This window comes from Musca vetustissima, unplaced genomic scaffold, assembly GCF_032173495.1.
Source record: "Musca vetustissima isolate MV318-11 ecotype Yass unplaced genomic scaffold, APGP_CSIRO_Mvet_v1 utg27509, whole genome shotgun sequence".
NCBI lineage: Eukaryota > Metazoa > Arthropoda > Insecta > Diptera > Muscidae > Musca > Musca vetustissima.
Genome location: NW_026886197.1, coordinates 1 through 72,089, shown reverse-complemented (window position 1 = coordinate 72,089; position 72,089 = coordinate 1). Strand labels below are relative to the sequence as shown.

Below are 72,089 nucleotides of genomic sequence, written 5' to 3'. Positions count from 1 at the left end.
GTTTACACTTGATTACATACTTTATGAGTTCTCCTTTATTGAGGCGAACCTATAAAAAATAGTTGTGGTTGTGTTTTTTGTACGCAGGTAAAGACAATAACAACTCTGTTGATTATTTTTGTTCTCTTATTTACAATGTTGCCACAAAGATTTATATACGTAGAAATAATGTAAAGCTATGAATATATATGAGAGTGGCCGTGTTTCTATGTGTATGTGCGTGTGTTTGGCTTAACACAACTGGCTTTTGTCAGTAAGCATAAAATAAATGTTGTTATTGTTAGTACAAACTGTGTTTAACCACAGTCAATATTTGTTGAAAACATCCATGCCAAACAACAAACAATGGTCTCTCAAACACACACACACACACACACACACGTACAAATCTATCTTCCATAAACACATACTCTCTCACTTACTCACAAAAGCCAACAACTTAATAAACAAGCAAACAAACAAACAAACACTTTGGAGGTTGAAATGGGAGGTGTGGTGGTCCAAAGAATAAAACAAACTTTTCAAATCTACTTCAGCTTTTATGAAGTGATGCGTGTCAAAGTGGTCCGAACCGAACAGAACCGCAACAATAAAAGCCACATTGAAATTTTGGCAAAGGCAATTTTCCAAAAAAAAAAAAAAACAACTCTTTGTTATGTTGTAGCGTAAAGTTATTTTCATTTGAGTTGAATTTTTCTTTCACAGTCCTCGATAATAAAAATAAGTTTTGCCCAGTAGGGTTATTATTTAATGGTGCCATTCAACTGTTTGCTGACCATGAAAGTTGCTGGGGGTATTATTGAATGGATGGATGGATTGACGGTATCGGTTCACCACCATTCGACAAAACTATGGTTTCTCATTAAAGGTTAGAGGCGAAATGATTAACTGGGTTTTCATGTTCTATATTTGTATTTTGGATACCTATCATCATTTTGGGTAGTGGTTTAAATAGAGATCAGGTCCAGTGGTTTGCTTTTGTTGGTTTTCATTGAATTATTTAATAAATCAGCACGACATATAATGTGGTGTAAGGATATGTTTATACCTTTGTTATTGATCGATGAGTAGATTTGTATCCCAGAGAGAGAGAGAGAGAAATACACAATTGAGGGATAATGGACACGGTTAGGTTTATATTAAAGCCTAAATATATGGCTATTGAAACGAATCTAAATTCCTATTTATACCCTTCACCACACTGTGGTACAGGGTATTATGTCTTGTGCATATGTTTGTAACAGGCAAAAAGAATCGAAATAGGCCCATGGTTCATTTTGAGAATATGCATAGAATCACTTTATGGGTCGATTTATGCATTTCCGTTCGTCCGTCTATCTGTCCGTCCGTCCATCTGTTGATGTTAAATTGTAAACAAAGTACAGGTCGCATTTATAATTCGATTTGGATGAAATTTGGTACAGGTCATTTATTTGGCCCAAGGACGAATCCTATTGAAATTGGGCAAAATCGGTTCGGATTTTGATATAGCTCCCATATACATATTCGTCCGATTTAAGGTAAATGGGGCACCAAAGTCCCTACATATCATTCGATTTGCACGAAATTTGGTATAGCCTACTGAATTAAGTCTAGAATGATGTGTGCCAAGTTTCTTGAAAATCGGTTCAGATTTAGATATAGGTCCCATATATATTTTCTTCCGATTTAAGGTAATTGGGGCACCAAAGTCCTTATATATCTTTCGATTTGCATAGGGTACTGAAATAATAATACGATTTTGGTATAGGGTACTGAAATAAGTCTAGAATGATGTGTGCTAAGCTTCGTGAAAATCGGCTTAGATTTACATACACCTCATATATATATATATATATATATATATTTATATTTTTTTCGTCCGGTTTTGGCCTATTGACACAAGGTAGTGAAGTTAATATCAATTAATCTCTGGCAAGTTTCCTTGAAATCGGTTCAGATATAGATATAGCATAGCTTTCATATATAATTTCGACCTATCCATGGTAATTGTAAACCAAGTAATCAATGGATGTCTGATTGAGATTAAATTTTAAACCGTGAAGTAAACCAAATAGCATATGACATAGATATAGATACAGATCTCATATTTCAGTTCGTTCAAATTCATATCAATGATCCTTAGACAAGACGACGTCTGTTAGAATACATATGTAGAATACACCCAAATTGGTGAATGGTATCATATAGTCGGCCCAGTCCGACTTTACTGATTTCCTTACTGGTTATACCCTTCACCACACTGTGGTACAGGGTATTATGTCTTTGTCCATATGTTTGTAACAGACAAAAGGAAACACAGGGTTCCTTTTGAGAATATTCATAGAATCACTTTCTAAGTCGATTTATGCATGTCCGTCCGTCCGTCCGTCTGTCCGTCCGTCTCTCTGTCCATGTTAAATTGTAAACAAAGTACAGGTCGCATTTATGATCCAAATTGGATGAAATTTGGCATAGGTCACTTATTCGGCCCAAGGACGATCCCTATTGAAATTGGGAAAAATCGGTTCAGATTTAGATATAGCTCCCATATATATATTTAACCGATTTAATGGAAACGGTCCCTATATATCTTTCGATTTGCACGAAATTTGGTACAGGCTAATCATTTAGTTTTAGAATGATGTCTGCCAAGTTTCGTGAAAATCGGTCCAGATTTAGATATAGCTCCCATATATAGTTTCGTCCGATTTCATGTAAATGGTGCCCCAAAGTCCCTATATATCTTTCGATTTGCACGAAATTTGGCATAACGTACTGAATTGAGCCTAGAATGATGTCTGCCCACTTTCGAGAAAATCGGTCCAGATTTAGATATAGCTCCCATATATAGTTTCGTCCGATTTCTTGTAATTGGTGCATCAAAGTCCCTATATATCTTTCGATTTGCACGAAATTTGGTACAGCCTAATCACTTAGGTCTAGAATGATGTCTGCCAAGTTTTGTAAAAATCGGTCCAGAGTTAGATATAGCTCCCATATATAGTTTCGTCCGATTTCATGTAAATGGTGCCCCACAGTCCCTATATATCTTTCGATTTGCACGAAATTTGGCATAACGTACTGAATTAAGCCTAGAATGATGTCTGCCAAGTTTCGAGAAAATCGGTCCAGATTTAGATATAGCTCCCATATATAGTTTCGTCCGATTTCATGTAAATTGTGCCCCAAAGTCCCTATATATTATTCGATTTGCACGAAATTTGGCATGACGTACTGAATTGAGCCTAGAATGATGTCTGCCAAGTTTCGAGAAAATCGGTCCAGATTTAGATATAGCTCCCATATATAGTTTCGTTCGATTTGCACGAAATTTGGTACAGCCTAATCAGTTAGGTCTAGAATGATGTCTGCCAAGTTTCGAGAAAATCGGTCCAGATTTAGATATAGCTCCCATATATAGTTTCGTCCGATTTCATGTAAATGGTGCACCACAGTCCCTATATATCCTTCGATTTGCACGAAATTTGGTACAGCCTAATCATTTAGGTCTAGAATGATGTCTGCCATGTTTCGTGATAGATTTAGATAGATGTAGCCCTTTTTATTATAGATTGATTTTATGTAATTGACGCACCATATATATTTTCGCCCGATTTCAAGTAAATTTGGTATCTAACTCCTCATGTTAGTCAGCTTGACATCAAAGTTTGCACATCTTACAAAATTCAACATAAAATTATATAGTTGCGTTTTCTAGAAGTACAGACATAGACCAACGGATGACCTATTTATATTTATTTTGAAGTCGATTTACATACTTTATGGATAGATCTAGGTAGATTCACATTTATATAAATATCACATATTTTATTTCATCCAATTTCATGCTAATAGTCCTGTTTAATATACCCATCGTGGTGAAGGGTATCATATAGTCGGCCCCGTCCGACTTTACTACTTTCCAATATCAGTTCAAGCCGATGAATCTTTCACAGCTACCCTGCTACTCTACGATGTTATTATAAATATATCAAACTTCTGGTTATAGAGGAATCAAACTTTGGATACGATTTAAACATATTCGTAAATTTGTCTGGCTGGTGTTTCCAGCATCTATCGAAGACAATAGCCGATTTCATCCGAATAGAGCCACCACGAAATTTACAAACTGTTGAAACCAGTAAGGGAGGTAGTAAAGTCGAATTGGGGCGACTATATTATACCCTTGACCACTTTGGGTATATTCAACAGATTCATCCTAACAAACTTTTTGAACAAACATTGACATGAAATTGGATAAACTTGAATATGTGATATTTATCTATATCCTAAATTTCACTAAATTCGGGCAAATTTAAAGCCATGTGTTTACAACAGATGTAAATCGATTTAAGGAGAACACCCATTCTCGTTTTAAAAAAAATTAACTTTGTTGATTAACTTTGATTTGATTCGAGCCTTTAAGAATATAAAATCTCAAGTGAAATGTTCAAACACTCTTGAATTAGGGTATGTAATTCTTGTGTTAGCATCAAGCGACGGCAAGTATGATTCACAAACTTTATACCCGTTTTTCTCCAAACAACGTTTCTGCGAATGGCGGATACGATAACTCAAAAACGAATAATCAATTCGGTTCCAAATTTTGATACGATTCTCAGTGAGCTACTATCGTATGAGCCAGGATAAAATCAATCGGTGACGATATTCTTAAGTTGTATACGTTTGCAACATCTCGAAAAAATTCAATGTTGATTTATGCTTGTCCGATACGATAGAGATCGCAGTGTTTATGATAGAGCTGCGAAATTTGCACATACATTGCGAGTACTCCTAGGATGTTTGGCATTGCAAATGACAAATATCGTACCACGTTATGGTGTAGGCCCCATATAACGGTACACCCCCCATTTTTCGGTTTTTGGACTCGTTTTTAATCGAATTGGCTGTAATTTTGTATTTTGGGTTCTTGTTGTATATCTCATATATTAATATTGACCCAAGTTTCAGGATAGCCCCCAATATTCGGTATTTTGGAGATTTCGGACTCGTTTTTTAACCGTATTGGCTGTAATTTTGTATTTGGGTTCTCATTGTATAGCACATGTCCGTAACAAAAATTATTAATATTTACTCAAGTTTCAGGATAGCCCCCATATAACGGTATACCCAACTTTTACTATACATTTCCTCTATGTGCGTTGTGCAAAATATCGACGAAACATTTCGTGTTAATCAGACAGACATGATAAGTTCGGTGCACCACCAGACGAAACCAGTAAGGAATGTGGTAAATTCGGACTGGGCCGACTATATGATACCCTTTGGTATATTCTACATATATATCCTAAAAGACGTCGTCTTTTCGAAGGAACATTGACATGAAATTGAACGAACTTTAATATGTGATCTTTATCTATATGTGAACCGACTAACATCAATCCGTACATATATTCTGAAACCTATGCTAAGTTTCATTTCATTCGTGCAGATTTACATTCGTTTGCGTATAATGGGACACACTTAATACACGCTATTCGGTATGTCGCACTTTTGAAAATTTAATCTCAATCGATATATATTAAAGCTATGTCTGCATCTGCACCAATTTCAACAAAACGCAATAACGCCATTCTAGTTTCAATATGATACTTTTCAATTCAATTTCGTGTCAATCGGACAAACATTAACCCTTTCAGTGTCAACCAAATTTTTTGTCGGAATAAAAATCTAAAATTTTGTACTTAAAATCATATAAAGGCATAGAGTTTAGAAAAAAAAGCCATTTTCATTTTAACCCTCGGACAGTTTCGTCTGTTTTTCAGCAAAAACAAAAACATTAATGTTAACGGTACATAGGATAACCGAAAAATCGCAAAGAAAGAGAGAATTTTTAAATGTCGAATATATTCGACAAAAACACTGAAAGGGTTAAGAGTTTAGTGCACCATTTACCTAAAAACGGACGAAAATTTACGTAAAATCGAACGACTTTTACGAAACATAGCGCACGTCATTCTAGACATAATTCAGTACGCTGTGCCAAATTTCGTGCAAATCGAAATATATATATAGGGACTTTAGTGCTCCATTTATCTTAAATCGGACGGAAATATATATGGGAGCTATATCGAAATCAGGGCCGATTTTCACGAAACTTAGCACACATCATTCTAGACATAATTCAGTATGCTGTGCCAAATTTCGTGCAAATCGAAAGATATGTAGGGACTATAGTGCTCCATTTAGCTATATCTAAATCTGAACAGATTTTCACGTAATTTAACACACATCATTCTACTCTTAAGTAAGTACGCTATGCAAAATTTCGTGCAAATCGAAAGATACAAAGGGCTTTGGTGCACCATTTACTTTGTTTACAATTTAAAATGGACAGACAGGCAGACGGACGGACATGCATAAATCTACTTAGAAAGTGATTCTATGCGTATTCTCAATCTCGTTTCCTTTTGCCTGTTACAAACATATGTACAAAGACATAATATCGTCCGTCCATGTATTTTTGCGAACAAAGTAGAGGTCGCATTTATGATCCGATTTGGATGAAATTTGGTACAGGTCATTTATTTGGCCCAAGGACGAACCCTATTGAAATTGCGAAAAATCGGTTCAGATTGAGATATAGCTCCCATATATATTTTCGTCCGATTTAATGTAAATGGTACACCAAAGTCCCTATATATATTTCGATTTGCACGAAATTTGCACAGCATAATGAATTAGGTCTAGAATGTTGTGTGTTAAGTTTCCTGAAAATCGGTTCAGAATTAGATATAGCTCCCATATATATTTTCGTCCGATTTAGGGTAAATGATGTACCAAAGTCCCTTAATATCGTTCGGTTTGCACGAAATTTGGCACAGAGTAATGTTTTAGGTCTAGAATGATGTGTGTTAAGTTTTCTTTAAATCGGTTCAGATTTAGATATAGCTTCTATATCTGGCCAAATGAAAAATTTTAGTATCGGCTGCAGAATGACATGTTTATTGATCCAATTTCATTTAACTGGTCCTTTAAAAATGCGACGTCTGTTAGGATTCATCTGTTGAATATACCCAAAGTTGTGAAGGGTATCATATAGTCGGCCCCGTCCGACTTTACTACTTTCCTTACTGGTTTTATGTTGTATCATAAACAAGCTCGTTGGTTATGGACCAATTTTTCGGGGTAGTCTCCATGTATCCATACATTATTCAATAATTTGTTTTCTCGCATGGTTTCTCATTCAAAATATGAAAACCCGTTACCAAAAACTATAAATATAGGTCTTGGTTCTGGTATTAACTTTATATAATGGTACCAATTTTGACTGTCTGATATTTGGAGCTTTTGCTTAATTGATACTTAGGAAAAAAATTTATTTTTTAAGAAGGAAAACAGAGAAGTTAATAGCCTAGTTTCTGACAATTAAAAATTCCCATACAATATTTTCACACACAAAAAATCAATACGCAAATTAAAAACGGAAGCCAAACTTCAAATTAAAACCAACAACAACATTGATTTGTTCCAATAAATTTCGTTACACAAGTGCGGATTGTTGTCCTCATGAAAGTTTTTTGTTTTTATTTTCGGTATGTTTGCACATTGACGGTTTCACACACACCCATACACATATTTTTGACAATATTGAATGCGACATGTTGGGTTGGCTGCATAGAATTACAGTTCGGTTGGGAATACTGTGAAATACAAGTAGTAAATAACGACGCATCAGCTGCATGCCGTATGCAGATCGGGTGCTGTAAAGCCAAAAAATTTATAGGTATTCCGCTCACGTTGACATGGAAACTGTCAGCAATTCAGAACACGTACCATCAACACATGTACACATTTACTCATACCATGACAAAGGGAGAGAGACACAGCAACAATAACACCAATACCATCAAGGAAAACACCGTTATACAGAGTATGAGTTTTTTTTTATAGAGTATATGGTAAATATTGACAGCAAACCTTTTCGCATTCGAGACTTGTTTTCGAATGCCACTGACAGCCATAGTCACCTAGCTACCCATTTTGTAGTTGCTGTTGTTTTTGTAGCCAGTTTTGTATTTTGACTACAGTGATAGTGATTTTTTTATTTCCCGGAAGTTTGTGTTTTCAAAATTGTTTATAGTTTTTCTACCTATTTGAGGTAGACTAATATTTCCATTCGAAGCTTTCCTCGTGGGAAGTTGATAGAAAGTTTGCGAGTGAAAGAAAAAACAAACAATTTATTTAGATGGACTAACTTCGAGCTTTAGTTTGTGTTTTTTTATTTTTTGGGTAAATCTCGTCAATTTCTGAAACTGCTAAATAAAATAACTCTTGTTTTTAGTTTAGCAGCTAAACTAAAAAAATATTAAGTTACAGATTGGAAATGACAGATAAAGCAACACAGTGAAATATATTTTAAAGGAGGTGATGCTCTTTGCGAACAGTATTTGTACTCGACAGTTTTTCTTTTAATAAAATACATATGGAGTTTTTGTAGAATGTATGGCTGTTTATAGGCTGTTTCAGCTGCTTCTAATGCCTTAGATGTGAGGCCCTTCAAAGGACATTTTTAAATATAACAACCTTAAATTTTAAAATTATTCTCTATAGCTGGAATACCATACAGAGGAGGTCATTGGAGGGTGTAACCATTAACTGATCGGATTTTTCATGAATTTCAGACACCTTATAGGTTGTCTGTTTGTAGAGGATACTTCGGATGCCCTTAAAGGTAAATATTCCTCAATAATATTCTATAGATCAAGAACGCTTCACTTGCCTATAGAAAGGTCAGTGAAGGCCATTCAATAAGACTTATATAAATGTAATGTGCGCAATATGTAGAATACTCCAAAGAGGTCTTCTATAGAGGGTATACCATTTAGCTGATTTCTATAGATAGCCTAGCAATAATTGTGCAGTACATCTCTTCTATAAATTAGATACAAACAGAGATTCATGATTCTAAGGTACTTCACGTATCTTCTATATATAGAGGAACCTCCCGATGTCCATAAATATAGAAGATCCTTCATAGGTTTTCTTGTGATAGAAAACCCTTCACTGGTTTTCCTTTAATAAAATAATGTAAATAGAACACCCTTCAGATGCCATATATATTTGAAATATTCTACAGATATTGTCGTTAGAGGGCACACCCTTTGGGGTCTTCTACTCTGTTACATCATTCAAAGATATCCTATAGATAGAAGACTTTTTAGAGGTGTTATTTAGACAGAAGTTATTCTATAGATATAAGCTACCTCACAGGGTATTTGAAAATCTATACCCTTATTCTATAGATCCAACCTTCTCAGAGGTTTTCTTTAAATAGGAATTTAGAGGCATACGAACTTCTATACCGACCGAAGATCTTCTATGGAAACAAACCCCTTTTAGAGGTATTTTAAAGATCAAACTTCGGATATAAATTAAATTTCAGTGATATTCAGAAAACTTTTATAGGCGCTTTTCATAGGCAGAATATCCTAAGAGATTTTTTATATAAAACCCCATTCATAACTTGTATACATAAAGGATTCATCTTAGTGGTCTTCAGGATAGAATGCCCTTAGGGTCTTTCGTTATATCGAATAAATCTCAGAGGTCTTCTATGAATGGAAAACCACACAAAGATCTCAATCTGCAGATAAAAGACCCATCAAAGTTCTTCCATAGGTAGAAAACTATGTGGTACTGGGTATTATGTCTTTGTGCATATGTTTGTAATAGATAAAAGGAATCGAGATAGACGCATGGTTCCTTTTGAGAATATGCATAAAATCATTTTCTGAGTCGATTTATGGATGTTCATCTGTTGATGTTAAATTGTAAACAAATGACAGGTCGCATTTATAATCCGATTTGAATGAAATTTACTACAGCTCATTTATTTGGCCCAAGGACGAACCCTTTTAAAATTGGTGAAAATCGGTTCAGATTTATATAGAAAATCGGTCCAGTTATGGTACACAAAAGTTCGGCCGATGGGCACACAATTTTGTACAATGTACTGAAGTTAGTATAGCCGAAGTGGTGAAGGGTATCATATAGTCGGCCTCGTCCGACTTTTGAACTTTCCTTACTGGTGTTTTACTGGTTTTAACGTTGTAATTGAAACGGTATTAATTTGACATTTAAAAATGCCTTAGCATAACATTTTTCGATGTGGTACTGGCACACTATAATATTACCAGCTTATATACAGTATTTTTTATGCGGTTCAGCCGTAACCGCTTTTTTGACATATGCGTCGCTTCATTTCAGACATTTTCTGATATCCAATATACCATATCCATTTTCGAACTTTGCAATGTAATTTGGAGTGCCGCAGAAATTTTTAAGTATATGTCCACGTTGATACATAGATCCCGCCTCAGCGTGAAATTTATAAAATGTACTTAACAACGTGATTGTTTTGAATACATCCTCTTCCTAACTATTATAATATTAATTTGCCAAAAACTATTCATCTCAATGTCTCATAGTCTCACAGAATCTTTGAAGAACATTTCCGCTCAAATTAAAATTCCTCCCAGGTCGAGATGTCAGTTTTGGTTAAGAGAAAATAATTAATTTTAAATGGATTTACAAAGAATACCAAAATTAATCTTTTGTCAACATATAACTCCACTGAAAAACTAAATCCTCATCAAATAAGTCTTTTATTTGCAACACACGCCTTCACATGACACATACATACACCGGCATTCCTTCTGTAAACCTCAAAGGATGCTGCTTGTAATTTATTTTCGCCACATCCGTCGCCCCCCAAATAAAGGGACATATGACAAAAAGGCCGCCTTCTATATTTTAAACAATTAATTGTTGTTCAACACTTCTTATGAAAATCAACATTAGACCCAAATCAAGGAATAGAAGAAAAAACAAAAACCAAAAATCCTACCTGTCTGACAGCTGCCATGCCTCAAAGCAGCTCAGCTGTGATTTGAGACGATTATTAAAAGACCATTAACAGCAACTTGTCATTTATCAACTTGAAGAACTTTCTCGGCCATGAGGAAAAAAAAAGGGATAATTATCATACAGATTTTGCCCCATAATGTTGGCGGAGGGAAGAGAAAGGCTTTGGGAAAATAAATTTAATAGAAGTCCCCACACCATTGAGATACTTGTGGGTATGTACTATATATTTAATGACTTGGAAATTGTGCAACGTCCTACATATACAAACAACCATAAATTACAACAACTACTTCCACTTCCATAATAATGGCTTTAGCCTTTACCGAACATTTTACTTGTATATCCCACGCATTACCATCACACCGTCAACAAAAGTTGCTAATAATAGTTGGCCATAAAGTAATTATTTGATTACAATTAATTTGGCTTTTACCAATAATGACGGGATAGGGTTGAGTCATAATTATCGTTATCTTTAAAAGTCAATTTGCTTTGGGCGTAACGCAGCAGGGAGATGAAAGAGTTTATACAACTATTTATGCAGGAGATACATAAATGCGTATTAATTAAACATTTTGTTAATAGGGGATACTGGGGAGTTGTATATCTCAGTACTTATTCAACATATATAAAAACTTTATGGCTGATTATTGTCCTCTGACACTTAATTATAAAAACTAGTACCAAAAGGATATAAAAATTAGTATTATTTACAAATTTTTACAGTTTTGTAAGAAAAAGTCAAATTCGCCGAATGTGCCCCAACCCGGTGTAGCTTCGGCATTTGATGCGGCACATTCGACATGATAGTCATAGCCTGGCAATAATCATCGCTACCAGTTTGGTTGAAATTCAAATCCTCTAAAGGCTCTATTTGGTTTTAATAAGCGACACAATGTTTGAATTTTAGGGCCATATTTTCTAGCGGCGGACGTTGAAATCTCAAGGTCGCCCACACCATCAGAAATAGGTTTCTTCTATCGCATTTTCGTCAATACAAGCACGTTTAGTCTTATATATGTAATTTCGAACAATATTAAAGGATTATTTTTAAAGACAAACTCAAAAACATTTTACTTTAAAATGCCGAATCTACCCCGAATGCCCTTTTTATAGTTTTTTCATTTTTTTTCTATCAGTCTTGTAAAAATTTCTATAATAATACAGATCGTAATTAACCACATTTTAATAATTTTGTCTTAAAATTTGAAAAGTTTTATACACGGAATACTTACGAAATGGAATGGAAATATTACAAAAACGTCCATAACCAGTAAGGAAAGTAGTAAAGTCGGACGGGGCCGACTATATGATACCCTTCACCACTTTGTATATTCAACAGATGAATCCTAACATTGTAAATTAATTTAAAGCAAATATCAATCGGACACCCATTTATTATTTGGATAAATATCTGGCAAACATGATAAGTTTGGTGCACCATTTACTTAAAATCGGACGAAACTTGGCAGACATCATTCTAGACTCAATTAAGTGAGCTGTGCCAAATTTCGTGCAAATCGAAAGATATATAGGGACTTTTGTGTGCCATTTACATAAAATCGGACGAAACTATATATGGGAGCTATATCTAAATCTGGACCGATTTTCACGAAACTTGACACACATCATTCTAGACTCAATTAAGTGAGCTGTGCCAAATTTAGTGCAAATCGAAAGATATATAGGGACTTTTGTGCGCAATTTGCATAAAATCGGACGAAACTCTATATTGGAGCTATATCTAAATCTAGACCGATTTTCAAGAAACTTGGCACACATCATTCTAGACTCAATTATGTGAGCTGTGTTAAATTTCGTGCAAATCGAAGGATATATAGGGAATTTGGAGCACCATTTACATAAAATCGGACGAAAATATATATAGGAGCTATATATAAATCTGGACCGATTTTCACGAAACTTGGCAGACATCTTTTTAGGTTCAATTCAGTATCTTATGCCAAATTTCGTGCAAATCGAAGATATATAGGGACTTTGGTGAGTCATTTACATAAAATCGGACGAAACTATATATGGGAGCTATATCTAAATCTGGACCGATTTTAATGAAACTTGACACACATCACTCTAGACTCAATTATGTGAGCTTTGCCAAATTTCGTTAAAATCGAAAGCTATTTAGGGACTTTGGTGTATAAATTTGCATACAAATCTAAATCGGCATAACTAGAATATCTAAGATCTTATTAAAACTAGGATCAGAAGGTTAGTTTGAAAAGATAGGTGGTTTACTAAACCATATGTCCGACAGTTGGACATACACTTAATTCAGTCAAGGCTAGAAAGAAAATTAGAAAAAAAGTTTTGTTGCGATTGATACCCCTATACTTCTAGGTATAGGGATATCAACATACATTTGTTTCGAAGGATTGGAAAAGCTTTTCATATTATGTAAATGGTCCGCCAAAGTCCTAATATTTATCCGACTGAGATAAAATTTTGCACAGGGTACTGAATCAACTCCAGATTAATGTACGCTCCCGTATAGTTTCGTTCGATGTAAATTGAGAATACTATGTTCATTCGCTCTAAATGGTGGATGCCACAGTTGCTCAAATACGTCCAAATTTACATATAGCTCCCATACATAATATTGCTCGATTTCATACAAATGAGTGACATTAAATCTTTCATGGATTTCGGAATGGAATGTGTACGGGTTGTTTTAATTTAGTTTAAAATGTCTCTGTAGTTCACACAGTTATTTTCGTCCGGTACATTTTCCATTGTATGTACGCCAAATGCTAAAACGTATCATATAGTCGGTACCGTCCGACTTTTGAGCTTTTCTTAATTTTGGTTTAGCTGCATTCTACTCATAAATTAGCTGTAATTTGGCATTCCGTGTTTTTGTCGGGCAAAACACATTTATGCAGAACATTTTCTATGGACCTATGTTTGGGCATAGCTTCCGTACCATTTGCGTACTTTTAATGTTTATAATAATTTTTTTTACCGAATTGGGTGCAAATTGGAAAAATATGTTTGTTGAAATTTTTCGATATCAATAATTTGACATTACCGCAATAAAAAGAGGGACGTAAACATGTTTCGGTACTCTGAATAATTTTTGACTTGTTGACTATTACTTCGGGTGACGCAGCGGATGTTAGATACCAAGCAACGGCTTTGATTGGCCTTAACGTGGCAAAACCCAAGCATATCTTGGGCCCTTTTTCACTTCAATTGTGGACACCGACCTCCCGTGGTGTCACCTGGGGTAGCTTTGTGCCGCGAGTTCATCATTAATAACTTAAAAAAAAATAGGTTGAAGCGTCGGGTTAGGAGTTAGTTAGTAGAAAACCAAAACCCCCCAATGTTGACGTGGGTCGTCAAACGTATAAAGGACCACGATCTGCGAATCTGCACTTAGAACGTTGTATAGAACAGGCGCAATTTTCGCTTTGGCGTATGTACTCAACAAGTACAATGTCGATATTACTGCCTTGTATGAAATGCGATGAAAAGGGACTGGCGCAAGTAAATCAGATGATTACGCCCCGTATTATAACAGCCATGAAACAATAAATGAATTTGGTTGCGGATTTATGGTTAATAGGAGAATAAAAGACCACGTCTCCGGATTCACTCCAGTATATGAGCGAATTGTTATACAAGCATGGTTCTTCCACATCATGATTTGACAGAAGACAAATATGAGCAAACCAAAGACATATTTTACAAGCGCCTGCTAGGAGATTTTAATGCTATAATCGGAAGGAAAAAATATTTTTGGTCCTACCGTCGGAAAATTCAGCCTCCAAAAGAAACATCCGACAACGATATGAGGTTGATCGACTTCGCGGCAGAAAAAACATGGTAGTTAGCAGCACCAGATTCAAGCATCTCGATATACACAAGGCCACTTGGATTTCTCTCGATCGAACAACGAGAAATCAAATCGGTCATGTTGTGATAGACGAAAGGGATTCATCCAGTTTTAGACGTCCGATCGATCCGGGAGCGAACATCGATTCGGACCATTACCTTGTGGCAGCCAAGGTACGCACCCGTCTTAATGTAGCAGCAAAGGTGCGAACTAATGTCACACGGAAATTTGACGTCGAAGAGCTGCAAAAACAACAGATAGCAGAAGCCTACTCCGCTCAACTTACACACTTTCTTGACGAAAGCACTCTTTGTGCCGATAATAATATAGAAGCGCAATGGCATTGAATTGCCCACTCCCTACAATCTGCAGCAAAAGCAACGCTTGGGTACCAAAAACCACCGTTGTGGAATCCATGGCAAGATCAGGAGTGTCGTAATGCTACTGAAGTGAAAAACGCAGGGTATAGGGCAACACAGCAGACAGTAGCAACACATAATGCGATGGAGAATTATCGGGAGAAAAGGAGAGAGGAGAAACGTACTTTCAGAAAAAAGAAAAACGTGAGCCTGAGCAAATCGAGATGTACAGACAGAAAGGAGTCCGGAAATTTTACAAACAAGTATAAAACTAAACCGAATGTTTCGTTGTAGTCAACTGTAGAGTTGAAGATGGAAACCTGGTGACAGATACATAGAGCGTGCTGAGGATCTGGAAGGTGCAGTATACCACCTAGCCAAAATGAGGTCAGAGTGACAATTAATCGGCTGAAGAAGAATAAAATATTCAAGACTGGTGGTCAGATGCTGGTCAGGAGCACGCAACGGCAATGATTGGATCTTCAGCATTCTGTGTCTTCTTCACAAAGAATGAAACAATACGATATGTGCCAACTATAGAGGAATAAGCATATAAAGTGCTACCCAGCTTTCTGGGTGAACGACTGACGCTAATGGTCAATGACATTATTGGACTTTACCAATGCGGGTTCAGGCCTGGCGAATCCACCATTGGCCTTTTCACTCTGCCGAGATCCTGGAAAAGAACCTGAAAAATACATCGACACATTCCACCATTTCATCGACTATAAAACCGCATTCGACAGCCTTATCCGTTCAGAGGTGTTTAAAGTCGTGTCTGCATTACTGCAAAATTAATACGGCTATGCAGGATAACTTTAACTGGTCAGCAGTTAAAGTAAGGAAGGACCTATCGGAGCCCTTCAATACCGAACGAGGATTCCGGTAAGGTGGCAGTCTGTCGTGTGATGTTTTCAACATCCTGCTGGAAAAAAAATCATACGAGACGCAAAGGTGAACATAAATGTTACTCTGTACGCCAAACCCACGTCTATGCCGATGACATCGATATAATGTATACCTCGGTAAAGCCACAAACCTCGGTAAAGCCACAAACGAAATTAATAACATCAGCTATGAAATCCGGAGGGTAATACTGTTGGGTAAAAGATGCTACTTTGGACTGAGTACGCTACTCAAAAGCAAGGCCGCCTCTCGCCTGACCAAACTCACACTCTACAAGACGCCTATTCTACATATGCTGTTCTATTGATCTGAAGCATGGGTACTTATGCAAGCTGATGAGGGTGCTCTTGGAGTGTTTGAGAGAAAAATTCTCCGGAAGATCTATGGGCCGATCTGCATCGACGGTGAATATCGCCGTTGAATGAACCATACCATACCGATGGTTAGACCATATTGCAAGAATGGATGAAGATGCTGTCATAAGTCATTTACTTAAGTAAAAGACTATTGTTTTCATATGCCTCAGACGGAAGAACTAAACAAGTAATACTTAGTAGTTCAGGTGTGTGAGGAACTCTATGTGCGGTTTCAGTTCTCGGCTTAATTTTAGGCATAATTTGTAAATCCTGAGCCACCGGTATTCATACGATGAACCTAATGACCGTATCGTAACATATGCTTGCTAGTTAGGTCTGATTTTGATTAGTTATTATGCTGGAGTGTAATGAACGGTTGGTAGTGTATAGAAACATCCCTTCAACTAGCGCAAGATTTAATGTCGTGGTATTCTCTTCGAAGAATGAGCAGACACTCGTGACAAATCAAATTTCAGACTATTTAAGTTGGGATATTTATATTATCAAACCTAGTATCACCATGGAGATGTTGAAATCTGATATTTTCTTTGTGGGTGTCTGATTATACAAAGTGTCATTTCAATATGCCAGTGCCCTGACATTTATTTAAAACGGAATGTTATCATTTGAAATTAGGATTAAAATTCCCAAGTTTCCCTTCATTCCAAATGAAAATACTGTGCGGATATCGTGATAGCACTCTTTATCGGTTGTATAAATCCATTAACTACTACTATTTGAAAAAAAATATTCAATTTAAACAATTGTACTATGCCATAAGTACCACCAGACCATATCATTAAATGTGAACATATTTTTACTTAGTCTACATTAAAAAAAAAGTTTGATAAAACACACACCATCGTTATCGTAATAACATTTTTACCATCTACCTCTTTAATTTGCAGTATAAAACAATCTTCGAAGACCATTTAACAAAACCCCCCTTTGTACCCCTTTTGTAGTTCGTCCATCAAAACTTCTGCCGACAACAATAGACATTGGTATGTAAATTGAGAAAAAAGAAGAAAAAAAAAAAATAGTTTTAAACATTTAACAATCACTTACTGTTTTTCCCTGTAAGTCATTAACTCGACAGTGCAGGTATACTCTGGCGCCCAATTGGGTGCTCACATTGACGGTGGTATATGGATCGGCAAAGAATGGAAATGGTTCATGCGTTGTTGTCTCTGTTACTTCGAGTTCCTCATCCTCTGGTGTGTCGGTAAAGGGCGATGAGAATTCTTGCCAGAAATTTTTCGGAAATGTATCAAATGGATCTCCGGCCCGGGGACGTTTTACTGGAACAACAAGAAACAGACAAATGGAACAGAAACAAAAATTATAATGAATGCCTACCAATTAACAAGAGCAAACAAATGTGTAACTGTTTACATTTTACAATACGTGATTGGTGTGTGTGTGTGTGCATGTCAGTGTGTATAATGCCATACTTACATGGTGTTGAAGACGAAGCAAAATGTTGTATTGCTGAATAAACAATTGCAAATATCCAAATGTTTTTCGATTCCATATCTGCAAAGACAAGAACAAAGGATAATGAAATGTTTTGTTCCACGTGTACAATTACAATTGTAATAACGTAAAGGTTGTATTGTAGAATTCTAATAATTGTGTAGGGAATTTTTAGGGTTTTACCAAGGTGACGGTGTATGCAGAAGCATGATGTTTGGTATTGTAAATGCTTCCATGTAGTTCCCATGTAAACGAAATTTAAAAAAAAATGTGGTTTTAAGAAGTAAGGAAGAGAACAAAGGCAGCCGCCGTCGACTGTATTACTCCTTATACCACTTTGGGTAAATGCTCGCGCCAAAAATAGTGATTTTAGTGGAACATTTAAATGAAATCGTATGAAATAATACTATTCTAGACTAAATGCAGTATGCTACATAATTTTGTGCCAATCGGACAGATTGGCAGGTAGGTTGTTTATGTGGGAAAATTAAAAACCAAATTACAGGCAATTAGGCAACATAAATGTACCGAAAATTAAAGTAGATCTTTGCATGGGGCGATGTAAATATCATAAACATACATTGAAAACTCTATGGACAGATGTTTTTTATTCACCAGGAACCCAGAAAAAGGAATATTAATATTACCGGGAAGAGGTCAGGACCTTCTTTATGTGGGAGTTACGTAAATAGATGGACATCGACAATTTGTAACAAAAGTTTTTTTTTTTTTAAATTACAGTTACTTCGGTGGGAAAATACTTTTTGAACCTTAAAATTGCGAATGAGGGTTATGTCCAAATATAGACCAAACATATTTATACCCTTCACCACACTGTGGTACAGGGTATTATGTCTTTGTGCATATGTTTGTAACAGGCAAAAATAATCGAGATAGACCCATGGTTCCTTTTGGGAATATGCATAGAATCATTTTCTGAGTCGATTTATGCATGTCCGTCCGTCCGCCTGTTGATGTTAAATTGTAAACAAAGTACAGGTCGCATTTATAATCCAATTTGGATGAAATTTGGCACAGATCAGTTAATTGGCTCAAGGAGAAACCCTATTGATCGGTCCACGTTTAGGCATAGCTCCCATATAAGGGTACCCCCCAAATTTTCGGTATTTTGAGGTTATTTAGCGCGTTTTTAAACTGAATTCGCTGAAATTTGGTACTTTGAGTTCTTATTGGGTAGCAAATCTACCTACTAAAAATTATAAATATAGGTTCATTTTTTCGGATAGTCCCCATATAAGGGTACCCCCAATTTTCGGTATTTTGGGGTTTTTGAGCTCGTTTCTGAATTCTCTGAAATTTTGTACATTGGGTTGTTATTGGGTACCAAATTACTCCACTAAAAATTATAAATATAGGTCCAGTTTTTCTGGTAGTCCCCATTTAACGGTACCCCCAAATTTTTGGTACTTTGGGGGTTCTGATCGTATTTTTCGACCCAATTGATTGTAATTTAATACGTAAAGTTCCTATGCGGTAGAAAATCTCTCCACTATAAATTATAAATATAGGTCCATTTTTTCGGGTAGCCCCCAAATAAGGATAACCCCAAATTTTCGGTATTTTGGGGTTCTTGAGCGCGTTTTTCAACCAAATTCTTTGTAATTTGGTTTTTTGTAGTCGTATATGAAAACAAACCTCCCTCCCAAAAATTATTAATATTCGCCCCCTTTTAGGGGTAGTCCACATATAACCCCCTTTTTATACCCTTCACCGCACTGTGGTACAGGGTATTGTGTCTTTGTGCATATGTTTGTAACAGGAAAAAATCGAAATAGACCCATGGTTTCTTTTTGAGAATATGCATAGAATCACTTTCTGAGTCGATTTATGATCCGATTTGGATGAAATTTGGCACAGGTCACTTAATAGGCCCAAGTACGAACCCTATTGAAATTGTAGAAAATCGGTTCAGTTTTAGATATAGTTCCCATATATATTTTCGTACGATTTTAACGCATTGATGCACCAAGCTACCAATAGTGATCCGATAGAGACAAAATTTTGCACAGAGTATTGAATTAGGTCTAGATAGTTATATGCCAAGTTTTGTTGAAATCGGCTCAGATTTAGATATAGCTTCGATTTATAGTTTCGTCCGATTTAATGTAAATAGTGCACCAAACTCCCAATAGTGGTCCGACTAAAGCAAAATTTTGCACAGAGTACTGAATTAGGTCCCGACTGATGTATGTGAATTTTTTTTGGAATCGGTTCAGATTTAGACATAGCTGCTATATATAGTTTCGTCCCATTTTATGTAAATGGAGAAACATACTGCCAATATTTATCCGATTGAGACAAAATTTTGCACAGAGTACAGAATTAGGTCCCGAAATTTCTATATCTACAGGATATTGTAGATATAAACATGTCTTGCATGCACCCATAGTGGTGAAGGGTATCATATAGTCGGCCATCTCCGACTTTTGAACTTTCCTTACTGGTTTTTTTTGCATAAATGCATTTGTATAAATGTGTGTCATAAATGACACGGAATGCCAAATTACAGCCAATTTAAGGGAAGAATTCGACGAAAACCTCCAAACCTTAACTTAAATCCATAACGTTCCGCAATGCGAAAATACAGTGACCTTAGTAGGAAAATGTGGTTTAAAACTTCAAGGTATTGAAAATGGGGTGGTAACATTATATCGGAGCTATACCATGACGTGGACCATGAAAATTAAATAGAGCTTCGCTCTATGGGGGCTACACCAAAACATAAACCAATTTATATTTATACCCTTCATCACACTGTGGTACAGGGCAAAAGGAATGTAACAGGCAAAAAGAATGGAGATAGACCCATGGTTCCTTTTGAGAATATGCATATAATCACTTTCATTGTCGATGTATGCATGTCCGTCCATGTATTTTTGTTAACAAAGTACAGGTCGCATTTATGATCCGATTTAGATGAAATTTGGCACAGTTCACTTATTTGGTACAAGGACGTACCCTATTGAAATTGGAGAAAATCGGTTCAGATTTAGATATAGCTCCCATATATAGTTTCGTCCGATTTTATGTAAATGGAACACCAAACTCCCAATATTGGTCCTATTGAGACAACATTTTGCACAGAGTACTGAATTAGGTCTACATTGATACATGCCAAGTTTTAATGAAATCGGTTTAGATTTAGTTATAGATCCCGTATATAGTTTCGTCCGATTTATGTAAATGAGAGAACCATACTGCCAATATTGGTCCGATTGGAATACAATTTTACACAGACTACAAGCTTATGTCCAGATTGATGTATACGGAGTTTTGTTGAAATCGAATCAGATTTACATATAGCTCCCATGTATAGTTTTGTCCGATTTTATGTAAAGGCTGCACCAAACACCCAATATTGGTCCATTGAGACAAATTTTTACACATAGTACTGATATAGGTTTAAATTGTTTTATGGTTTAGATTGTTTATGGGTTGAGTTGTTTTAATTTAGTTCAAATATTTATGTACTTCATGCGGTTATGTTTTTCACGCGAAAGATGCTATGTCTATTCTATCTGAAGGATATTGTACATATAAGCATCTCTTGTGTTAGGGTTATCATATAGTCGGCCACGTCCGACTTTGAACTTTCCTTACTGGTTTTTGATTGGGAGATTCTTACCCAATGAGAATCCAAAATATCTGATTGGAGCAAATTCGGTTGAAATCGTGCCTCTGTCACCTACAAAGTGGCCCAATATTGATAATTTTCTATAGCAAGACTTGCAACTCAATGAGAAGTCAAAATACCAACTGCAATTCGATTGAAAACCAGTAAGGAAAGCCGTAAAGTCAGACTTGGTCGACTATATGATACCCTTCAACACTTTGGGCATATTATTCTTATGTATCCGAAAAGACGTCGCCTCTTTGAAGGAATTTTGACATGAAATTGAACGAACTTTAATATGTGATTTTTATGTCTTTCTGAAACCTATGCTAAATTTCATCTCATTTGGGCAAGTTTAGAGTTGTTTGCACACAGTGGGACAGATTTGGGTAAATCGATTTAAAGCAAACTTGACACACGCTATTCGGTATGCTCCACTGTTTAAAATTTAATCTTAATCAGACACCTATTTATTATTTGGTGTACAATTAACAAAAATAAGTCGAAATTATATATGGAAGCTACGATATATCTATAGCTGAACTGATTTGAAGCAAACTTGCCAGAGATTAATTTATATTAATTTCAATACGTTGTGTCAATCGGCCTAGCTGTGAATCTTTAGTGTACAATTTACTTAAAATCGGGCAAAAAATATATATAAGAGCTATATTTAAATCAGCACCGATTTTCACGAAACTTAGCACACGTCATTCTAGACTTAATTCAATACGCTATGTCAAAATTCAAATGATTTTCAGGGACTTTCATGCATCATTTACCTAAAATCGGGCGAAACTATATATGGGAGCTATATCTAAATCTGAACCGATTTTCGCGAAACTTAGCACACATAATTCCAGACCTGATTCGGTATGCTGTGCCAAAATTAGTGCAAATCGAATGATTTTCAGGGCCTTTCATGCATCATTTACCTAAAATCAGGCGAAACAGTTTATGGGACCTATATCTAAATCTGAACCGATTTTTACGAAACTTAGCACACATGATTTTAGACCTCATTTACCTAAAATCAGGCGAAACTGTTTATGGGACCTATATCAAAATCTGAACCGATTTTTACGAAACTTAGCACACATGATTTTAGACCTAATTCAGTAGGTTATACAAAATTTCGTGCAAATCGAAAGATATACAGGGACTTTGGTACCCCATTTACATTAAATCGGACGAAACTATATATGGGAGTTATATCTAAATCTGAACCGATATGGTTCCTCCTTGGGCCAATTAAGTGGCATGTGCAAAATTTCATCCAAATCGGATCATAAATGCGACCTTTACTTTGTTCACAAACGGACAGACGGACATGCATAAATCAGAAAGTGATTCTATGCATATTCTCAAAAATAACCATGGGTCTATCTCGATTATTTTTGCCTGTTACAAACATATGCACAAAGACATAATACCCTGTACCACAGTGTGGTGAAGGGTATAAATATGCCTGAAATACCCAAAATTCCAAATATTTGGGGTATCAGTCTATTGGTCAAGTACTGTCAAGAATATGAACCAATACTGTTATTTTTTGTAGGGAGATTTCCAACCAAGCTAGAATCTAAAATTTCAGGCTGGAGCCAATTCGGTAACAAAACGTGCCCGAAATACCGAATAATGGAGGATACTCTTAATTGGGGTTATCCTACAAGTTATTTCGTTTCCTGTAACAAGATTTGCTACCCAATAATAACTCAAAGTTTAACCAATTCCCCAACATATTGAAAAATTGGGTATACTGTTATATGGGGTCTATACCAAAACGTGGACAGATATATTTCATTTGCAATTCAAAACATCCTTGGAGTAATAACAAGATATGTACAAAATTTCAAAGCTCAATCTTCAATATTGTGAGCACTATAGTGATTTAATTACCTCTTGATCCAACAAAAAAATCCAAAACAGTAAGATCTACCGAGTTTTTATGGTGTTAAGGCCAATGAAAAACATGGAGTTATAATTGCACTACATCGTATAACCCACAGTGAAAACAATATCCTTACTTTCATTCTATCACAATACCATTCAAGATTTCACTACCTTTACAATCATATTAATTTTTTTTCATTTCCTTTGAACATGTGAATATATAATATTCATAAACTGTATGTCATTCAAATTGAAAATAAGTCCGTTAAATGTGTTCATTCAGTACTCTTACATCTGAGAATTTATTTTGTTTGTTATAAATTATTTATTTTTATTTGATATTTTTGCGTACGTGTTAAGAGAGCGGAATTTCTGAAAACATGATTTAAAAAACACATAAAAAGAAATTCATTTTATTGATGCAATCCTCGTTTTCAAGTTTAAATATGTCATTTGTATATTTTATTACGTTCACATGACTACTTTGATACTAAAAATACAACAACGAATGCTGAATTGAATACATTGAATAAGTTCGTTACACATATTATATAACAATTAGTGATCTTTATATGCTCAATACTGTGTATTCATCGAATCTACATTTTTCCGTTGCAACTTTGATTACCCAACTCGAAAGCGAAAAGAGCCTTAATGAATCTTGTGATATTTCGCTTCATTTTAATTTCTATTTGAAAATTTCCCACGCATATTTCTGCTACATAATGTTGCATTTTACATATAATCAATGTCTGTGTGTGTGCGTTTGTTTGTAACACGTAGACGGAAACAAAATTGAGAATAGAATCTGGCAGTGAAGAGTCAATTTCTATATGTCCGTCCACCTAATTTATAGGCTCCACCATAAAATGGAAAATATATTAAATTTGTCAGTCCGAAATATTCACTGGAGATGTTTTATGTTCTGAAACAGAATGGAATCTAGATATAGTCATATCTGTCTGCTTAAAACGTTTGCAATATTATTATATTAAGATAGAGTTTTAAATTTTTTCGCATTCCTATAAAAAATGATCTATCATTTTTGGATAAACCCCCCCATTATTTGGTATTTTGGGGATATTGGGTTGCTTCTCTACCGAATTTAATATTTTTGACTTCCATTGGATTGTCGCATTTTTAGTTTTCATTGGGTGGGACATTTTCTTACCATAAATTATTAATACCAAAACCACCACAATTTTCATTATTTTGAGAATTTCAGAAACGTATTTAAATATATTTGATTCCGATTTAATATTTGGGGTTATCATCGGATGACATAAAATTATCGGTCGATCTTTGGATTGATTGTTCAAGTGTTTGTAAATTAATATTTACCATGACATACCACTTCACATAATATTCACGATGGCTTTAAGATGTTTTTAATGCTTACCTCATGTGGAGTGTATAACAAGTTCGACTCGTCCAAATCGAAAGATGTTTAGGGTCTTTGATGCACAAACTACCTTAAATCCGATGAAAATATATATGGGAGCTATATCTATATCTGAACCGATTTTTACGAAACTTTGCACACATCATTTTAGACCTTATTCATTACGCTGTGCAAAATTTCGTGAAATCGGACGAAGATATATATATATATGTGGGTTATATCTAAATCTGAACCGATTTTCACGAAAATTTACACACATCATTCTAGACCTTATTCTTTACGCTGTGCCAAATTTCGTGCAAATCGAAAGATACGTAGGGACTTTAGTGCACTATTTACCTAAAATCGAGCGAAACTCTATATGGAAGCTATATCTAAATTTGAACCGATTTTCTCGAACCTTTATACACATCATTCTAGACCTTATTCATAACGCTGTGGCAAATTTCGTGCAAATCGAAAGATACATAGGGGCCTTAGATGACTATTTACCTAAAATCGGGCGAAACTCTATATGGAAGCTATATCTAAATCTGAACCGATTTTCACGAAACTTTACACACATCACCTTATTCATTACGCTATGCCAAATTTCGTGCAAATGGAATGATAAATAGGGACTTTGGTACACCATTTACCCTAAATTGGACGAAAATATATATGGGAGCTATATCTAAATCTGAACCGATTTTTCCCAATTTCAATAGCGTTCGTCCTTGGGCCAAACAAATGTGCTGTGCCAAATTTCACCCAATATGAATCATAAATGCGACCTGTACTTTGTTTACAGGGACAGACGGACGGACGGACATGCATAAATCTACTCTATACATATCTACTCTGATTCTATGCATATTCTCAAAACGAACCATGGGTCTATCTCGATAATTTTTGCTTGTTACATACATATGCACAAACGCATAATACCCTGTACCCAGTGTGTTGAAGGGTATAACCAGACTATATGATACCCTTCACCACTTTGGGTATATTCTAACAAATGTCGCCTTTCGAAGGAACATTGGCTGCACGGTTTAAACTTTAATCTCAATCAGACACCCAGTGATTATTTGGTGTACAGGTTATATAAAAAGGTCGAAATTATATATGGAAGCTATGCTATATCTAAATCTGAACCGATTTCAAGGAAACTTGCCATAGTATAATTTATACTTATTTCAGTTCGTTGTATCAATCGACCTAGCTACGGGTCTTTAGTGCACCATTTACTTAAAATCGGACGAAAGTATATATAGGAGTTATATGTAAATCTGAAACGATTTGAAGAAAACTTGACACGTTAGGTTATACTAACTTCAGTTCGCTAAACAAAATTGTGTACCAATTGCAAACTGTATGTCTTTAGTGCACAATTTACATTAAATGGGACGAAAAAATATATGGGAGCTATATATAAAGTTAAACCGATGTTCACGAAACGTAGCACACATCATTCTGGACCTTATTCAGTACCCCATGCAAAATTTCGTGCAAATCGAAATATATATAGGGAGTTTGGTGGTCCGTCTGTTAATGTAAATGGTGCACCGAGGAACCTATTTAAAATAAATGTGTCAGAGGGTATTGAATTGATTTTAGAGTGATGTGAATGAAGGTTTGTGAAAACTGGTTCAGGTTTAAAACCAGTGAGCGGAGCAGTATAGTCGGACTGGGCCGACCATATGATACCCTTCACAACTTCCACGAAAATCTAACTATGTGTGCTTCTATAATCTGAGCTTGGGCAATATTTTCACCCTCTCGACCGACTAGAGGTCAACAAATATTCCAGATTCCCTTCATGTGTTGTGTTGATCGGCTTTCAATTGTGGCCAATAGATCGACTCAAAAAATACACAAAAAATTATGTTTTCGGTCCACTTCATCCCAATATTATTATCTGATCATTACCGAAAATTATAGGCGTTATCCTCGACCATATCTGGATACTCATGGAAAATTTCAAAGCGATCAGCGCTATATTTTCGCCCTCTAGTGTAGTACTGGGTTACTAAATAATGCCTGAACACGTAAACACATATAAATATTTACGTGTAACTCCTACATCCGAGTACATACGACAATAGAATTGGTATCAATTGGGTCTATGTTCTTCAGGAGTATATATACATGACATAGAATACAAATGTTGTAATTTTCCATGCAAAAGTCAGGGTCCATTTAACACGCTAAATATTGACCGATCTTTATCAAAACAGGCTTGCTTATTCTTTGGTCCGATCCCCTTCTCCATGTAAAAATTCACAATGTTTGGAGCCAATAGAAAATCGGACAAAAATAAAGTCCATTTCCCATTCCATCCCCTAAATATTAACCGATCTTTACCGAAAACAAAATTTCGTGCAGATTGGTCCATAACTGTGTCCTGTATCGTGTTTACAAATTATAATGGACAGACGGACACACATGTTTTATGTCTTTAGTGTAGCATTTACATAAAATCGGTCGAAAATCTAAATGGGAGCTATATCGAAATCTGAACCGATTTTCACGAAACTTAGCACGCATCATTCTAGACTCAATACAGTACGCTATGCCAAACGTTGTGCAAATCAAAAGAAATATAGGGGCTGCACCATTTAAATTAATTTTTTATTTACATGATATTGTTGGAATTATTTCAGTTTTAGATATATTGTAGGCTATAATAATACTCTTAGAAGTACCTCATGCGTATATCCAAAGTGATGTAGGGTATCATATAGTCAGCCTCGTCTGACTTTGGTCGTTTCCTTAATGCATTTTCGTCACAATAATATTGGAACTACAATACATGGATATACCCAAAGAGTGTGTAGGTTATCAGTTATATTTCTTTTGTTGTCTAAATTTTATTAGCTTTCTAATGGTACATAGCAACATACATTGCTATGCATGTACATTCACATATCCTTATTATGTGTTTTCATATGTTTTTTGATTATTTTCCATATATTTGATGATGATGCTGTTGCTGCTGTTGGGTTTTCATAATTTTCTTTTTATGTCAGAAATGAGAAGTGAATTTTTGACTGAGATGGATGCCACAAAAGCAACAATTCTTTCAAGTAGAATTGTTTGACTCAGACAAAGAAATGTGTAATATAAATGTATACTTGTCTATGCTAATACACTACATACATATGTCTGATGAAATTTTCTAAGTAATTATGTAGAATGTATGTACCGATTTTTTGTGGACAAAATATTTGAATTCATTTGCATAATAAAATTTAAAATAAACTCTCATTTGGAAAGGTTAAAGTACGCCAGTATTTTTCATAACTTTTTGAAAACTTTTTTACTGTGGTGTGTTTGTTTTGGCTGAAGAGAGTTTATTTTTTATTTTATTTTCTAATTTGCATTAAGAGTGTATTTTGGCAATTAACTGAAGTGGTGATTGTGTTCAAAAAGAGAAGTTTTTAAATTAGAGTTTTCTTTTTTTTACTATTATCCGTTATAGTGTGTTAAATAGAATTTAATTAGTATTTTGCGTGTGTCTATGTTTCTGGAAATAAAAAAAAGTAATATTTAAACAAGTAATAAAACTTCGTTAATTTCCCCAACGACAAACTTTTTATACTATACACCATGTGGTGTGTTTCAAAATTCTATAAATCCGACCGGACATTTATATGGGGAATATGTTATTGCCCAAAACCCCAAATGCGTGGTAGTGTTCTATGGGGTTTTCACCGAAACCTGTACCAATATTCATAATTTTTAGTACAGAGGTTTTCTACCAAAATATCATGCTTAAATTTTCGCAAATACTGACATTTGGGAGGCATTTTTATATATTTTTGGACAAATATTCATAGTTTTTAGTAGGAAAACTTCTACCCAGTGAGAATCTTAATAGCAAATTAAAGTTGATTAGGCTGGTATCTATATAAAATAAATTATGAAACAAATAAATATCATATATAAGGTTATGAGGACGCTATTTAGAATTCTGCAAGGAAAACCTAATAATTTAGTAGGGTAGATCGAAAACGGCGGTCAAATTTGAAATAATCAAATTGTTACACCCTTCACCACACTGGGGTACAGGGTATTATGTCTTTGTGCATATGTTTGTAACAGGCAAACGGAAACGAGATAGACCTATGGTCCCTTTTGAGAATATGCATAGAATCATTTTCTAAGTCGATTTGTGCATGTCTGTCCGCCCGTCTGTCTGTCAGTCCATGTTAAATTGTAAACAAAGTACAGGTCGCATTTATTATTCGAATTGGATGAAATTTGGCACAGCTCATTCATTTGGTCCAAGGACGAACCCTATTGAAATTGGGAAAAATCGGTTCAGATTTAGATATAGCTCCCATATATATTTTCGTCCACCAAAGTCCCTAAATATCTTTCGATTTGCACGAAATTCGGCATAGTGTACTTAATTAAGTCTAGAACGATGTGTGTACAATTTCTAGAAAATCGGTTCAGATTTAAATATAGCTCCCATATATATATATATATATATTCGACCGATTTTATGTAAACGGTGCACCAAAGTCCCTATATATCATTAGATTTGCGCGAAATTTGGCACAGCGTAATAAATAAGGTCTAGAATCATGTGTGCTAAGTTTCCTGAAAATCGGTTCAGATTTAGATATACCTCCCCTGGTGCACCAAAGTCCCTATATATCATTCGATTTGCACGAAATTTGGCATAGCGTACTGCTTTAGGTCTACAATGATGTGTGTTAAGTTTCTTGAAAATCGGTTCAGATTTAGATATAGCTCCCATATATGTATTAGTCCGATTTTATGTAAATAAGGTGCCAAAGTCCCTATATAAATTTCGATTTCCACGAAATTTGGTATGGTGTACTGAATTGAGTCCAGGATGATGTGTGTAAAGTTTCCTGAAAATCGATTCAGATTTAGATATAGCTCCTATATATATGTTCGTCCGATTTAATGAAAATGGTGTACCAAAGTCCCTATATATCTTTCTGTTTTCACAAAATTTGGCAATGCTTACCGAATTAGGTCTACAATGACGTGTGTTAAATTTTTTGAAAATGCGTTCAATATAAATGGTGTACGAAAGTCCCTATATATCTTTCGATTTGCACGAAATTTGGCATAGCGCACTAAATTAAGTCTAAAATGATGTGTGTTAAGTTTCCTAAAAACCGGTTCAGATTTAGGTATAGCTCCCATATATAGTTTCGTTCGACTAAATGCAAATCCTTCGATTTGCACGAATTTTGGCATAGCGTACTGAATTGAGTTTAGAATGGCTCTCATATATATTTTCCTTCGATTTAAACAACTTAAATCTAGAATAACCTATATTGGATTAATGTGTGGATATGTTGATATATACGATTTATGTTATCGTGTGAGTTCGTGCAAATGTTGCACCAAATAATAGCCGTTTCTCCGATCGAGATATATTGTGAACAGCACACTATGTTGCAGCATACCAAGTGGTTGCTCATATACGCTCAGATGAACATACAGCTCCCACACACAATTGTGCACGATTTCATACAAATGGTACACCAAAGAACCCAAGTCTGTTCGATTAGCATATGTTTCAGAATTGTATGCGTATGGGTTGTTTTAAATTAGTTCAAATATCTTTGATATCATATATATTGTACATATGAGCATCTCTTACATTTAGCCAAAGTGGTGAAGGGGATCATATAGTCGGCCCCGTCCGACTTTACTACTTTCCTTACTGGTTTTTGAATACGGTTTGTTGATCTATGGTCACTAATTACAATGTGTAATCAGATTTGGAATATCAAATAAATTGAATCCAACATGACGGGTCAAACATCAGAAAAAATAAATAAAACCAGTAAGGAAAGTAGTAAAGTCGGACGGGGCCGACTATATGATACCCTTCACTACTATGGGTATATTAAACAGGACTATTATCATGAAATTGTATGAAATGAAATATGTGATATTTATCTAAATGTGAAACGACTTAGATCTATCCATAAACATGTCATTCGTTTGTTACAATGGAACAAAAGTATGTAAATTGTCTTCAAACAAATATCAATAGGTCATCCGTTGGGCTAGGTCTGTACTTCTAGAAAACCCAACTACGTTATTCTATGCTCAATTTTGTACGTTGTGCAAAATTTGATGTCAATCTAACAAATATGAGGAGTTTGATGCACAATTATGGATGCTATATCCAAATATGAACCGATTTCAACGAAACTTGCCACAGGTTAGGTTATACTAATTTCAGTACGTTTTGTTCCTATCTGCCATATATTGGTTCCTTGGTGCGTCAATTACTTAAAATCAATCTATAATATAAGGGAGCTATATCTAAATCTCAACCGATTTTCACTAAACTTGGCACACATCATTCTGGATTAAATTCAAAACGCTATGCAACGTAAGAACTTGGTACATTATTTAGATTAAATCGGACGAAAATATATATATCTAGATCATTCCAGCATCAATTCAGTACGTTATGCCAAATTTCGTGCAAATCGAAAGATATATGGGACTTTGGTACACCATTTACATGAAATCGGACGAAACTATATATGGGGCTATGTCTAAATCTGGACCGATTTTCACGAAACATACCACAGATCATTCTAGGCTCAATTCAGTAAGTTACGCCAAATTTCGTGCAAATCGAAAGATATATAGGGACTTTGGTGCACCATTTACATGAAATCGGACGAAACTATATATGGGAGCTATATCTAAATCTGGACCGATTTTCACGAAAGATATTTAGGGATTTAGGGATTTTTCGAAAGATATTTAGGGACTTTGGTACACCATTTACATTAAATCGGACGAAAATATATATGGGAGCTATATCTAAATCTGAACCGACTTCAGTACTTTGAACAAAAGATTGTGCCAATCGGGCTAACTTTGGATTTTTAGTGCATAATTTACATAAAATCGTATAAAGAAATTTATGGAAGCTATATCTAAATCTGAACCGATTTTCACGAAACTTAACATACATTATTCTAGACTCAATTCAGTACGTTATGCCAAATTTCGCAAATAGAAAGAAATTTAGGTGCTTTCGTACACTATTTACATGAAATCGGGCGCAAATATATATTCGGGAACTATATTTAAATCTGAACATAGTCCAAATATAAATGCGATCGGTACTTTGTTCACAATGTAACAACAACAAAGGGAAAGAGGGAAAGTATTCTAGGCATATTCTGAAAATGAACCATGGATCTATATCGGGTCCTTTTGTTTGTTACAAACATATTCACAAAACCAGTAGGGAAAATTCATATATATATCTTCGTCCGATTTAAGGTAAATTGTGTACAGCGTAATGAATAAGGTCTAGAATGATGTATGCCAAGTTTCGTGATAATCGGTTCAGATTTATATATTGCTCCCATATATATCTTCGTCCGATTGAACGTAAATTGTGTACCTAAGTCCCTACACATCTTTCGATTTGCACGAAATTTGGCATAGCGTACAAAATTAAGTTTAGAATGATGTGTGCAATGTGTCGTGAAAATCGGTACAGATTTAGATATAGTTCACATATATAGCTTCGCCCGATTTTAGGTAAATAGTCCACTAAAGCCCCTGGAAATCATACGATTTAAGGTAATTGGTGCACCAAAGTCTCTGAAAATCATTCGTTTTACACGAACTTGTGCTAAGATTCGTGAAAATAGGTTCAGATTTAGATATAGCTCCCATATATATTTTCGTCCGATTTTATGTAATTGGTGAACCAAAGTTCCTATATATCTTTCGATTTGCACGAATTTTGGTATTGGGTGCTGAATTAAGTCTAGAAGGATATTGCTAACTTTCGTGAAGAGATCCATGGCTAGGCCGATTGACACAACGAACTGATCTAATACAAATTAGTCTCTGGCAATTTTCCCTGAAATCGGTCAGATATAGATATATAACAAAAACGCGTCGTCTGTTAGGATACATATGTACAATATACCCAAAGTGGTGAAGGGTATCATATAGTCGGGCTAGTCCGACTTTACTACTTTCCTTACTGGTTATCACTCTGTATTAAATTTAATACCCTCTGCCAAATTTCCTGTAAATCGAAGAAACATAGGCCCTTGGGTGCACCATTTACATAAAATCAAAAATATATCAAAATCTGAAATATATATAGTAACCCTCGAAGAATATAGCCGACCATGGATATTGCATTGTATTTTGCAATCTTTATGGAATTTGGAATTTTGTTTATTTATTGTGTAGTGGCTTAATGTACATAGCTATGTAGCATTTTTCCTGTATTCATCCTGGTTATACCATTTGTTTATGACTGCCGTCTTCTTGGTGTATCTGCTCTATACTAATCAATAATCATTGAGGTTATAATTAATAACAGGGAAACCCTCAAAATGTTTGAGTCACACTCCATATATCTTCACAATATTATTGTCATTACCTGTTACTGAAGTTGTTCCGACCTTGGCTAATTTATTTGATGTATTTTTGTTGTTCTTAATTAATTAACCATTAATTTCCCATACCTAAACATAGTAACTTAATATAAAATAGAAAATAAAGATTACGTAATTGATGTCATTAAGTGATAAGCATTAGTTGTGCTCCAGACAGCTTGCATACTAATCTTCTTGTGCCGAACAAAAAAACTCTTAATTACCATTATTTGCTATAATTATGGCTAACCATAGTTAAAGACAACTAAGACTACTAATTTCATATTTTTGCCAAAATTGCATTTATAAAATTTAATATGAAATCACAAGTGTGTGTGTGCAAGGGATTTGTACAGTTTCCATTTGTGGTAGTAGTTGTCGCATGCTCTTCACAAATATTACATTTGAGTGTATTTTCAGTCATGGCTTTTTAAACCCTTTGTTGTTTGTTTTTCTTCTTAAAAGTGGGTTGGGGGACAGAGAACGAAGAAGGAAAGCCATCAGGGTGCCGACCATCATTTTTAGTTATGAGCCCGAAGACTTGCCACTTTGTAAGGTCAGTCGCCATGTAACCATAACGAAAGATACAATGTACACCCAGCTGGCTGGTTAGCTGTCTGACAGACTGGCTCTCTGATGATTTTTTTTTTGCCTGATGTGTTCTTCAGACTGACAAGCCATTCCGCAAGCACCACTCATTTTGTTAATTAAGAATTTGTGTCAATTAAAAGTGTCAGATTTTTTTGTTATTCTATTTTATTTTTGACATAGCCTTTGTGTCAACAGAATAATGCTTTGCCCAAATGTATGAAGGGGTGACGAAATGGCATGTAGTCCAAAAGTCAAATAAAGGGAAATGAAAATTGTGTCTGTTGCTTGCTTTATGTGTTTTTGTCGTGAGCAAAAGGAAAGAGGATTTATTTTCTGTGGAGCGAAAGAGACTTTTCATTTAATAAAATATTAAAAAATCGCTGTGTTTAGTAGTTTTGAATAAAGTGAAACTAGTAAATAAAATTAAATACTAATAATTAAATTCAAATCATATTATATAAAAGGTGATAAAATTATATATGGGAGGTATATCTAAGTCTTAACCGATAATTGGATTCTGCTTAATTTGTTAATCGATCAAAAAACGAATCGATCGTGTGGTTCATAGAAGCCGAGCTAATTGCTAATCAGTAAGGAAAGTAGTAAAGTCGGACTGGGCCGACTATATGATACCCTTCACCACTTTAAGTACATATGTATCCGAAGAGATGTCGCCTTTTTGAAGAAGAACCTATGCTAAATTTCATTTCATTTGGGCAAGTTTAGAGTCGCTTGCGCACTGTGGGACAGATTTGTGTAAATCGATTTAAAGCAAACTTGACACATGCTATTCGGTATGCTGCACTGTTTAAAATTTTATCTCAATAAATAAGTCGAAATTATATATGGAAGTTACGAGATATCTATATCTGAACCGATTTGAAGCAAACTTGTCATAGATTAATTTATACTAATTTCAATACGTTGTGTCAATCGGCCTAGCCGTGGATCTTTAGTGCACTATTTACTTAAAATCGGTCGAAAATATATATAGGAGGTGGACACATAATTCCAGACTTAATTCAATACGCTATGCCAAAATTCGTGCAAATCAAATGATTTTCAGAGACTTTGGGCACCATTTACCTAAAATCGGACGAAACTATGTATGGAAGCTATATTTAAATCTGAACCCATTTTCTCGAAACATAGCACACGTCATTCTAGACGTAATTCAGTAGGCTACACCAAATTTCATGCAAATCGAAAGATATTGAGGGACTTTGGTACACCATTTACCTTAAATCGCGCGAAACTAAATATGGGAGCTATACCTAATCTGAACCGATTTTCACTAAACTTAGCACACGTCATTCTAGACCTAATTCAGAAGGCTGTACCAAATTTCGTGCAAATCGAAAGATATTGAGGGACGTTGGTACCTCATTTACCTTAAATCGGACGAAAATATATATGGGAGCTATATCTAGATCTGGACCGATTTTTCCCAATTTCTATAGGGTTCGTCCTTGGGCCAAACAAATGAGCTGTGCCAAATTTCATCCAATTCGGATCATAAATGCGACCTGTACTTTGTTTACAATTTAACATGGACAGACGGACGGACGGAACATATGCACAAAGACATAATACCCTGGGTCTATCTCGATTATTTTTGCCTGTTACAAACATATGCACAAAAACATAATATCCTGTACCACAGTATGGTGAAGGGTATAAAAATAACACTTCGAAACAAATGATCGCTTAACGAGGCTGCAATCTCTCACAGCGTGGAATTGACTGGAGAAACTTGATCATCATCTACAGTACTAAAATAATGAGTGGTCATCGATGTTCATCGCCAGAAGATGCTTCAAGTAACCATGTATTGGTGATAAAAATTATTCACATTTTCATTATTGTGTTAAATATAGAATATAACAAAAACATAGACTTGTACCCACTAAGAATACATTTTTTATCCACTTGGCATAAGAAATACTAAACGTCGTATTTCGTTATATCTTAGAAATCTGGACCGATATGTAGCATGTGTAAACGCCACACAGCTTGTGGTAATAAATTTGTCACTCCGTTTGCCTAAGACCCCAATTTTATATTCACACCACTGCGGTATATGGTATTGTGTATGCTTGTAACAGACAAAATGAATCGAGATAGACCCATGGTTTCTTTTGAGAATATGCATAGAATCGCTTTCTGAGCCGATTTATGCATGTCCGTTTATTCATCCGCCCGTCAATGTATTTTAGTGAGTACAGGCGAATTTCTGATCCGAATTAGTCACCTATTTCGCCTAAGGATGAACGCTATCGAAATGGGAGAAAATCGGTTCAGATTTAGATATAGCTCTCATATATATATATATCTATATAATAAATATATATAAAAATGAATTGCTGTTCGTTAGTCTCGCTAAAACTCGAGAACGTCTGAACGAATTTTTCTTATCTTAGTCTTGAAATGTTCGTGGAGGTCCAGGGAAGGTTTAAAAGGTGAGAAAAAATGGAAAACCGCGAAAAATTTTGCAAAATATATTATGCAGCCTATTTGCATTTCCACGAATTTAGTATCGAGCTATATTGATAGCACCACGTCGTAGTTGTTATTTTGCGATATTTTGGGCGAAAATTGATACCGTATCATTCCTTTAAGCCTACATTTGTCACTTATTGAAAAAAATTCAAAACTTTTTTTCAATTGGATTGACATAGTATTGAAATTATTTTATGTGAGAATACAAAAAAGAAATTTAAAAATATATCATTGAATTTATACGCGATCATTGTATGCACAAGGTTTCCATAGAATGCACGTAAATTTTGGGCCAAATGCAAGAATGGAAAATCAGAAGACATTCTTAATGGAGTTCGTGTCTATTCAGAGAAATCTGATTATAAGAACAATAGCCCAGATTATTTTGTTTGAAAATAATAAAAATAATAGTTCCATAGGATCACGTTGTTCCTTAATGTACCAAATCAAGTGGTACCATTATATGGTGGTTATGCCTAATCGTTTGCCAATATCTTTGAACTTATAAACATAACACATCGCATATATCCGAAATCAAAAATGTGTATCACAGAGAAAAATAATATACGAGATATATTAGTTGCAAAAATCTATCATTAAGCTCAACTGGAAAGAGAACAACAGTAATATGTTAAAACAGCCAAGGTTGAACATGTGACTATAAAATTACAAATACCTCAATATGTCAACTACCGATAAGACTCAGGTTGGAAAACGGGAGTAAGAACTTTAACATGCCGAAAATTTAACGTGAATGTTTATGACTTCTTTTTAAAACGTTAAGCTATACTGCATAATTTCTGTGGTTAGGTTATTTATTCACATAAATCCTTTACGTCTAATTATAACCAACTCTATGAGAAAATTATGTCTATATTTAAATACCGAAAATGGGGCCGGATCTGCATATGGAAACTATATAAAAACTTGGACCTAAATATATAATTTTTCGCAAAAATATATCTTACACCCAAATATTCCGGAATGACATATTACAGCTGCTACAATGAGAATGGATATATTATAGTTTCTTTGTAGGAAGATTTTACACCACATCAGTAATTACCATTATATAGTGCTACTTGGACCGATATTGTAAATTTTTGGTGAGGAGATTTTGTACTCTATGATCTTCTAAAATATAAAGTTACAGCCAATGTAGTTGAAACACGTGACCAAACTCCCAAAAATAACGAATATTGTAGGTACCGTATGGGGACTACCCCACAAAGGTCAACTATTATTGATAATTATTATTAGGATTCATCACAGCTGATTGACAAACGTGCCCAAATCCTAAAGATGAAGAAGTCTTATAAATATATTGGGAAAATGTAATTAAATCCGACTTTTTCCACGAATTCAAATATCAATAAACTTATATCCACCGAAACTTTAGAGGCAAAAATAGCAACAAGACTCCATAATAAACATTACATTGTAGATATTCAGTACTGTAACATTACTTTATGTGTGATCTGATAAATACCAACATATTGCAAAAATCTGAACACTTAGCTTTATGGTGTATGTTATAAAACAAATCTAAAATGCCGAAAATTATACATCAACAATATTGCTAGGCAAAACAACGTTTGCCGGGCCCGCTAGTTTTATAATAATTTTATATAATATTTATGAAAATTGTGCACCAAAACCCCAAGGTTTGTCCGATCGATATAATATTTCGCACAAGGTCCTGAATTAGTTCCTGATTAATGTATGTGAAGTTTTGTTGGAATCGGATCAAATCTAAATATGGCTCCCATGTATAGTTTCGTCCGATTTTACGTAATTGGTGACCAAACTGCTAAGGTTTGACCGATATATATATATATATATATATATATTTGTGCGCCAAACTTCCAACATTTGTCCGATCGATGTTTGCACCTCGTACTGAATTAGGTTCACATTAATATTTTCATGTGATTTCATCTAAATCATCATCTAATCCCAATAACTAAGATTTGTTCGATTTTAACGAATTTGTGCACAAATTACCAAATCGAACCTAGAATAACAGAAGCGCACTGAACTGCAGCATTCCAAATGGTCCTTTAACCCATTGAGCCCTATTTTTTCCGAAATCATAGAACAATTTCCTGTTCACAGATTTAATGCAATTATCCTAAATAGGATATGCACAAAATTTGACATTGCTATATGCTTGCATTCGGAAGATACAGTACATTCTTTTAGAAAAATAAAAGTCCCATATCAGGAAAACCAAACGCAAAATCGACAAGAAAATTATTCTCTATATTCTTTTTTACAAGAATCAAAAATAATTCTGAATTCTGATTTAAATAATTTGGACTGTATACACAAATTAGTACTGTACACAAATTTACCCTCTTCTCTATATTTAAGAGCTTATAACTTTACCAAAATGTTTAATTTTTTTGATTTTTCTTTTGATGTGTGTCGTCCATAATCAGGTCTTGACATATGAAATGCAAATAATATATATCTACTATCTGCATATTAAATACGTTAAATACGTTAAAATTTACATATAGCTCCTATACATAATATTGCTCGATTTTATACCAATGGTACACCAAAGAACTGAAGTCTGCCCAATTGACATGCAATTTTTCATAGGGTTTAGAATTGTTTGTCTCTGTCTATCTATATAACTGTGCCGACCCTTATTCGGTATGTTATAGGCTTTAGCGGCATTTTTCACCCGATGTGGCTGCAATTTGTTATAAAGGTCCCATATATAAAATTCGGCATTTAAGAAAAAAATATCATAAAAATGACTTCTTTCCAGAAATTTTTCAATAGAATTTAATTTAAAATTGACCCCATACCATTGCGCCGATTAATTTTCGGTATGTGGAACTTTCTACACCAGTTTTCTTCGACACTCAACTATTAAATTGCAGTCGATTCGCAATAACTGTCATTTCAAATGAAAAATGTGGTTCAAAAACCTCGAAATGAGAATGGTTAATATTTCGGCGTGTTACAATATTGTTTTTAAATTTTGAAAAATAAAATTATCTGTGTATTTTTTTCTGAACAACTTTTTTGACAATGAAGAGCAGACACTGTGGGCAGACAGTTTCATATTTAATTTTTTGTTTGGTTTGTCTTCTTCAAAATATGGATTTTGTTTCCACAAATTACTGTAAAAGTTTTGAACCAAACAAACGAAAAAAGTTGAAGAAAAAAACTTCATTACCATCCATCATTTGCCAACAAAAAAGAGTTCAACAAAAACGAGGCTGTCTGGATGAATGATTTTGTGAGTGGGTGTAGAAGTGTCGTCTGTATCTGTGGGTTGCTTGGTAATACGTGTATGAAACGAACGACCGGCGCACACATATATCTATATGTGTGTATGTGTGAGTGGGTGTACAAGTGATTGAGTTGCAAACAAATGCCTAGTTCAAATACTTGAAATGTGGATGTATGCGTGTTCTATTTAAGTACATTTATATATCACACTAATATTTATGGGGCAAATAAATCCTGGCTGTTGTTTGAACTGCTGCCAACTGCTTCAGTGTTAGATAAAAATGTCATGCTTTGATGTGACGACGATGATGACACAAAAGTTGATAAAAAAAACGAGTATAAAAACTTGAATGGTAAATGGCTTAGAGTGATAATGCTTTTTTAAAATATTTTTATTGTTCAAGTTTATATTTTCAGAATATTCTGAATAAAGTCAAAAGAAAGACGTCTTAAATAGAAAGCTAAAATCTTCAAAATATATAAAATGGGACTAGCTTAGTTTCAATACCAACTAATAAGGAAATTGGTAAAGTCGGATTGGGACGACTATATGATACATATATAAATAAGTTCTAATTCAACATCCTGAGCTCAGTCAACCACGTCTGCTGATTGACACCAAGGGCATCTCCTCGGTAAGTTCCCTCAGCGGAGGTCGTAGGATGCAGATGCCACTGAGCGGTGGTTGTTGTGGTTCTGCTCTCCTTGTTGGACATTTTCTCCCACTGGAATATGTAAATGTATTTGTAAACGACAATCGACAACCGTTATTACTAACAGGTCTCTGTCGCCACCACAAAACACAAAGGTAATTTTGTTGTTTATAGAGTTTATTACTTGATCTCCCCCAACCACTACACCCACGGCGAGAAGTCCCTTAGGCTATATTCTAACCGTGTACATCTGTATCTTTTTACACCCTCCACCATAATATGGAAGGGTACATTAAGTTTGTTTTTCGTATTTTACCCAATCGAAATAATCATTTCCGACCTTATAAAGTATATATTATATATTCTCGATCAGCGTAAAATTCTGTCTGTTCTAATCACTCTAGCCTCTAAATAAATTGAAACAGGTCGCCAAAATTTGGCATAGGGTTGTCTTTTGTCTGCAGACAAGTCAAGTTCGGAGATGAGCTATATCGGTCCACGTTTAGGCATAGCCCCCATATAAGGGTACCCCCAATTGGGGTTTTTGAGCGATATTCAAGCGAATTCGCTGAAATTTGGTGCAACTATCGTTAGTACCTTGTGTAAAATTTCGTGCCAATTGGCAAACGGACAAACTATATTGGAGCTATATCTAAATCTGAACCAATTTCAATAAAACTTGTGGTTCATAGTAACCCCATCGTATTACCACTCAATGGAAAGCTATTTTTATAACCTTTAAAATGATACCAGAACCGGATATAACCGGGTACCCGTACCAAACGGGTTTTTATATGTAAACTGAAAATTTTAGAATAAAATTTTAGAATCACTAAAACATTTTCTATAGTTTGCTGTTCTCAAAAAAATAAGATAGCAATGACCTGTTTAATTTATTTAAATCACGTTGAGAATCAGTACCAAAAATAAAATTTTTCATGAAATTGACTTTTTTTCAGTTGAAGTTTAAAAATAATTTTTTGTTTTACGGATGTACTTTAATCCTTATTACTAAAGCATTAAAATAATCAGTATGAACTAAAAATCAAATAATATGCGCGATTGCACCACATAATCACCAATTTGGAAAAAAAAACTAGACATTTCTTCAGTAAACACAAGTGTAGGTAATGTGGTATACCTTGATTCTGCATGAAAAAAGGCCAGCACTATACAAAATCTCATTACTATGTGAAACATTTGTACTCTACGAGAGTCTACCATGAGTCACAGGGATGAAAAACAAAGGCTATGAGCTTTAACAACTTCTCCATACAAAAATTAAATATTGCCATGTGTGGACATTATTATATAATAAAAATTAAAGTTGCACTCAACGTATCCGTTAAAAATCTTAACAGACATAAATCTCGAGCTAATTCGCATTCATTAAAAACGATAAATTATATAAGATATCAATTGGAAGTGAAAATTATACTATACCACATTAACATCATGTGGTATACCACATTACCTGCACTTTTTTAAAAATCACTTTTTATGGGATTTCAAATATTTTCTCAAATATCTCTTAAATTGTTAGAATAATATTATTTTCAAATTGATACATGGGAAGACAACACATGTAGCATGTTAAGTGTAAATTTTCAATTTAATCGGATAAAAAATAAAAATTTGGCAATCTAAAAACAAATGGGTATACCACATTTGCATCAACTCCTATACCTACCTTTGGAAAAAATTTCAGAAAAATCTGATCGTTTTTACTAAACTCGAGTTAAGCCGCGTATTTTTATCAATCTTCGCACCCTGCTTCAGTACGTTTTGCAAAATGTTGTGTCAATCGGCCTAAATTTGACTCTTTGATGCAACATCAGACGAAAATACATATGAGAGCTATATCTAAATCTGAACCAATTTCAATAAAACTCGGCATACGTTAGGCTATTCTGACTTCAGTAAGTTTTGTAAAATTTTGTGTCAATCGACATAAATTTGATTCTTTGGTGCACCATTTGATAAAAATCGAACGAATACAGAGTGACTAGTTGTGTCTACAATGAAGTTTTTTAATTTTTATTTAATACGGGATTTAGTTCCTATATATTTCCATTCGATTTCAGAATATTGTGTCTTGAATATCCAATGTTTATTCGATTCAGATAAAATCTTTGTCTACACGCTTTGCTATAAAATTTGGTTTAAATAGGTGCAGATTTACATATCGCTCTCATACATAGTTCTGCTCGATTACATACCAATGGTATAGCCTAGACCCTAAGTCTGCACGATTTACACGACATTTTGCATAGAGTTCAGAATGACGTGTATATCACATATTTATTTTAGTCCGATTCCATGTTGATGGTCCTCTAAAGATGGTATGCCAGTTCTATCGACAGTATATTTTACGTAGCAGCTTCATAGACCCAATGTGCTGAAGGCTATCATATAGTCCGGCCCGTCCTTCTTTTGAAGTTTCTTTACTGGTTTTTAAACTGAGTATTTTTGTTTGACGAGTGTTTGTTTTTACGTGCTCAGGTGTTGAAGGTTTAAACCCGGTCTTTCGCATGGCCCCTTCTGACCAAAGAGCGCACCCAACAGTGACTTTTTTGGATGGCCATTACATCCAGAAATTACTTAAGGATTCTCAGAACCCCTAATACGAAAATGTTGTTAATTAACTTCATCGCTGAAGAAAAATTGTATAAAAATCGGGGACCATTACAAAAATAGTTGACAGTGTACAATGTACTTGCGTCAAATGCGAACGAACTAATATCAGGATATTGATCTCTATCTTGATTTCATTGTATATATAGAATATAAAATAATTTTATGGAATTTTAGGTGCAAACTTCGTGAAAAACCAAATTAGTATTCTGTCTTCGACAGAAGAGGATCTCTGATAAGCAGACCATACCCTTTGCGTTGAAATTTAAAATTAAAATTTCTCAATTAACAAGATTTGCTGATGACAGACATTTTTTCTAATTTAAATTCTGACTTACTCCCCTTTACTGCAGTACGCAAAAAAAAAAAACAAATCAACAAAAAAGAATCTTGTTGTTTTTAACTTAGAATAGCCGTTGGTATGCAAATAAATACGCAGGGCATAACATCCTACCTGTTCTATTTTGTTTTGTTTTCTTCTGCCTGCTTATCTTTCAAGCTTATCACAAAATCCCAGTCACCTGTGTAACGTGGTGACATTTTTTCCGTACAGATTGTATATTTTGATGAATGTGTTTACAATCAAATGCAAATACACACTTCAAACACGCAAACACACATTAGGACGCATCCATCCACCCTAAACAGGCTTTAATATCAAAAAGGTCTTAAATACACATACCATCAAACGAACAGCAACAACATAAGCAGCAACGGCAGCATCAACAACAAAACAAACATTGATCCTGGAACGTTGTTACGCTCTTAACATGGCCGTTGATGTATTCAATGTGACTCAGGGGATATTTTGACAAATTGTACGGCACTGCGTTATAAAATTCATTGTTTCTCCCCATTTGATGTTGGGGAATTGAGTATGTGTGTGTGTGTGTGTTCAACAAGCATCAGGACCCCTTGATTTTAGCAATGAAAAACAAAAATCTAGTTTCCTTAGCCAACCACTCCAGTTTTTGTTCTCCAAAGAAATCTATGTAAACTTTTTGTTTCTTCATTTTTTATGCTCTTTGCCTTTATTTTATTTTGCATTGCTTGGTTTTAACGAATTTGACTATTAGGGTCTTGTCGTCGTCGTCGTCGTCATCATCATCACGACCAACGTCGTCCCAGCCTAAGTCCCTTGGCATTTTTGTTTTATGCGAATTTTTTCTGTAATCGTATCAAACGCTGGGTAAATTTCTAAGATGTCATTTCGTTTATTTTAATCTTCTCTATTCGGTGTGGTGTAGTTTGGCCCCTTTTTTCTGGCCCGGTTGCCATGTAAGAAGTATGACTTTTGATATCCAGAGCAAAAAAGGCAAAACAACAGCATCGAATAACAACAATGGATGTGAATAAAAGCTGCAAAGAAAACAACAAGCTAGGGGCCACAAAGTTCAGCAAATTCTCCTATGGATTCTCCATAATCAAAGTTATGACATTGTATTGGGGTTTCTGTTGTTGTCGTTGTTGTTATTGTAGTACTAAGTCATATAAAAATCTTTAAAGTTTTTTCTCCCTAATTTATGAGCGTTAAGCTTCTTCGGCGAAATGTGTGATTTGTCCGTAAAACAGCTTACAAAATGTTAACATCTTTACATCGTATAGTTGTTGCGGCAAAGTTGTTGAAAATTTTGTGATAAGTTCCTATTAATAGTTTGACAAGAAATATCTTCTTTGACAGGGTTTTCATTCATTCGGTGGCCAAGTTATGCTCATATTCCAACACAATTTGGGATGAAATATGTGAAGAAAATCTGTTGCAGTTAAAACGAAGCTATGACGCCATGTCCAATATAGAAGGAATATATATGGGTGAAATATTGAAATCTTAAACTAATTTAAGGGGCCCCCCATTCTCAAGTCAAAATCTCAAGAACTCTTCAAGATATAGTCGATTTATTGTGTCAGCATGATCACTCTTGCTCTCAAACTTTAAACACATTTTTCTTGAATCAATATGGCGGGCACGATAACTCAAAAACTAATAACCCAATAACCCTATCGTATGAACTAGGCGATTTTTCAAAAATAGTTTTTTAAAGGTCCACCATTTTTTGGTTCCCTTAAGCAAATTTAATACACCATTGTAGGCTGTCCAAAAATTTATTGTTGTCGGGCTATTTTGGATATATATATATATATATATATATATATGGTCGGACGGGGCCGACCATATGATACCCTACACAACTACCACGGAACTCTAACTTTTGCGTATGTTTATTTCGAACTCGGTCAATATTTAGTGATATTTGCACCCTCTTGGCCGATTAGAGATCAAAAGCATATCTTCCTTACACGGACATATTTTCCGAATATCCCAATATTCTGTACAGCCCTTCTAATTACTTGTCCAGATTCACTTCACCGTGTGTTGTGATTTTCGGCTTGTGGCCTATAGCTTGACTTGAAAAAATACAAAAAAATTAGTTTTGGGTCCACTTCATTCCAAAATTTTAATCTGATCATCACAGAAAATTATAGGCGTTGTCCTTGACCATACCTGGATCCTCAAGAAAAATTTCAAAGCGGTGAGCTCTATATTTCCTCTTCTGTTGTGCTAATATATTACTAAATAATATATGAATACGTAAGCTCCTGAAAATATTTACGTGTAACTCCCACATCGGAGTACATACGACCATATAATTGGTATCAATTTAAAGGTGAACCGCTCCTCTTGGTTATACTATCACCTTCTTGGGTCTATGTGCTTCAGGAGTAAATATATACGCTATAGAATACAAATTTTGTCATTTTTCACATAAATGTCAGGGTCCATTTGACCCGCTAAATATTGACCGATCTTTATCAAAACAGACATGCTTATTCTTTGGCCCGATCCCCTTTTCCATGCAAAAATTCGCGATGTTTGGGCCATAATTGCGGCCTCTGGAGCGACCAGAAAAACCGACAAAAATTAAGTATTTGGTTAATTTCATCCCCTACATATTGAAAGATCTTCACCAAAAGCAATAGGGGTCTTCCTGTCCTACATGCAAAATTTCGTGAAGATTGGTCCATAACTGTGGCCTGTATCGTGTTTACAAATTATAATGGACAGACGGACGGACGGACACACATGTCTAGATCGACTCAGCTAGTCGAGATATGACGATCGGTATACTTAAAGGTGGGTCTAGGACCAATATTTCGCGGTGTTACAAACTCTTGGGACTGCACAAAGCTATAATACCCTGACAACATAGTTGTGTAGGGTATAAAAATAAAGATAGAGATAGACCCATAGTTCCTTTTGAGAATATGCATAGAATCACTTTCTGAGTCGATTTATGCATGTCCGTCCGTCTGTCCATGTTAAATTGTACAGGTCGCATTTATGATCCGAATTGGATGAAATTTGGCACAGCTGATTTGTTTGGCACAAGGACGAAACCTATTGAAATTGGGAAAAATCGGTTCAGATTTAGATATAGCTCCCCTATATATTCTCGTCCGATTTAAGGTAAATGGTGCACCAAAGTATCTATATATCTTTCGATTTGCACGAAATTTGGCACAGCGTAATGAAGAAGGTCTAGAATGATGTGTGTATAAATCGGTTCAGATTTAAAAATAGCTCCCATATATGGGAAATTACAAAAATCTTTTAAATTCCTTGAAACTGAGGTTTGCAAGGTTATAACTCGCGAAATATGAGCATATTGCATATAATTTAAATTCATTTCTATAAAATGAAGTGTTCTTGTCAAAATCTTAAAATATTGGTAATAATATATAATAAATAATAAGTTGCATGGAAGCTGTGATGGTGATAATGTAAAAAAATGTGTTGAAGCCAACGAGTTTTTTTGTGTTCCTTCCTGATTTGTGGCTAAACTACACAACGCACGCACATGTGATCAGTGACTAAGTTGCAGAATACAACATGGACAATATGGCTTTAATGTATGATTTTTTTTATATAATCACTGCATCCTCCCAAAACGGATTCTGATGTTTTGTAGCCGGATTTTCGGTATTTTTTAAATTTAGGAGGTGGATCCAGATAATGGACTAAACTCATTATAGGATTGTAGAACTCGTGAGTTTGCCTCGTTTTGTGTATATCTCATGAATGTGCTCACCGTAGCGTCAAATACGAAAATTTGGTGCGTACATTTTTATAAAAAACATAGTTTTTGAGTCTAAAATTAAGAAAGTCCATTCAAATTTCGTGGAACCCCACGTGATTTTAGTTTTTTACGTGCTGGATCTAATGAGCCAATCCATGTTCAATTCCGCCCAATAAAGCAGCGGATATAGGTACCTTGAATGTGGGAAAAACTGCAAAAAACATATTTTGACAAGTTCGCGTATATAATCGCGTTTTTCTTCGAATTGATTTCACATACATTCATTCTTGTGTTATCATATTCGCGAATCTGTGTGAAAATAATATATGCGTATTTTATCCAAAATCGATTGTGGAGGCACATCCGTGGTCCTTCACCGATCCTTTTAAAATAGGTGTCCTTTTGTGTATTTTCAGAGGATGCGCATAAAAATCGTATGCACGTTGCGCCATTTTTAGTCATTTTTAGGGTTTTTGTATAGTAAAGTGCATCGAGCGGCACACTTTTGCCGCTAAATGAAACCTCGAAAAATGCATATTTATTGGAAGAGATTTATTCGGTTTATACGAAAACCGCATGCGCATCAACTGATTTCAACGAATACGCGAACTGCATGCTTTTTAATGTTGATCATTTAAAAATTAATGTATTTTGTTTTCAGATATTTTCAAGCTTTTATTTGGTTTTCGCGACTATTAAACCGTATTTCAATGTGATTTGACTAGAAGAAAGCAAATGTGTTTATCCATTTGTGAAAAAATTCGCGAATTACAACAAATAGGAATTAATTCCATTTATATTTGAAATACAAGATTTAAAACTGCTATAATTTTTGTGCGCATCATCCGAATTTGCGAACAGATTTTGACTCAGCATATTTTTTCTTTGAACTCTGTACCAAAAATTATGAATGTGCTCGCAAATTTTTTTTTAATTTTTTTTTATGAAATTTTAAAGGAATGTTGTAATTTCCCATATATACATCTGGAAAGAATTGATAAACCTGTATTCAAATTGACATCTTATATATAATTATTTAGAAATTCAGTTGTGCTTACCCAAAATATAGACGTTGGCATTGCTTGATTTACTTAGTTTATGTATTCTCTGCCGATTCTAACTACCAAAATGTCGATCAATTCCCACATCTATCTGCTGCGTATATTTCAAAGTAACACACAAAATTTCAAGATGAGTTGCAAAATTTTCAATTAATTTGCTTTATTTCATTGACAGGAAAATTGGAATTTCACATATAAATTAATTGCAATTGTCAAAGTATGTCGATTAAACCGATTTTATGCAAACAAATTTTAGTATCTCTTATCATATGATTGGTAAAAGAAAAATTGTATAGGACTTTTTTTTACATATATTCACAATTTAGTTCAGTTATAGATTTTTATTAATTATTTTTATTTAATTTATTAATTAAATTACATTTTAAAACTACTTTTGAAATGGAATATTGTCATAGAAATTCTTTGTAGAGGCTGTTTGTAGGGTTCATTTATATTTGCTTTGAATTAAATGACACCAGTTGGATCATATGCCAAAATTGAACATATACATTATTTGATCTAATAGAATCATATCTTTATGAATTATATGATGTACTGACAGAGGTTTTGGGCCACTCCAGGCAGCTATTACAATATTTCGTGACATCGTATCTTTGCCTATAAGATTTGAAGACAACTTGGAAATATTGTTTGGCTCTATGTTGTCGACGATAATCTGATTCCTAATTTTTGAACGTTTTACTTGAGTTTTATTTGAGTGCCATGTAAGCCACTAGTAGAACGCTGTATTGTTGAGCACTCAAACATGATTATATAAAGTCAGAGGTATTAATATATGTCTAAAGAGACTAATGGGGACCTCGGGATTAAAAAAATTGATTTAATTCGAATCTAACCTAATTTAAGAATGTCCCTACAAAATTTCAAGTGAAAATCTCAAGAACTCTTGAAACGCGTTTTTCTCCAAACATTGTTTTGCGAATGGCGGGCACGGTAACTCAAAAACTAATAACCCAATCGATTCCAAATTTTTACACGTTTCTCTGTGAGTGTATAGCTACCGTATGAACTAGGATAAAACCAATTGGTGAAGATCTTCCCCATTTTTATACCCTCCACCATAGTATAGAGGGTATATTGGTTCTGTTTTTCCGTTTGTAACACATCGAAATAATCATTTCCGACCCTATAAAGTATATATATATATATATTCTTGATCAGCTATGACGATCTGTCTGTTGTAATCACTGTAGCGTCTAAACGAATTGAGATAGAACGCCAATATTTTGCATACAGTGTTTTGTCTGCTGGCAGGCCAAGTTCGATGATGTGCTATATCGGTCCACGTTTGGCTCCCATATAAGGGCGCGTTTTTCAACCGAATTCGCTCAAATTTGGTACAATAGGTTCTTATTGGATACCAAATGTCTCCACATCAAATTATAAATATACGTCCACTTTTTCTGGTAGCCCCTATATAACGGTGCTTCCCAATTTTCAGTTTTTTTTTGGGGGGGGGGGGTGTTTATCCAATTTTTTCGCCCGAAGTAGCTGTAATTTAGTTCTTTGAGTTCTTATTGGGCAACAAATCTCCCCACTAAAAATTATAAATATAGGTCCATTTTTTCGGACAGCCCCCATATAAGGGTACCCCAAATTTTCGATATTTTGAGGTTCTTTAGCGCGTTTTTTAACCGAATTCGCTGAAAATTTGGCGTTTTGTAGTCGTATATGGTAGCAAATTTCCCCGCCAAAAATTATTAATATTCTCCCCTTTTTCAGTTCCCATATAACCCCCTTTTTATATTAAAATAGTCATCTGATTGGTTCCGTGTGTTGTGGTTGTGTCCCCATTCTATTCTGCCATAATATGGGGTGTAGTCGTTACTGGGAATAGTCAATTTTTACCCTACAAAGACGATTAAGCCATTTGTTGTAATCATCCCCCTTCTAAAGATATCGTGGAAATAAACTCAAACCTGACAATAATGTAATATATCGACAGACATTTAGGCATCTCCTCCATATAATGATTCCTCCTGAAGGAAAGAATTGATAGAAAAAAATTATTGAAAATTGGTTTTAAAATAGCATTTATCGGTCATTGGTTAGGCATAGCCCTCATATTATGATGTCCCCAAATATTCGCTACTTCCTACACTATCTAATCAATATTGGCCTCCCTTTAGGCATTGCCCATATAACTTTATAATCTAAATTACAGTATTCTCTACAATGCGTTATCAGTACATTATGGTTTACATAATATATTTGTAGAAATGTTTGTATAGGTCCACGTTTTGGTATTAAAATAGATTGCATGTGACGTTATTTTGTTTAAAGGCATTCATATTTTTTTAGTCACATACGCCTTTTTGTAGCTATTAAATAAACCCACATTTACATTTATTCATTCAAAAACTCAATTTTCAATATTTTGTTAGGTACGCCTTTTTTTCATTTTATCTAACTATATGTAAGTGTTGCATTTTATTATCCTTTTATTTAAAGAAAACTATTAATTTTAACTTTGCTCAGAATATTATATTAGTTTCCAAGATAATGTGTATAGTTGTGAAGATATATTTCACTCAATTTTCCTAATGACTGTAACTGAATATCACCTGATGCTGTTCTGAACACAAAATTAGCTGAGTTAATTTATAAACTTTTTCCTATTCCTTTTTAACTAACGAAGCAACCATATTTCTTGAGGGGTTTGCCTTTTGGTTGTGGTACCTGGTGTCAAACCTTGGTTATACATATTTTAAATGACAAACCATCAAAGCAAGCATGGTGGCGTATGACCTACAATACTTGGATGGTGGAAAACATTAAACAATAAATCATACGCACCGTCGACCGCAATGTGATTACTTTCTCCTCCCCCTCTCACTAACACTCTCGCTCAATTTTACTTATTTTCTTTTTTGCTTCATTGGCAATGTATTGTGGTGTTGGTGGGGGATATCTTCTAATAAATGTTAACAAAATAATTATTTAATAATGTTCAGCTGTAAGCTGTACGGTGGTTTGTTTTGAAAATTCGTGGCACGTAATTTCGTTTGGACATTGCGGTTGTTGGCAGCATTTTCTCCTAAGCTACTTAGTAAAATGTTGTTGATGTTTAAACGTATTTTTTTATGTTTAGTCTTTAGGTCTGTATAGAGAATTTTCCTGTAGAAATGTCTACAAATTGTATGGCATTATAGAACAGTGATGGTAGCACAGTAATCCATCTGGAAGTATTTGATACAATTTTTATTTGGAGGAACGTCGGAGTGTAGGATGGGGATATGTAGGTAGTTTTAGAAACTTTATTATTCTTAAATTATACTATATTTTGTATAATTTAGATTTGGGTGAACACTGGAAGTTGGAAATAAGATTATTGTTGGATTGCGATATGGATGTAGTTTAGGAGACCTGTACTTATGGGTATTATATGATACTATATTTGGTACCAATTTCGGATAACTGATATAGCTGGAATCCTGAAATCTTAAAATTATATTTCTGTTGATTGTATGATATAGGTAGTTTTGGATATTCCTAGCAAATTTTACTAAATTTGGATTGGGATATGTAGGTAGTTTTGGACATTGTTTACTTATGTGTACGAAAAGTACTAAATGCTACAATTTGAATATTGGGTGAACCTATCGAAGTGGAATGCTGAAATTTGGAGTAAGAATTAATGTTGATGTGTAGTTTTGTAGTATGAAGGAAGTTTTGGAAATTCGTACTTATGGGTACTAAATGGTATTGAATTTGATACAATTTGTATTTAGGTAAATCGATGAAGCTGGAATTCTGAAATACGGAATAAAGATTGCTTTTGGAGCGTAGAATTGAGATATGTAGATAGTTTCAGAAATTTTTACTTATGTGTACAACATTTGATATAATTTGAATTTTGGGTGAACTGATCCTGAAATTTGGAGTTAATATCACTGTTGAGGTGTTTCTGATTCGGCCAGGAATGTAATGTACTGTTGGGGTGTGGAACTAGTTTTCTAAAAACATATGATAAAAAAACAAAGCTACTAAAGCACCGAAATAATCATTTCCGAACCTATAATGTATATATATATTCTTGATCAGCGTAAAATTCTATGACGATTTAAGTATGTCAGTCTGTCCGTCTGTATTGTAATCACTGTAGCCTCTAAATGAATTGAGATAGATAGCCAAAATTTTGCATAGGGTCGTCTGCAGGCAGGTCAAGTTCGTAGATGGGCTATATCGCTCCACGTTTAGACATACCATACCAATTTTTAGTATTTTAGGGTTCTTGAGCGCGTTTTCAATCGAATTCGCAGAAATTTATTACATTGGGTACCAAATTACCCCACAAAAAATTATAAATATCCACTTTTTCTGGATATTTATAATTTTGGGCTATATCGTTCCACGTTTAAACATACCATACGAATTTTTAGTATTTTGGGGTTCTTGGGCGCGTTTTCAACCGAATTTGCTGAAATTTATTACATTGGGTACCAAATTTCCCAACAAAAAATTATAAATATCCACTTTTTCTGGTAGCGCCATGCAAGGGCACCCCCAATTTTCAGTTTTTGCGGGGATTGGATTTTTGGATTTTTCCACCGAATTGGCCGTAATTTTGTATTTTTAGTTCCTAATAGGTAGCAAATCTCTCCACAAAATATATATATATATATATATATAGGTCCATTTTTTCCGGTAGCCCCCATATAAGCCTCTAATTTTCGGTATTTTGGGGATCTTGAGCACAGTTTTAAACCGAATTTGCTGTAATTTGTTATTTTATAGTCGTATAATGTAACAAATTCAACAACAAATAACAAATCCCTAACAAAATTATCATCATCATTAATATTCGCCCGCTTTTAGGGATAGTCCGCATATAACCCCCTTTTTTACCCTTCACCACACTTTGTTACAGGGTATTACGTCCTTGTGCATATGTTTGTAACAGGCAAAAGGACACGAGATAGCCAAGACACATACTTGGCCCACGGACGAACCCTATTGAAATTGGAGAAAATCGGTTCAGATTTAGATATCGCTTCCATATATAGTTTCGTCCTATTTAGATAAATGGTTCACCAATCTCCCAATATTTGCCCGATTGAGACAAAATTTTGAACAGAGTACTGAATAAGGTCTAGATTGATACATACCAAGGTTTGTTGAAATCGGTTCAAATTTACATATAGCTCCCATATATAGTTTCCTCCAATTTTATGTGTGCGGTGCACCATACTATCGATGTTTGGCCGATTGAGACAAAATTTTACCTATTTATGTCTAGATTGATGCATGCCAAGTTTTGAATTGGATTTTGTGTCGCGATAAATTTTGGATAGCGCACTGTGTTGCAGCATAGCAAATTGTGGATGCCACGGTTGCCCAAATAGCTCCATTTATATATAGATCTTTTACATATTTTGCTCGATGATTGACATTCAATTTTTAATAATAATAATAATTTTCAGATTGGTACCCAAAGTGGTTAAGGTATCATATAGTCGGCCCCGTCCGACTTTTGATCCTTCCTTTACTAGTTTATATTAAAATAGTTAATCGATTTGTTCCGGCTTTAGGGGTTACCTCCACATACCCGTATTCCAACATAATCTGGGGGATATGCTTTACTCGAAATTGTCCGTTCATACCCTACATAGTATGAAATTTTAAGTCGATTTATCTATATGTTATAATCGTTCATCCTTTGGAGGATATAGAGATAAATAATTAGTAGATCACGTTTGAGAATGACTATATCGGCCCGCATTTAGGCTTAAATTTGGGTCTTTGTTGCATTATTTACCTAAAATGTGACGAAACTATGTATGGAAGCTATATCTAAATCTGGACCGATTTTCCCATTTTCAATTAGGTTCGTCCTAAGGCCAAATAAATGAGCTGTGCCAAAATTTTCCAATTTGGATCATAAATGCGACCTGTATCTTGGTTACAATTTAACATTGGCATACAGGCGGACGAACATGCAATAATCGACTCAGAAGTGATTATATTCATATTCTCAACAGAAACATGTGTCTATCTCATTTCCTTTTGCTTGTTACAAACATATGCACAAAGACATAACACCCTGTACCACAGTGTTGTGAAGGTTTTTTTTTTAATATTAGCTTCGAAATTGAGCTATATCGATCCTTAATTAGGCATAACTCTTCATATTATAATTTTAAGTATTTTAAAGGCTATAGTCTCACTTATCAGTCATATTAATACAAATTTATCGCAGAGAATTATCTGTAATCCCCAAATAAAAATCTAACCCATTCACCTTATTCAGTCACCTTGGCGTGAAAAGCGAATATAACCGCTTTTCACGCCAAGGTGACTGTATGTCGCTGTGATAGACGATAAAAACCTTCCTTTACAGAAAATTGTCCATTTAGGCCACGTTTGACTGCTGAGATTATTCATTTATATTCTTATATTATTTAAAATAAAAAATATTAAACAATTTAATCAAAATTGAATATACCTCCATGTTAAAGTGTGCAAAAAATCCCATCCTTGTTGAATATACACTTGATTTGCTGCTCTCCTTTGCCTGTTCGGAAAACATTTTTCATTTCAGAAATTTACAGTGATATTCAGTTGCTGTTCATTATGTGAATACATTTGTTTTTTTTTTTGTTGCTGCGAAATATTCGGTGCCACAAAAAACAATCTGTGTATCATAAATTATTTACGCATACATACATATTTGCCCAATCGGCCTATGTGTTTTCTGCCGCATACATTGTTACTACCAATGAATGACGAATGTAAAGGAAGAAACGGAAAAGAACAATTTTGTAGCAAGACTAATATTATTTGAAGAACTTGCACAACATTTTTCATTTACCAGCGAACATTCGTACAATTGTTTGTTCGTGGCCCGTGGTGAGGGATAAAGTTACTTCAATACATATTAGCTGCAGAGTTAAATGACTGCCATAATGGCAATGGTAAGGGCTGCTGTGGGCCTTGTTAATAAAATCTGTTGCCGTTCATCTAACATTGGTCCCTTGAGGCGGGGGTGGGTGGTGTTGGGAAATGTTAGTGCATTTAGAAAATTTACCATGCAAAAGGCGTTTTCTTTCGCCTGTAATCAAACAAACAATCGTAACGTATTTTCCATTTGAGGCCTATACATAAATGGGGATTGTTTTATTTAAAAATGATATAGGATATAAAGAGGAATAACTAAGTTTAGCGCTTTGGTAAAGGGAATATTTATTTTTCCCCTTTGTTAAATTGTTTTAAGGGTTGTAAAAAAATAATAAGGATACGTATGAGTGTAATATGTCAAAGAAAAAAAATAAATATTTGAAAATGATGTAGCTTACTTCCTGGCAATTTCAAAGAAATCCTAACTTTTTAGCTGGCACACACATTAACACAAGTGTCCTTTTAGTGAATCTAAATCAATTCAATTCCGTGATATTAAAACTTTTGTGGCATGTCAAGAGTTTTCCTGCTCTTCTATATTCTTCAATATTTTTTTAACTTCCATAAGTGGAATGTTTTCAGGTTCAAGTATATTTTTCATTGGGAAATTTTACCGAAATTCGGGCCCTGCAACACTGCGACCAGGTTTGTCCATTCGCCGTCGCTCTTTGGAACCATGGTATACGACTAATGGCATTACAATGTATTTGGGATAGAGACATGGACCGATGGCTTACAGATTTCAGTTACCACAGAACTTATATAGCGTTAGGTGTTTATTAGTTGCACAATTGGTCAAAAATATTTATGGAAGCTATACCTAAATCTGAACCAAACTAAACATAAAACCTCTCTTTTTAGGCTCAATTAGCTACGCTGTGTAAAATGTGATGGCAGTCGGACAATTAGATCGTTTTATACTCAATACGGTACGCAAACAAAAATTTTGTCTCTAACTTACCAAAACTTCGTCTCAATCGGACAAGCCTTGGGAGTTTTGTGTATCATTTACATAAAATCGGAAGAAAATATATTTGGGAGCTATATCTATATCTGATTTCTGGTTTCAATGAAACTTAACATACTCTGTCCTAGGCTGAATTCCATACATTATGCCTAATTTTGCTTGTGAAGGACAAACCGTGCGAGGGTTCGTCCTTGGGCCAAATAAGTGATCTCAGCCAAACTTCATTCAATTGGGATAATAAATGCGATCTGTACTTTGTTTGTAATGGGTTAACATGTATAGATAGACGGAAGGACAGTGTATAGAGTAACTTCGTGTATTGTTATGTAATTTCGCATATCAAGTTTGTAGACGATAGAATACCTCCTCGCATATTCAATGCACCCATGTTTCGAACTCGTCCTCTTGAAAAGGCCCCAAATTTTATATTGGATCCCACTTTACCCGACTTTGAATTTTTATACCTTTCACCACACTGTGGTACAGGGTATTACGTCTTTGTGCATATGTTTGCAACAGGCAAAAGGAAACGAGATAGACACATGGTTCCTCTTGAGCATATGTATAGAATCATATTTAAGTCGATTTATGCATGTCCGTCTGTCCATGTTAAATTGTTAACAAATACAGTTCGCATTTTTGATTCGAATTGGATGACATTTAGCACAGCTTCTTTATTCGATCCAAGGACGAACCCTATTGAAATTGGGAAAACCCGGTTTAGATTTAGATATAGCTCTCATATATATTTTCGTTCAATTTAGGGTAAATAGAGCACCAAAGTCCCTATATATCCTTCGATTTGTACGAAATTTATCATAGCGTAATGAATTAGTCCAATATGTGTGTTAAGATTCCTGAAAATCGGCCCAGATTTAGATATGGCTCCCATATATATTTTCGTCCGATTAAATGTAAATGTTGTACTAAGGTCCCTATATATCATTCGATTTGCACGAAATTTGGCACAGTGTACAAATTTAAGGTAAATAGTGCACCCAAGTCCCTATATATCCCTTGATTTGCCCGACATTTTGCATGGTGTACTGAATTCAGTCGAGAACGATGTGTGTAAAATTTCGTGAAAATCGGTTCAGATTTAGATATAGACCTCATATATATTTTCGTCCGATTTTACGTAAATGGTGCTGTATATCCTTCGATTTGCACAAAATTTGGCACAGCGTACTGAATTATGTCTAGAACGATGTGTGTTAAATTTCGTGAAAATCGGTTCAGATTTAGATATAGCTCCCATATATATTTTCGTCCGATTTAAGGTAAATAGTGCACCCATGTCCCTATATATCCTCCAATTTTCCCGAAATTTTGCATGGCGTACCGATTTAGGTCTGATCGATATGTGTTAAATTTCGTGAAAATCGGTTCAGATTTAGATATAGCTCCTATATATATTTTCGTCCGATTTTATGTAAATAGTGCACCAAAGTCCCTATATATCCTTCGATTTGCACGAACTTTTGCATAGATTACTGAATTGATTCTATAACGGTGTGGTAAGTTTCGAAAAATCGGTTCAGATTTCGATATAGCTCCCACATATACATATATATTCGTCCGATATATTTCGAAAGGGTGTCTGATTAAAAATTACATTTTTAACAGTGCGACGTAAAAATAATTATAGGCTTAAACAATTTATAAAAATTAAAAGTTACTGATTTTTATTACAGATAAGCGTATATTCTTGTTGAAGAAAACAAGAAAACCACATAACTTTTTTATACTCGAGAAATACAAAGTGTAAAAAATTTTTAAATCACACTTTTACAATCTGAGCTTAACTTCATTTTCCACATAGCAATTATTTATTCAAAACCAAGTTTGATGTTTGTTTCCACTAATTAGGAAATCATTTATCAAGGCGGCATTGACATATTTCAAGCATTTTCTTAGTCCACATTAACCGAAATTACTCTATTAAATTAGTCTTTCCGTTTTCAACACCTCAAAATATTCAGAATAAAATTCTTGAACAGAATAAAATTCTATGTCGATTTAGTCATTTGTCTGTCATTGGTAATGAAGATTGGATACATTGGTCCAGGTTTTGGTATAACCAGTTTTTAACTCGAATTGGCTTTAATTTGGTCCTTGAAATTCAAATTGGGTAAAAAATGCCAATAATAATCAATACGATCAATTTCTTAAGGTAGATCCAATTAAACGGAATTTTACTGTAATTAGTTATTTTGGATGTTCATTGGGTATCAAATCTACCAACATCTATGTTGGTCCATGTTCCGGAGTATTTTTAAGTCTTTCAACCTTATCAGTGTTAGTATTTTGTATTTTGAATTTCATTGATATACAATTTTCCTACTAAAAAATAATTAATGTGTCAAATTTTTAGGGCTGTCTCCATGTAACGCTACATCTAAAATTTCGGTATCTTGGGGAGTTTGGGCACACTAATTCGCTGTAATTTTATGGATTTTGTTGGATTCCAAATGAACAGAAAATCCCCTTACCAAAAATTATAAACATTTATGCAAATTTTCTGATAGCCCCCAGATAATGTTTCCCTCCATTATTAGTTATTTTTGAACATAGTTCCATTTTCTCAATTAATTTGGCTCCAATATGATTTATAAGGATCTCATTTGGTCTACAACCTTTAATCGAAAAATTATCGACCCATTTTCGGTACTTGATCTGTTATAGCGATATATTCCGGGATATTGAAGGATACACAAGATTTATGTGGAAAACTGTATATGTAGATCCAAGGTCTGATATAGCCTCCACGTAAAAGTACCGCTCATTTTTGGGTTTATTAAGTATTTTATCCCCATTTTCTTATCGCAGTGGCCATAATTTGGTATATTGAATTCCAGGTGAAAAACATCTTTCTATAAATTATTCAATATAGGTTAATGTTCTACATATACCGATACCCACAAAATTTCCTCTGATTCCGCCAAAAAATTTTAATTCATACATAATCTGTATTCGAATTTGAATGTAAATTGTTTTTAAATAATTTGTTGATAGTCTCAAAATATTCCTAATCTTCCCCAAGAATGCCTTCCAGATCATTTCTTATTTAATCCATACTTAAGTATTTTAACACCATAGATTTAGACACTTTTACATATTATTCTATTTACATTCATTAGTGGATTATCATTGAACTAAATTGCCATTGGCACAACAATACAGATGTAGTTGAGATTGAAATTAATCCAATTGTGGTCAAGGGGATGTATGATTTATTATTTTATTTTACCTGACATCCATACGCCACCACGACAGCGACGGTTGTTGCTTGGAATAATGTTATGCAAAGTTTTTATGCCACCAGGTAACATAACCGCAGGGTAGACCACAAGAATTAAAGTTCATTGGCCAAACAACATGAACAAAGGCAAAGTTTAGAAATTTTTTCAACCAAGACAGACAAAGACAATGTCTTATTTTCTTCAGACGTCTTTAAAGAATAAGAGGGGTGCGGCTGATATTTTACTTGGAAATTTATAATGCATAGCAATTATTCATTTTGTTGTTGTTTTTGTTAATTAGTGGAAGAAACAAAACTTGCTCCATTGTTGTTTTTCACCATATTTTTAATATAACAAAAGAAACTTTGGCATAACGTCTGGTAATCGACATACATATAATATTGGTATTAATTTCTGTTTGAAATTACAATTCCTTGCATTCGGTTTTTTGAAGAAAAGAACAACGAGAGAAATGAAGTAAATTAAGTGGAAATGTTAAACCTCATCTTATGATGTGCGTGTCTGTGTGTGTGGGTAGACTGGGAAAAGAACAAGCGTTTCTTGCGTTATTTTTCGTTGTTGTGATCACTCAAATATTTGAATTGTAATTAGGCAGAGTGGTGGTGTGGAAGAAGAAAAAATTAACGTAGAATTGTTATTAATTCTGCTAAAATGTCTATTGATATCGCTATCTTCAAATGACCTAGTGTAAGGCCTTGCGGGATGTATACAATCGACGATATACATAACCGGTTATATTATGAAGGCTATTTTTTACTACCATCAATAAAGTCTAATAGGTCAATTTTTCCAAATGATTTTAAACATCAGCTTAGTAAATTCACCTAAGACTTAGATATACAAAAATCGGATAGTTATATGAGCACGACGTTTTGTTTAGTACATTAAATTTAATCGGTTCAGATTCCCATATATATTTTCGTACGATATTTTACAAATGGTGCACTGAAGAGCCTCTGTTCGTCGTTGTTGCAATCACTCAAATATTTGAATTGTAATTAGGCAGAGTGATGGTGTGGAAGAAGAAAAAATTAACGTAGAATTGTTATTAATTCTGCTAAAATGTCTATTGATATCGCTATCTTCAAATGACCTAGTGTAATCGGTTCAGATTCCCATATATATTTTCGTACGATATTTTACAAATGGTGCACTGAAGAGCCTCTGTTTGCTCGTTTTTCATTAAATATTACATAGATTTACAGTAGCTCCTATAATTTCGATTTCATAGAAAAGGTAAACCAAAGAATCCATGTCTACCCGATTGATATCAATTTTTCATAGATTTCAGATTGTTATGTGTATGCGTTTTTTAAATAAGTTTTAATATCTACGTAGTTCACACACTTAATTTCGTTCGATTCAATTTAAATGGTCTTCCAATCTGAAGGATATTGTACATATGAGCATCTCTTCTATGTAATTAAAGTGGTGAAAAGCATCATAAAGTCGGTCGCGTCCAACATATGAATTTTCCTTACTGTTTTTTGGAATTTCGTCCTCCAGAAACATAATTAAAAAAACTCGAAACTGTCCATAATCAACAACGCAGAAACGTTGCCAAGTTCGTTAGTTCGTTGTCTGCCTATCGCTCGTTAATGCTCTGAGGAATACCAAACCTTCAGGTAGGTCTAGGAATTTGAACATATTAAACAAGTGGACGGTGCGGTATAGTCTGCCAAGCCGACCATATGATACCCAGAAGTTTGGCAACATTTTGCGATATTTGCACGGTTTTGGGCTATTATAGGTTATATCCTCTTCGTTATTATTCTGGCGTTTTTTTCCGAATCATGTTTTCTCACTTGCCTGTCACCGTCAAGAAAAATTAAAATACTTCAAAAAAAAAAAAAAAAAAAAAAAAAATAGAAAACAGTAAGGAAAGTAGTAAAGTCGGACGGGGCCGACCATATGATACCCTTCACCACTTTGGGTATATTCAACAGATGAATTCTAACAGACGTCGCATTTTTAAAGGACAGATTTTCACGAAACTTAACACACATTATTCTACACCTAATTCATTACGCTGTGCCAAATTTCGAGCAAATCGAAAGATATATAGGGACTTTGGTGGACTATTTACATTAAATCGGACGAAAATATATACGGGAGTTATATCCAAAACTGAACCGATTTTCAGGAAACTTAACACACATCATTCTAGGCCTAATTCATTATGCTGTACCGAATTTCGTGCAAATCGAAAGATATATAGGGACTTTGGTGGACCATTTACATTAAATCGTACGAAAATATATATGGGAGCTATATCTAAATCTGAACCGATTTTTCCCAATTTCAATAGGGTTCGTCGTTGGGCCAAATAAGTGACCTATGCCAAATCGGATTATAAATGCGACCTGCTACTTTGTTCACAAAAATACATGGACGGACGGACGGACATGCGTAAATCGACTCAGAAAGTGATTCTATGCATATTCTCAAAAGGAACCATGTGTCTATCTCGTTTTCTTTTGCCTGTTACAAAAACAAAGACATAATACCCTGTACAATGTGTGAAGGGTATAAAAATAAATAAATAAAAATATATAAAACAATGTAAATTTGATATAATTTGTGCTTGATATTTTAAGGAATCACTTGATTTTTTTTTTGGATGGATCCACATCAATGTTATTAACACAAAAATAAAGCAGAAATCTAAAACACCTTCACATTGGTATTATCCGTCTGCATGTGATGAAATTTGTGTTGGATCATGATTACAGAAGAACAAATATTAAGCTGAATATTTTATTACGTTTCTTTGTGTAGTTTTTCTTGTTATTCCTTCGGCTATTATCTGGGTCATTTCGGACCCTTCTTCATAATCTTGCATAGCTATAATGAACAGCAATAATATAACAAACCGAGGGAAACATATCTTAAATTCATCATGGGGAATAGAATAATTTGCTGTTGTGTTGTTGTTCTATTGTCTTGGCTCCCTCTCCCTCCCTTCATACCAAAAAATTAAGAAACATTTTTATAGCTTTCATCTATTAACGTCCATGCTTTCAACTTTTAAATGCGCCCAATAAAGGATATTTTCCAAAGGATGTTGCTTAATTAGAGAAATAACTTTAAAGCTATTTTACATCAGTAGTGGCAGCAACGCCAGCAGAAGAATGAAAGCATTAATGTTAGTGGTTCACTTTGTAAGTTTATGTTTCAAAAGAAAGAACAAAAAATAATTGTGGGTTATCCCTCACAGTGGCACAGAAAAGGAAAATTATAGAATGAGCTGTGTTAACATGGGTTTTTATACCCTGGTGATTTGTTGGGTGCAATAAAAACACTTGAGTCCTTTTTTGGTATATTTTCCTTTTTGTTAACAGCGCATTGCCCTTTTCCGCAAGCAGTTTTTTTGGTGTGTTTTGGTACATTTAAGCCGATTGTAAAATGTATTGTACAGTATCTGATTAACAACTTGTCCACAAAAACAATAAAAATCCGACTTTTTGGTATTTCCTGGAAAATGTGTTTTTTTGCCAACATGTATTCCAATAATTTTTTTGCATGTTATAATTTAATATTCGTGGACAATAAGTATTATCCTTAGGTTAGTATGGTTTTACATATATGCACATATACCTGTGTTTGTGTACGCAAAAAAGTGTTTTGTGTGTGCAGAGGATATTTTAAATATTAATAAACAAGAAAAACGTCGTAATAGTTTTCGATTTTGTCGTAGCTACATCGGTCTTTGGTTGAAAAAAAATTGTTTCGTTTGTACCAAAATAACTGTTTAGCTCAGGGGGCTTTGAGCAGTGGACCTTAGAGGTGGGGTTTGTAATAGAGCCCTGTGGCGTGAAAGTGAAAACAAGATTGGTGCGTATGAAATATCGGATTCTCTTTACATGCGGACCTTTGTCTCCATGTTTTCGTTATACTTTTGTCTTTGACATAACCTCATTCGAAGTCGTGTTGTCCATTACCAGAGACTTATTTCAGCAAAATAAGTTTTTTCGAAGGTCTTTACTTTTGTTATTTCTTTGGGTTTATCGCCAATATGAATTCTGCCAACATTCGCGTCATTTTCTTATATGAGTATGAACATGGGAGAAAACCCATTCTATGATAGGACCTTTTATATACCGAAAACCAGTAAGGAAAGCAGTAAAGTCGGACGGGGCCGACTATATGATACCCTTCACCACTTAAGGTATATTCAACAGATGAATCCTAACAGACGTCGCATTCTTAAAGGACCAGTAAAATTAAATTGGATCCATAAACATGTCATTCTACAGCAGATACTAAATTTTTCATTTGACCAGATATAGAAGCTATACCTAAATCTGAACCGATTTCAGGAAACTTAACACACATCCTTCTAAACCTAATTCATTACGCTGTGTCAAATTTCGTGCAAATCGAAAGATATTAAGGGACTTTGATACACTATTTCCTTAAATCGTACGAAAATATGTATGTCTAAATCTGAACCGATTTTCACAAAACTTAACACACATTATTCTACACCTAATTCATTACGCTGTGTCAAATTTCGTGCAAATCGAAAGATATATAGGGACTTTGGTGGACCATTTACATTAAATCGGACGAAAATATATATGGGAGCTAATCTAAATCGGAACCGGTTTTCATGAATCTTAACCCACATCATTCTATACCTAATTCATTACGCTGTGCCAAATTTCGTGCAAATCGAAAGATATATAGGGACTTTGGTGGACCATTTACATTAAATCGGACGAAAATTTACATGGGAGCTTTATCTAAAACTGAACAGATTTTCACGAAACTTAACACACATTATTCAACACCAAATTCATTACGCTGTGTCAAATTTCGTGCAAATCGAAAGACATATAGGGACTTTGGTGGACCATTTACATTAAATCGGACGAAAATATATGGGAGCTATATCTAAATCTGGACCGATTTTCAGGAAACTTAACACACGTCATTCTAGACCTAATTCATTACGCTATGCCAAATTCGAAAATTCATATGGGTGCTATATCTAAATCTGAACCGATTTTTCCAAATTTCAATAGGGTTCGTACTTTGTTCACAAAAATACATGGACGGACAGACGGACGGACAGACAGACAGACGGGCAGACAGACGGACATGCGTATTCTCAAAAGGAACCATGTGTCTATCTCGTTCCCTTTTGCCTGTTACAAACATATGCACAAAGACATATGTTTGTAGAAAAGTGTGGTGAAGGGTATAATGAGGCGAGAAAAAGATTATTTCCTAATAGAGGGGCTAGCGTTTATGAGGCTATAACAAAACCAGAAACAATACAATGTTCATTTCGGGTAGTGAAAGTTAACATCCAATGAGAATACAAATTGCAACCAATTAGTTTGAAAAACATGTGCATGATTTGTTCGAATTGGTCACCTTTGGCACGAATTATGGCCTTCAAACGGCCAATGATACCGTCACACGGTCTCCAGACACAATAGTCCAACGGATTGGTATCCGGAGATTTTGGTGGTCATTGTGCTCTGGAAATGAAGCGAGGAACCTCATTTTGTAACCATTGTTTGGTGCCGCGTGCTGAGACCTGTTGGAATGTCCAAGGTCTGCGGCCAAGGCTTTAATACACCCTAATTCACAATAATATTCGGCATTTAATCTAATGCCATGGTCGATTAGTACGCGCGTAGAGTGACCATCGGCTGTTATGGCGGCCCACACCATTACCATGACCGGCGCTTGAGTTACGGGGGTCAACCGAAGGTGTACATTTTCAGCTGACCTCTTTGGCAAGAAAACACGATAATTTTGCTTACAAACTGCTGGACAACAAATGTTTTCTCATCGGAGAAAACCAAATTCGGCAGTTCACCACTTTCGGCCAAGCGAAGCAACTCTTTAGCTTTTTATACCCTTCACCACACTGTGGTACAGGGTATTATGTCTTTGTGCATATGTTTGTAACAGGCAAAAGAAAACGATATAGACACATGGTTCCTTTTGAGAATATGCATAGAATCACTTTCTAAGTCGATTTATGTCTGTCCGTCCGTCCGTCTGTCTGTCCATGTTAAATTGTAAACAAAGTACAGGTCGCATTTATAATCCGATTTGGATGAAATTTAGCACAAGTCACTTATTTGGCCCAAGGACGAACCCTATTGAAATTGGAAAAAATCGGTTCGGATTTAGATATAGCTCCCATATATAGTTTCGTCCGATTAAGGGTAAATGGGGCACCAAAGTCCCTCTATATCTTTGGATTTGCATGAAATTTGGCACAGCGTACTAAATTAAGTCTAGAATGATGTCTGTCCAAGTTTCGTGAAAATCGGTTCAGATTTAGATATAGCTCCCATATATAGTTTTGTCCGATTTCATATAAATGGTGCACCAAAAACCCCATATATATATATATATATATATATATATATTTCGTCCGATTTAATTTAAATAATGTGCCAAAGTTCTTATGTTGCATAGCGTACTGAATTTAGTCCAGAATTTTGTGTGCCAAGTTTCGTAAAAATAGGTTGGGATTTAGATATAGCTAATATGATGTAATTGACGCACCAATAAACGAATATATGGCTGATAGGAACTAAACGTACCGAAATTAGTATAGCTTATATATATATTTTCGTCCGATTTTAAGTAAATTGTACATCAAACTCCTCATGTTTGTCAGATTGACATCAAATTTTGCACAACGTACAAAATTGAGCCTAGAATAACGTAGTTACGTTTTCTAGAAATACAGACATAGCCCAACGGATGACCTATTGATATTTGTTTGAAGTCGATTTTCATACTTTTGTCCCAAACGAATGACATGTTTATGGACAGATCTAGTCCGATTCACATTTAGATAAATATCACATATTTTATTTCATCCAATTTCATGTTAATAATGCTATATAATATACCCATAGTGGTGAAGGGTATTATATAGTCGGCCCCGTCCGACTTTACTACTTTCCTTACGGGTTTTTTTTTTGCCGAATGGAATATTGCGATATGTTCAGCTCACGAGCCATTTTTCGGACGCGAATTTTGATCAAGTCCCCTCTTTACGTTTCGAACCATTTCTGCTGATGTTGCTGTTTTCTTCCGCTCACTTCCTTGACATCGGGCTACGTTACCGGTATCACAGTAACGAGCGATAGCAGGAGACACAATAGATTTGTTCACATTTAAATGCTGGAATGCTCTAACGATAGCCACTTGTGGTTTTCTAGGTAAATATAAAGAAATCACACTATCAAGCTTGAATTCCATTACGAGTAACTTTTTTTCAGCAAAATTCTCACCAAAAAGCTTTTGTACGCTTGTAAACAATATAATGAGCTGTTACTGGAATAATTTTAATAGCTGTCTGTCTGTTGTCCCAAATTCGACCAATTATATCTAAAAACTGCACCAAATACCCAACCTTTTTCCGATTGTCATGAAATTTTGCTCAACGTACAAAATTTCATGTACGTCCGATTTCATGAAAACTCTGCACCCAATAACCGGGCAAATGGTTCTAAAGTTCTGAAAATTTTGTATTGTATTCAATTTCATTTACAACCTGACTCTAAGAATGTAATCATCAAACCCCTCTTTCCAAATGAAACCATTCGACCACACTGTAACTTTTAAGCTCTTAAATGCAAATGTTCTGCTAGCAAGTAAGCTTCTTGCCTTAGAAACTTTAAATAGAATTTAACACACTATATCCGGAGAAGAACATTTACATAACCAACCGACCAAAAAGTCAAACCAAAAAAATTTTATGAATTTTCTTTTTATTTTTTGGAACATACAGGCAGACATACAGCTTGGGAAGAACAAGTGCTGTAGTAGAAATCTTTGGTTTGTGCTGTCATTGGCATTCTTTCGTTCTCCCACTCCCTCATGTCCTTTGAGGAAAGGGTGAGAGAAGAAGAAGTTAACCAGAATTCTTTTATAATTGTTATGGGTGGGTTTTTGGCTAATATATGATTTGCACGACAATGGTGTTTTGCCATTGTGGCCATTCTGATGTCCTGTGATGCGAATCTAGATGCTGCTATGCCATGGCATTGTGTTAATGCTATCCCACTGTGGTTATTGCAGGGCTTTGGTCAAAAGTTTGTTTCCCCTTCCCAGAAAAGATTACACAGTTCTCGATTGTTTTTCTTCATTTGGTTTTCGGCGGTGGATATTTGTATCTTCTGTTGATTTTTGTTTTAACAACGACGAACATTAGTATTGTGAAAAGTCAAGAGCTAAAAGGGTTCTGCACTCGCGTGCCACATTACAATATCTCATAATAGTCGTTAAAACAAAAGAAGAGAAAGGACGATGAATGGAATTGTAAGTTAGTGGCATTAAAAAGTTGTTTCATTTTATAATGCGAGGATGAAGAAGAAAGAAAAAGAAAAGTCATTAATGTTTGGTTTCATTGTCTTCGAATTGTTTTATTTCTTTCATTTCATTTTAGTTGTTGCTTTAGTAGTGTTAGTAGTTCGTTATGTTGCCCCAACAGTTTGACCATAAAATGTTTTGTTAAACAGGGCATTAGTTGGCGCCGTTATGGGCATACACTTAACCTCTTATTTAGTTTTCTATGTTGGATAATATTTAATGGATTTTCTCGACGGCTAGAATGGTTAAATTAATCATAAATAAATATTGGCAAAAGAGAATTGGAAATATTAAAGCATATACATCTTGATCAGCGTACAAATTTAAAGGCGGAGTTGGTATATACATATTTTATGGTTGTGATGTCCGAACATGGACATTAGGAATAAAATCTCAATTACAGCCTATTCGGTTTCAAAACAAGCCTAGACTCGTGAAAATACAGAAATTTTGGAGGTACTGTTAAAATTTGCTACCTAATGAGAATTCAAATTACAGGCCATTTCGTTTGAGGAACCTGCCCAAACTCCCCGTATTTCCGTGATTTTGGGGTATAACGGTATATGTCTGTGCAACATTTCAAATCTCTATCTATCGCGACTTCAACGGAGTGACGAACTTGTTCTGACAGATTTTAATAATTTTTTGAAAGCGACGGTAATTTAGAATTTGTACAAAAAATAATTTCGGTTAGCATCAATTGACAGGTACAGGGTAGTATGTCTTTCTGCATATTTTTGTAACAGGCAAAAGGGTCAAAGTACAGGTCGGATTTATAATCCGATTTGGATGAAATTTGGCTCAGCTCATTTGTTTGGCCCAAGGACGAACCTTATTGAAATAGGGAAAAATCGGTTCAGATATAGATATAGCTTCCATATATATATTTTCGTCCGATTTAAGGTAAATGGTGCACCAAAGAACCTATATAACCTTCGATTTGTACGAAATTTAGTATAACGTAATGAATTGACCCTAGAATAATGTCTGCCAAGTTTTGTGAAAATCGGTCCAGATTTAGATATAGCTCTCATATATAGTTTCGTCCGATTTCATGTAAATGGTGCACCAAAGTCCCTACATATCTTTCGATTTGCACCAAATTTGGCATAACGTAATGATCCTTCGATTGAGCCTAGAGTGATGTCTGCCAAGTTTCGAGAAAATCGGTCCAGATATAGCTCCCATATATAGTTTCGTCCGATTTCATGTAAGTGGTGCACCAAAGTCCCTATATATCCTTCGATTTGCACGAAATTTGGCATAACGTACTGAATCGAGCCTAGAGTGATGTCGGTCAAATTTCGTGAAAATCAGTCAAGGTTTAGATATAGCTCCTATATATTTTTTCGTCCGATTTAATGTAAATTTAGTCCAGAATGATGTGCTAAGTTTCGTGAAAATCGGTTGAAATTTAGATATAGCTCCCGTTTGAAGTCGATTTACAAACTTTTGTCCCATTGTAAGAAACGAATGATATGTTTATGGATAGATCTAGGTAGATTCACATTTAGATAAACATCATCAGCTGTTTAAAATACCCATAGTGGTGAAGGGTATCATATAGTCGGCACCGTCCGACTTTACTACTTTCCTTACTGGTTTTGAGACGACTTATGCATGTCCGTCCATCAGTATGTTCATGGTTAATTGTACACAAAGTACAGGTCGCATTTATTATTCGATTAAAATTAAATTTAGCAGAGGTCATTTATTTGGCCCAAGGAAGAATTTTATTGCAATTGGTGATAATCGGTCCAGATTTATATATAGCTCTCATACATATAGTTTCTTTCGATTTATAGTAAATTGTGAACCCATGAGTCAAAATTAGGTCGATTGCAAGAAAACAGTTGGTATCCAATACGAATCCATCGTACCAAATTTTAGAGAATTCTCTAGAATAGCGCGTTGAAGATCCCAAAAATATTGAAAATTGGGGAGTATGCCTAAATGTGGATCGATATTGTTTGATTGATTTATTTCAATTCGTTCCAACAGACCGACGGATGTGCTTAAATCGTCATAGAAATTTACGCTGCTCCCGACTGTTTAAATGTCTTCTGGATGCACCCAAAGTGATTTAAGGCATAAAACGATTTTTTCCCTTGTGTGATATCAATGATGTCATGTTTAAGTTCTGTATATATACCAAGGAAGTTAGAACATCATATAATCGGCTTCGTTTAATTGTACCCTAACCAACTATGTTGTCAGGGTATTATAGCTTTGTGCAGGCCCGAGAGATTGTAACGCCGCGAAATATTGGTCCTAGACCCACCTTTAAGTATACCGATCGTCACATCTCGACTAGCTGAGTCGGTCTAGACATGTGTGTCCGTCCGTCCGTCTGTCCATTATAATTTGTAAACACGATACACGACACAGTTATGGACCAATCTTCACGAAATTTTGCATGTAGGATGGGTTCTGGCCAATGAAGACCCCTATTGCTTTTGGTAAAGATCGGTTAATATTTACGGGATGAAATGGACCAAATACTTTTTTGTCTGATTTTCTGGTTGCTCCAGAGGCCGCAATTACGGTTCAAACATTGCCAAATTTTACTTGGAGAAGGCGATCGGGCCAAAAAATAAACATGCCAGTTTTTATAAAGATCCGTCAATATTTAGTGAGTCAAATGTACCCTGACTTTTGTGTGAAAAATTACAAAATTTGTATTCTATAGCTTACATATTTACTCCTGAAGGACATAGACCCGAGAAGTTGATAGTATATCCAAGAGTAGTGCTTGACATTAAAATTTATACCAATTATACTGTCGTATGTTCTCACATGTGGGAGTTACACTTAAATATGTGCAGGTGCTTATGTATTTTGCTATTATTTAATAATCCATTACCACAGTAGAGGGCGGAAATATAGCGCTGATCGCTTATAAATTTTGCATGAGATTCCAGTTTTCGGCGATGATCAGATAATAATTTTGGGATGAAGTGGACCGAAAACTTATTTTTTTGTGTTTTTTGAGTCGATGCCAATAATAGGCCGAACAATACTACACAACCCACGATGAAGGGAATCTGGACAATTAATTAGAAGGGCTGTATGAATAGTAATATTCGGAAAATATGTCAGTGTATGAAAAAGGTGCTGTTGACCTCTAATCGGGCCAGATTGAGCAAATATCACGAAATATTGCCCAGGCTTGGAGTAAGCATCCGCAGAAAGTTAGAGTTCCGTAGTAGTTGTGTAGGGTATCGTATGGTCGGCCCCATCCGACTATACTACTCCGCCCACTGGTTATTTTTCCTTTTTATGGTATTCAATTTCATAATTTAGCTCCTAAATAACAATCTAGCTTCACTTCCGTTTCCATTCCTATCCCTAATTTATACCCTTTAGAAATTTTACACTTAGTCTGGATGTTGTAAATAATAACAATATGTGTTCGTTGTTCGTTGACACAAATAACAACAAATATCGTTGACAATTTATATGGCTCAGATTACATTTTCCAATCAGGACATTCTATACTTTATGTGACGACAGACGACTCTTCTTCGAATGTAAACATTTGCTAACAATGATTTCTGTTTTCGCACTTCCACATGATTTCCTCAAGCTTCATTTCACTTCGAATCGCATCGCCCCGATTCATTTCATTTCTATGCGGATTTGTTAGATTGAAAAATGACTTACCGTTAAAAATTCCATTACTTGATTGGCATTACATTCGTTTTTAAAAACTGCAAACATATGGAGATTATCATCAACAGCATCATCGTCTTATGAATTGTTCAGCACTGCTCCGCTATGCTCAGCTGTTGTTGCGGCTGCTGCCATAGAGGATACCATAAATCCAAAAAATTGGAAAATATTTGGAATGAATTCACAGGAATGAAAGCGGAGATGCCAGTAGAGTGTAACATAAAAGAGAAAGAAACAGAAAAATTATTATGAAAGTCAACATCAACAGGAAAAATAAATCGAATGGTAAACAGGAAAACAATGACGACGACACTGACAATAATGGATGGGAAATAAATCGAAAGGGACGTTATAATGGATGTTTGATAAATATCATTGTCCTTATGTTTGGCTGGAGCAGCAGCAGTAGTAGTGGTAACAATTGTAAGACTCTAAACAGATTTTATGTGTGCGCCAAACAAATGTAGGGTATATTGAGGTTGTTGTTTTTGTCATTGTTGTGTATGCGTTAAATTCCTATAATTTATTGTATATTAAACATCATTTTTTTATTTGTTTGTATTGTTGTTTTCGTATTTGTATTGGGGCAGTCTAAAAGAGAAACACGAACAGAGTGACGATAAAATATGACCTTGATCTTTCATAGTCATTAAGAGATTAGCAATTGGCTTTACAAAATGCTGTGTATGCTGTGAACAGTGGGGTAAAATAAAAAATTTTTATACACTCCACCATAGTATGGGAGGTATATTAAATTTGTTTTTCTGTTTGTAAACTCCATCCAAATTGGCTGTAATTTGTGCTTCGAGTTCTTATTTGGGTAGCATATCTATCCACAAAAAATTTAAATATAGGTTAATTTTTTCGGATAGCTCCCATATAACTGCACCCACCAATTTCGATACTTTAGGAGTTATTGAGTATTCTTCTTTACTAAAAATTATAAATATAGGTCCGCTTTTCTGGTAGCCCCAATATAAAACCGGAGCGGAGCA

The 72,089-nt window shown here is 34.8% G+C and overlaps 1 long non-coding RNA gene across 1 annotated transcript; it reads right to left on the bottom strand.

Annotated features, from left to right (window-relative positions):
- Positions 1-17,417: 17,417 nt before the first annotated feature.
- On the bottom strand, positions 17,418-71,185 carry LOC133333706 (uncharacterized). Its single transcript, XR_009754466.1, has 3 exons — positions 71,086-71,185; positions 17,805-17,882; positions 17,418-17,647 (listed from the first exon to the last, which is right to left on the bottom strand). It is a non-coding gene; the product is annotated as an uncharacterized LOC133333706 (long non-coding RNA).
- Positions 71,186-72,089: the final 904 nt, after the last annotated feature.